General features: G+C 34.8%; 3 protein-coding genes across 4 annotated transcripts; 1 reads left to right on the forward strand and 2 right to left on the reverse strand.

Moving 5' to 3' along the window:
- Positions 1-2,895: 2,895 nt before the first annotated feature.
- LOC127107672 (ras-related protein Rab11A) lies at positions 2,896-4,889 on the forward strand. Its single transcript, XM_051044984.1, has 2 exons — positions 2,896-3,384; positions 4,236-4,889. The coding sequence occupies exons 1-2, from the start codon at positions 3,152-3,154 to the stop codon at positions 4,678-4,680; spliced, it is 678 nt and encodes a 225-aa protein (XP_050900941.1). The 5' UTR covers positions 2,896-3,151; the 3' UTR covers positions 4,681-4,889.
- Positions 4,890-5,169: 280 nt separating this feature from the next.
- Positions 5,170-12,633, reverse strand: LOC127107671 (uncharacterized). The gene is made up of 14 exons (XM_051044983.1): positions 12,190-12,633; positions 12,014-12,080; positions 11,803-11,918; positions 10,935-11,001; positions 10,733-10,781; positions 10,534-10,619; positions 10,121-10,371; positions 9,988-10,043; positions 8,693-8,778; positions 8,375-8,467; positions 7,394-7,721; positions 6,741-7,270; positions 5,685-5,919; positions 5,170-5,592 (listed from the first exon to the last, which is right to left on the reverse strand). The coding sequence occupies exons 1-14, from the start codon at positions 12,450-12,452 to the stop codon at positions 5,390-5,392; spliced, it is 2,430 nt and encodes an 809-aa protein (XP_050900940.1). The 5' UTR covers positions 12,453-12,633; the 3' UTR covers positions 5,170-5,389.
- Positions 12,634-34,431: 21,798 nt separating this feature from the next.
- On the reverse strand, positions 34,432-37,116 carry LOC127106141 (serine/threonine-protein kinase SAPK2). Of its 2 annotated transcripts, none has more exons than XM_051043431.1 (9): positions 36,721-37,116; positions 36,549-36,623; positions 36,330-36,431; positions 35,959-36,012; positions 35,781-35,873; positions 35,428-35,520; positions 35,223-35,327; positions 35,022-35,120; positions 34,432-34,891 (listed from the first exon to the last, which is right to left on the reverse strand). In XM_051043431.1, exons 1-9 carry the CDS (start codon positions 36,811-36,813, stop codon positions 34,610-34,612), a joined length of 996 nt encoding a protein of 331 aa, XP_050899388.1. In that variant the 5' UTR covers positions 36,814-37,116; the 3' UTR covers positions 34,432-34,609. The 2 variants fall into 2 exon arrangements, with proteins under 2 accessions (XP_050899388.1, XP_050899387.1); XM_051043430.1 differs by having other exon boundaries at positions 36,694-37,108.
- Between the last annotated feature and the right edge of the window lie 34,973 nt (positions 37,117-72,089).

A 72,089-nucleotide genomic window follows, 5' to 3' on the forward strand; every position in this document is an offset into this window, starting at 1 on the left:
CTAAATCCACATCATCGTACTAGTGCACACCAAAATCGATACTAATCACCGTATAGTAACGTTTCATTAATTCCTCGTTAGAATTAGCTACTCACTTCTGAATCCACACTATCGGACCAGAGCACGCCAAAATTTGAACAGAAGTTCGTACGCCATGATGCATGATTTTCAACAATGATATGTAAATAAGCATATGCAAAAATAGCCATTCATTTGACCGTGCACACCACCACTAAGGTCAATTCAACAATTCCAATAGGCATACATTCAGACACATAATATCACCAGATTATCACCATTCATAAGTGCATATCATGTTTATACCAAAATCACACACCGACAATACATAGATTAAATAATGAACACCTCAATAAGAATTAATCTTTATCATAACTAATTAATTCACCATTACTAATCATACATATACAAATAGCTTCATAAGATCTCACCATATGGTAGTACTCCGTGTTAGCTTTCCAACATTTTAAATCGTGCTTCCATTAGAGTCATGCAACTCAAGTTATGGTTAAAACAACAAGTGAACAAATCAATTGATGTACCAGACCAATCAATTGAAAAAGAGGACCAGTCGGTTGTCCTTAACTCCCTAACTTCATTTTCCCCCTTAATTTTTCAAAGAACCGATCAATTACAGCATGAGGACCAATCAATTGGTGTTAACCTTGTTTCCTATTTTTCACATTTTTTGAAGGAACCAATTGATTTCACTTATAGGCCAATCGATTCCACTTATAGGGCAATCAATTGTTCAAATGCTTCTGCCTATTTTTTTTTGGTTTTTTGAAAGGAACCATATGATTTCTTCCCATTGTCAATCGATTGCTCACTTAAATTTTTTCAGGGTTCTCACGTTTCAGCATATTTAATCACTTTTAAACCCCACCCAAACATGCCCTAACATACCTAAACAACTTATTTCAAAAATTTAACTTTATACACCAATTACCTACTATTACCGCATCACATACACTAATTAACATTTCAATTTCACCAATCTTTGCATCAACAATAATTTTACCATGAGAATTATCTCATGTTCATCATTACTAATGTAACACATCAATCATCAATCTCATGATTAAGGTTATTCACATAGAATTCATTAATTCCACAACTTGCACTCAGTAATAACAACACACAATCAATTCCTAAACCCTAACATTCAATACGTTCATACAAGAGCAATCCCCCCCCTAATTACCTTAGATTTTCAGCAAGCAAACTCTTCTGTAATATTTTTTATCTCCTCTGCTAGCTCTAGGATTCTCCTCTTGCCTCTTACTCAAATTCTCTAAGAACTGGATGATTCCCTCACCTTTTAGAATATATACATAGAATTTTTTTACAAAATGTCTTTTAGTTACATCATTAGCGCCCAACATTTTTAATTCAAAGTATAACCCAAACTCCCATTATTCTACTTGTCTAATTAAATTATTAAATTCATACTAATCATAAATTTAATTTTTCACTCAATCTTCTATTTTCTCGTCATTTAATTATTATCCTATTATTTAAATCAAATAAAATTATTCTAAATCCCGATAAACTCATTAAATTCACATTTATTCCAATAATTTACATATTCATAAATAATCACATGATTTCAATATATAATAAAACGTGAATAATTCAATGGGCGTCATAAAATAAAACAAACAAAAAATTGAGGTGTATTATCGTTTGCCATTACAAGTTCTCTCTGAATCGCACACATGCTCGTTGATATCAATTTTTTGGAACAATTAGAATTTTTTACGAAGAATAAAGAAGAAGAAAAGAGAATAAGAAAGAGAAACTATCCTGTGAAAAGAGAATTTATTAAAGTAAAAAATTATTGTACGGATTTACAAAATACTTGTATATATAGGCAACAAAATACAATTTACTATATATATAGGCAACAAAATATAGTTTACTTATATATAGACACACGAGACACATGTTGTATTTGACTAATATGTCGAATACATTTCTTTTAAAACACTAAATTATATCTTCTAAAAACAAACATGTGATTGATGAATAAATGACGAATTTAAAAAGAAACTGAAATATTTTTCATTATTTTTTAATTTTATTAATTATTATATTTTATAGTTCATATAAATATTAAATATTCTCTTACTTATGTTTTCTTTTCATTTATTATAATAGTTTTTTTACCTTTTCCAAATCTTACTATGTTTTATGCTTTATATTTTGCTTATTTTTAAATTATATAGAAAATTCAATGTTATTTTTAAAAAAATCTAGTCGATATAAAAAAAATGAGATTAAAGATAGTGTCCGTATAAAATTAATCAATTTACCATATTATCAACATAATTTTAAAATTGAAGTGTGATGTTGTGGAATGCGCGTTTTAATTGGTTAACAGTGAAAAATTATTTTATAATATATATATTTTTCTCTAAAAAATTAATTCATTATTTATAAAATATTTTTTAAAACTTTAATATTTAAAAATAATAATTTAATAAACACTTGTCCGATCGCACACAGTAAGACGTCTCTAATTGTCTCATTGTCATTAAAGACATACTCTCGTCCAGAACATTTATTTATTTATTTATTTATTTGATGTTCACAATCATTAATATTTTTTATTTCACATTAATTAATCCATCATTACGAGTTTCTCCCACTCGCAATCATATTTTTCGTGTAGAAACCGACACCCAACACTCTTGCGCCACTTTTCATTTTTCACCCCATGCCAGCTTGGCATTTTTCATTGGCGCGCAATTACACCTCCTCAATCCATAATAAATTATAAACAATATTAATTTCTTTTAATATAATAAACTCATATTTAACAAAATTAGATTGACATGTATGATAAGAATTAACAAGAGTTAAAAACACTAAATAAAATAAAGGAAATCCTCATTTAATCTAAAAGCCAATTTCAGAAATCTCACCTATCACAAGATCCATCCAACTATTATCTTTATTATTATTAAATATATCTAACTCCTTTATTAGTTTTTTTGCTGGTGAAAACTCAACTCCTTTATTAGTAGTTTTAATCTTGAAGCAAAAGAAACTCAAGTGTGAGAGAAAAAGCATATAATTGAATTCATAGAAGAACCAGAGAGGAATAATAGTATCATTATTGTGATCGGAAATGGCAAATTCAGGCGGTTATGGAGATGCAAACCAGAGGATTGACTACGTCTTCAAGGTGGTTCTGATCGGTGATTCCGCCGTGGGGAAATCACAGATACTAGCTAGATTCTCTAGGAACGAGTTCAGCTTGGACTCAAAGTCCACCATCGGAGTTGAATTTCAGACGAGGACTCTTGTCATCGATCACAAGACCGTCAAGGCTCAGATCTGGGATACCGCTGGTCAAGAACGGTACTCTCTCTTTCTCTAACTAACTTTCTAACTAACTTTCTAACTAACTACAATTAAGTTAGTTACATACTAATTCGAATCTGTTATCTATGTTACAACCGTTTATTGCATCGCTTACTACGCGATCTGCATCGGTTCTTGCATGATCTGATGATTGTCGTAGATAAGGATCGATCGCGAAGTATATGATTGAAGATCAGAGTTTGTTTTGCCTTTTATTTCTGTATAAATATTTTCTAGTTGAATATATATGTGAAAAGTGGAAGAAAATTCACATTTCAACAACTATTTTTAGTATATGTGATTTTTGTTAGAGATTTCTAAATTAAAGTATGTCAATAAAGTTCATAAAGTGTCTCGTCTAAAAAAATATATTCATAATGTGAAATTAAACGGTGTAGTACAATCTTTTACGGTTCATTTACAAGTAAGTAGTTATTTTTAAATAGATGATGCAGCATTGTAAAACTCAAAGGAATTAAAAAATGTAGTCTCGTTAGATTTAAATTTTATGATAAAATATTGTGCAGATAGATCAACTTCACAGGATTTGAAATTAATGCTACTCTTTGATAAATTATTCATGTGAAACTATTGTTAACCAATTAAAGCTGAGATACCTCTGTAATTTGTTTTTCTGTCCGATTTTTGCTCTACATTCTCAACCTGCGTGATATGAATGATTACATATGAAATAAAAATAAAAACAGATTAATGAATTACACGTGCATGTTTAATTTTTGGTATTTTTTAGATTGTTTAGTGTACTTTTAAGTGGATATACAATATCATTTTATTTCGAGTACATTATACTACAAATTGCATTAATATTTCAATGGCTTATGGTGCAGATATAGAGCAGTTACAAGTGCATACTACAGGGGTGCTGTAGGAGCAATGTTGGTTTACGACATCACAAAGCGTCAGACATTTGATCATATACCCCGTTGGCTAGAAGAACTTCGTAACCATGCTGATAAGAATATAGTCATCATTCTTGTAGGGAACAAGAGTGATCTTGAGAACCAGCGTGATGTACCAACAGAGGATGCAAAAGAGTTTGCTGAGAAAGAAGGCTTGTTTTTCTTAGAGACCTCTGCATTGCAAGCAACTAATGTTGAAGCATCCTTCATGACAGTTTTGACAGAAATATACAACATTCTCAACAAGAAAAACCTTGCTGCTGATGAAAGTCAGGGAAATGGGAACTCAGCTTCTTTATTGGGTCAGAAAATTGTTATTCCAGGTCCTGGTCAGGAGGTCCCTGCTAAGAGTAGTATGTGTTGTCAGTCTTGATTATTTTTTTTTATTATGATTCAATTTAGCATATTTCATGGTTCAATGTTCCTATTACTACCAAATTTTGAAAGGTTTGGCGGATTTTTCTCTTGTATACTTCAAATTTAATTTGTTTGGGTTCCTGAGTGAAGGACAACAAATGAAAGTTAATATAGAATTATAGATTGCCAATATAATATTCATGATTCATGAACTTCTCAAGTAAATTGATGTGTCTATGAATGTTTTGTGAAAATGTTAATGACTTGTGCCCGTAGCCATTTAGAAAAGCTCAGAAATATGAACTTAGATGACAAGTTTCTTTTTTAATCCATTAACAACATTATGAGTAACCAAACGACCTGTATGCTTGGAAGTAATGAATTTTACATCAATGAACTTTTGCCAAAATTTAAAAGTTGTATGGCACTGATAAGCTGGATGCATGGTAGAATTAGACTCATCTTTCATGCTGAACCTCTCAACTGTAGAGTGTTTCTCAAACAATTTAGGCAAACTTTTCAAGCTTTAGATTATGAGTACTAGTACAAAAATGAACCAAGGTCTAAGAAACTAATAACAAAAACTTATAATTGGAAGTTCATGAGTGAAGGAAAAAATCATCATTTCTGTAAATGCAATAACATAAATAAATATCTGTTACAACAGAGTATTAAATATCAGTTGAGGAGTCCTCTAACTGTCAGTAGCTTTAACATCATGGTCTTTATTGTTCAACTTCTGTACAGGCTTCACCTCCGACATGCCCAGAAGAGCCCTTTTCTGTGTCTAGACGTATTAAAAGCCTTTCAAGCAATTCTTGGCAGTCCATTGCAGTAACCATCACTGACAACCTTGCCCTACCCCTCCAGCATCCGATGGCTATTGTTGACTCATCAACTTTGAGGGACTCTTTAGAAACTGTGTTCTCTGCAGAAAAGGAAAAATGCCAGTAAACAGATATATCGATGTCAACGGGATAGTTTAAACTTTTCTAGAGCATCACCTGGGATTATACATACCTTTACCCAGAACTATCACGCAACAGCCTGGCAATAGATTTTCTGCCTTTTTACCAAACTCAGCATCAGCAAAATCTGTAAATTTTACATCTTTGTCTTGCAGAAGATGCTTGAAGTCCACAGGAGAAGCCTGTATAATTTGCTTTGTTATGTATGGGAGAATAAGGGGCAATCCTTCAGACGATATCCTGAAAGCACATGGTGCATCGGTACCTTCTCGTGCTGTTTGTCTTTCCTATAAGATAAGGCAAGAATATTTCAGTTATTCACAAGTACTAGTAAAAACAAACTGAGACTTATATCTCAATCGGTCAAAGACTGACTCCTTGGCCAGAAAACCACTTCCATTACAAGGACAAGTTTACAAACTACAAGGCCATGTCATTCAAATACTAATAGATTTATTCAACAGTGTAGATTGTGACAATTCCTTGTGGCGTGCATGCTATTTGTACTATGCTAGAATGACGCATAGAAAAATCAGGTTGGTAAAGCAGTTTTAAATACATAAACTATTATATCACCATATAACCCTTACAGAATATATGTCAAAATGAGATATGAAAGCTTGACTATATAATTCATATCCAATAAAACTATAAACAATTTGAGCCAAAAAAACAAGTGCTGAAATTCATTAAATGATCTATGATATGAAATACTAGTTTCTAACTCTAATAGAAGACACAAGGTATAATTAACATTGACTTGAATGTTTTTAAAAAATTTATACATTTCCCTTTCATTATTTAAACTCAAACTCTGACAGAATGCCTCCCAAACCCAGCGCCAACACCGTATCTACCAACCAATGTTTTTAGGCCTTCTAATGGTGAGATTATTCACAAATTATTACAACCTCCGGTCCTTTATAACCGACCAAATACATTTGATATTCAATGAACCTAAAAAACAAGTTGTCTCTTATATAAAAGAACGAAGGTAGTATTTATTTAAACCCGAAAAATGGATGACAAATAAAATAAGACAATCATGTAATGTAAAAATTCTAACAAGAACAGCAATATCTCTAAATTGAGAATAAAGTATACTTACAAACATCTTCATGCCAACTGAGGTTATTTTCAGTTGCTGCCCAGCTGAAAAGTTCAACTCAAGAATATCCTTGACAAACTTGGAGACATAGTAAATTCTTTTCACGTGACTGGTATCACTGTTTCGTGTAATAAGGTGGCCATTGAATGGAAAACCCTCATCAATCCCATAAAAGTCCCTTATACTATTAATAATTGTGTCATCTTTAAAAAAGACGACAGGGTCAACACCTCTCCATTGGCCTTGAATTTGTAGCTTTCTTTTGCCTGCAACCTTCTTTGCTGTGTCCTGAGCATTATGAGGCAGTTCAGTTTCCTCAGAATTCTGTTCTTCATGTGTAAGAGGACTAACTTCCAAATCTTCTGTATTGGATACATTGTCAATCATATTTTCCTCTGGAACTGCTTTGACGACTTCTTCAATTGTACTGTCGGATGAATTGATCAGCGGTGCTTGTGCATTCTCAAGACTCTGGTTTGGTGGTTCTACATTTTGTTCATCAATCTGTTTGCTAGGTTTTTCCGTAACAGCTGCAAGAACAAAAACAATATCATGAACAGAAGTCCAGGTAAAAAGAAAAAGTAGAAACTGCAGCTTAGAGAGAGAGAGAGAGAGAGAGAGAGAGAGAGAGAGATGTTATTATATGAGACTACCTGGCAGAGGAGAAACTTTTTGCAGCACAGCAATAAAGAAGGCCCCAGTGTTCTGATCATGAGGCAATATCCTCATGCAATGCTCTAGAGGAAAAGCCGAAACTTCATCAGCAGACTCGGACGTCACCGGATTCTCTAGTGCTTCAACACCATCTTCAGTTTTTCCATTTTCTACACTAGTATTGTCATCTTCCATGACAACATTACAATTACCATTATCAAGATCCTGGTTTCCTTTGCCAGAAGGAAACATACTGGGAAAAATTACACTTCTTCGAAACTTGGGAACATCACTGTAAGAGACCAACCAACTGCTCTTGTCATATACCTGCATCTCCAAAATCAAACAGCTTTAAAAATGATGATATTTAAATATAGGAATTCCTGAAAATTTAGGAATAGTATATTGACTATATTCTCTTGTAACTGTAAGTAGTGCTGCTCTATGAAGCACAGACACGCAGAATACGACTTCAACACGGACACGGCGACACCGATAATAATTTGAAAAAATGAATAAATTAAACATAACCACAAGTGTCAGTGCAGGTGTCTAATACCGACACAGACACATACACGCCTTTTTTCAGAGGTGTCGGTGCTACACAGACTTGTTGATTGTGTATTGATTTATTCCCGAGTTTGACTACCTTCTTCATCAATGGTGGTCTAATCCATCGTTGAATTGTGGTTGTTCTTAGGCGGTCGGGTTGTTTATTATTTTTGTCTTGTTTCATGTTTTTATTCTTGTAATCCTTTTTTTGGGTTGTGCTTCGGTAGGCTAGTTTTTTAGGCCAAGTCCTTGTCTTTATAGTTTTCATAACATTTCTCTTCTTTCTTTCCTCGCACTCCTTGTGCTTGATTATATATCTTAATATATTTTGGCTTATTCAAAAAAAATGTATTATAACCAAAACTTGGACTGGTGACCTGGTCACAGCCAAAAGGAAGTATGTTAAATTGGCCACAGCAAACACAAACCTTCCATCTCTTGAGACCTGGCCGACGAATTAGTTGTGGAAGCTCACTAGACACATCAAGAAGTTTGACAGACTCGCCACACCTCCGCAAAACCTGCAAAACAGTAAAAAAGGGATAAAGAAAAATGGAATTGAGTACAGACCCTTGTTAGATATCCGTGTTCTAGACTCAAGGTCTACGTATTTCTCTCTAGTGTTCAATTTTTTCTAAGTGTGTGCAAGGCTCATACGTAATTTTTATGAACACAGTACAGCTACACCTAAGAAATTAGTGATTAGCACAGCTGCATGAAAATAAAGAGCACTCAAAGTAGATTACCTCTGCAACCACAGCTTCATTTTCAATAGGATTCATTGAGCACGTAGAGTAAACCATTCTTCCACCAACTTTGAGTAATGATAAACCTGAAATAATCAATATAGTTATTAAGATTGTTGCAATATGTCTCAGAAATTCATTTCTGCTCATTTAAGAAAATAAACAGAAGTGAATTTTTTAATGAAATCAGTTTAAACTTTAAACTATATTATACAAATATCTTCCTTGGTGCAAAAGAATGCTTTTCATCTTAAGAAGACACATGACAAACACACCAGGTAGAGAAGCTACTACTCAATTCCTCGAGGCTCAACATAATACAAGTATGTTCTCCTTCAGATAAATTGAGATGTACAGACCAACGATTTATAGAGCAATATTAATCTAGAAGAACAGGGGTTTCACTCAATAATAAAGACAAATATTAAACAAAAGGATAACTCAGCTAAAGTCAACATGAACTTTTTGTGGTTGTGACTAAACCTAAATGCTCATTTTCCCATGCTAGATAACTAAGATAAGTCTAGTCTAGTTATGCACAAAAACACGACACTCAACCATTATCAATAGACTTGCGTCATCATATTATCAATCTTTTTTTCCAAATGATTACAAAGTTTAGTGTGAGAGGAAGGGATATCCTTGTTTCAAGGGAAAGACAACTCAGTATTCCCCAACCTCAAGAAAGATTTACAATCAATTTCTATATCGCCTACGAGCCTCGAGCCTCGGGTGCCAGGATTAAAATCAAAGTCATCAAAACGTATTGAACAAAAGATAGACTTGGTGAGCAACCCACATTGCCTATTACCAAATACCAATTGTTAAAAGTCTCACATCGGATAATATATGACTTGAACATGACTTTATAAGTGGGGGCAGTCATCACTCTACTAACCGGTTTTGTAGGGATGGGTTAGGTTCAACCACATTTCTTAACATGGTATCAGAGTCTCGTTTAAGATCCGGTGGGTCACCTATTATTGTTTCCGCTATCGGGGCACCCACCATTTATTTCCACACTACAGTTGTCTAGTCCTGAGCGTGAGGAGAGGTGTTAAGAGTCCCACATCGGATAATATATGGCATGAACATGACTTTATAAGTGGAGGCAGTCCTCATTCTACCAACCAATTTTGTAGGGATGAGTTAGGTCCAACCACATTTCTTAACATCAATATTCTAATTGAAAAAAACCAACAAATTTAAGCACAATGACGATGCCAGATAAGGAAACGAAAACACAAGCTAGCAAAGGCATGCCCTAAAATATATGCAAAATATACATAAAGTACCTCGCATAGCAATTAAAATTTGTAGGCTGTGAAGCGCTTGTCCCATCCCTGAATTCCTGCAGAAGTAAAATAAGTCATACAAAAATATTTTAGGTTGAAAAGAAAGTGAAGTTGGAGAAGAAATTAAAACTACCATTTCCTCCACATATCAGGTGCCTTACGAAGCGTACCATCTCCACTACACGGGACATCACACAAAACACGATCAAATAACAGCTGGTGAATATTGTGATCTAACTCCTTTCTTTTATGATTCCCTTTTAAACGGCATCCAGGGAAATGTTGTGCTTCGTGATTAGTAACAATTAGGTTAGCTGTGCACATTCTTTTGGTTTGGTGGATGAGAAGATTACATCTTTTGACATCAAGATCATTTGCTATAACCTATAATTTCAAAAAGGACACTAGTTAGCAAATGTTGCAAATGGAGATTGCTGTCTTAGTCAATAATTTTAGCAAACCATCGAGTCCAATATATAAGATGCTGCTGACCATCAACCAATGATCAAAGCAATTAAAATTGACACACAAATAATGTAAACAAACCATTCCGGCAGGTAGTGACCCTGCTTTTGTTGATTGGTGTATAATCTCGAGCAATTGGAATGTTTTTGAACCTGGTGCAGCACACACTAAAACAAAGAAAAGTGAAAGGTCAAAATAAGTAAAGCTTGAGTTTCAAATGTAGCAAATTGAATCATGGCTGGTAAAAAACAGGGTATTTAGTGCACCAGAAATTGCTTACTATCAAGTACAAAATGGTCTGAATGCACATCCAAGAATAGGGGAGGAACCTGTCACAAACAACCATTAGAGTGGTATAAATTAATTCTTAAGAGGTCAAAAGTAGTAGTAACCTACAGAAATTTAGCCATTCAGAATTCTAGAACAAAAAGAAAATCATTTTGTACGATCATGAAGATGAAAGAGCAGATAAAGCAACCCACCATACTGACAGCTTCCTGTCTTGTCATATTTCCAATTTCATTTTCTAGCTTTAAGAATTCGTGGAACCTGAGAATTCAGCGAATCAGAGGCAGCAGTTGAGATATCAGTATAATAAGAATAAAATAAAATGTGTTATTTGTTAATATTCATGTTACTGCATGTTGATGTGTGTGTCTCTTCCCTACGTGTGAAATAAAGATAATTACACAAACAAACGTGCCCAGTGAGTGAATCCTCTCACTCCAAGGGTCATATATCAAGAACTGAGAAGTAAATTAGTTTAATATTATTCAGTTTTGGAAATGTGTAATGATTGTCCCTAAATCATTTTTTAAAAGGGTTAAACAAGCAAAAGCTCAATATACTCTATAGAAATAAAGAGAGATCAATCACAATATCTATATAATAGGATCAACAACAACAAAATTAAAGAATGCACAAGAATAAGGACGGTCTTTCTAGTTTTGCATCATCGCACAAGTCAATACATGACTAAATACTCTGCTATCATCATACTTTTAGAAAGGGAAAAATTAAAATAAAACATGTATTATATATTTTCAACCAACTAATCAATTTTGTCTCCTTTTCAAAACAATGAACGGCAAAACTCTGATTATCACTGTCAAATAAGATTGACTGATAAACATGGTGCAGAAGAGATCACTATATAAATAGAGCAGAACCAAGTCTTCAGAAAACAAAAAAAAAAACACTTCCATAAGCTAAAAACACAGATACATTATGCATTTGAATCTTAATTGAGACATTGTCAATATTCCTATTCCTAATCCACTCTCGGAAGCTAAAAAAAACATGAAGGCCCCTGATTCTATAATTAACACACAATCAACATTACATATTCACCTCTCTAGTGTTTGATTCTTCCTAAGCTGCATCCGCGAAAAATTGGAATGCCAAGCAAAGTTCCCAGGATACCAGAGCAATGGCCGAATAGCCTCTGTCTCACCCCCTTCAGCAACCTACAAGTAATCAATTCACATCATTTCAACATCACACATTAAAAAAAAACAGTTACATCATTTTCTCATAACTTCTACTTTTGCAATAAACACACCTCGGCTCGAAGAGAATGCACGAAATCATTTTCCAATTGAGAACGAATATCGTCAGCAAATTGACTACTGCAACCCAAACAAAGTTCAAACAAAATTCATGTAAACAACTGCATAACAACAAACACACAAAAAACAGAAAGTATCAACGAATGTGAATAGTTGCGGTGCACTTTACCTAGCATTGATTCTAAACGATGCAGGCAACGGTGTTCTGAGAATTGCGATGAATTTGTCCCATTCTTGTGGATCCACTATTAACTGTTCCTGGTAATATGAATCGAAGGAAGGGTTTTGAGTAGCGAAAGGAGCCCAATGAGTAGTTTGAGGTTTATCTGAGGATAAGGAAGAATCTGGATCGGATTTGGAACGCTTCCAGACGTTTTCTCTGTTGTCACGAAAGTGCTTTCTTTGAGTTCGTGACCTCCCGCGACCTCCCATGGTTTCTCTGCTACGGAAGAGTTGTGGCGCCCAGTTTCGGTTTTGGTTTTTTTGATAGGGTTTTGGTTTGGCAAATCATGCGGTTTCAGAGTTAGTGGGCCTTTTCCCAAGCCCTCGTCCTACTACACCCCCACTACACTACCCTTCTCCTGTCTCTGAAAAATCTAGCCTCAACTAGATCTTTAACCACTCACCCTATAAAAACTATGTGAAAAATCTCTAAATATTATGTTAGGATATTTAAAATATTCAATTTTATTCTATTAATTGATTTTATAATAAAATTGATATTCCGTTTAAATTAAATTAAAGGTACACAATTTAATGATACACAACGACAACGAATTTTTTTTGTTTGGAAATACATCCATCAAAATTGACATTAACAAAGTCTTTAATACCATGGATTGGATTTTTTTGCTCAAATTTTTTATTTGTGTTTTGTTTTTAGTAATTTTTTTTGCAATTTGATGAAGAACATTCTCATTAATCTACATTTAATGGTAAACATAAAGGGTAGACGAGTGGGATAAGGTGATCACCTCTCATTTTCTATTTGAATGAAAAAGTTTTAAGTGTAAGCCTCTTAAAATTGGTTTTAGATGGTTTCTATTTGAATGAAAAAGTTTTAAGTGTAAGCCTCTTAAAATTGGTTTTAGATGGTTAACTTCACTTGATATTTGATTTTAAAAACACCATAGCTTCATCTCACATTTTGTATGCATATGATGTGATGATCTTTTGCAAGAGCTCAACCTCTAATATCCAAAACTTTTTTTATTTTTTTTATTTTTTCATAAAATATGTTGTCATCTCAAGTTAGATTTTCAATAATTCAACTAGTTGCTATATTTTTGTCCCTCGCTAAATGCTTTAACATATTGCTTATTTAATTGGCTTCAATCTTAGTAACCTTAATGTTAACTAAGAAAATGTTTGATAAAATATTGTTTTTTTTTCATTTTGATTTCTCATATAAACACACTAGTTACAAGTTATCATGTGGACTTTCGACCCACTAAATTAATTAAGTTGTCATAGGTACATTCACATCTAATTATGTTAATTAAGTGATTGAATATTATAAATAAATGTGCAATCTGCACATAATAATTTTAAATAATTAACTAATTATTGTCAATAATTTTGTTGCAATCCTCCTTTAAATTGATGTTGGTAAATCTACAAGCATTAATTTGTCAAGTAGAAAATTGTGTCATTAATGACTCTTTTATCATAGACTTCCCGAATAGAGTGACAATCAACCTTGATGTGTTTCGTCAGTTCATGGTAAACTGGATTTGCTACAATCTGAATGACATTGGTATTGTCAGCATGCAGTGAAGTTGGTTATTGTCGAGAGAATTCATGCCCAATAAGAAGACCACACAACCATATTATTCAGAATAAGAGGCAGACATTGCGTGATATTCGGATTCAGTAGATGACTTTGAGACTAAATCTTGTTTTTTACATTTTCATGAAATGAGAGCATTTCTTAGGAACATACATCATCCACTAGTAAATTTTCTTGTGTCTGGACATCTATCTCAATCGACATCATTATATGCTTGGAGTTTGATTGATGAATCAGCAGAAAAAATAATTCGCGCTTTGGAGTGCCAAGGAGGTATTTAATGATTCGTTGTACTCTTGAAAGTGGAAATGTCGTGAAGCTTACATAAACTTACTAACTATGTGTACAACAAAATAAATATTTGGGCAAATGATAGTTACATAAATAAGACTTCCTACTAGTTTGCGATATTAAGTGGGACCATCTAAAAGGTCATCTATATCTCTTTTATAGTTAACATTAACTTCCATGGGAGTGTCTACAATGGTTGCATTTCTGAGTCCATCTGATTTGACCGAGTCTTGAATATACTATTGTTGATTTAGAAAAACATCTTCATGATGATAATGCACCTTTAAACCCAAGAAATAGGTGAGATTGCCTAACTCTTTCATTTGAAAAGTTGAATGCAATAGGTGTTTGATTCTAGAAATAGCATCTTGATCAGAACTAGTCACGACAATGTCATCCACATAAACAAAAAGCACCACGACGCCTTTAGGAGTCCTTAGGAAAAAGAGATGGATCATATTGACTTTGATTGAATTCAAAACGAAATAGTGTCGATCAAAACTTTTCACACCATATTTTTGGTGCCTGTTTAAATCCATATAAAGATTGTTTTAGTTTGCAAACAATATTAGGTGAAGGTGTAGACATGCCATTAGGAAGTTTGATGTAAACTTCCTCCTGAAGGTCAATGTGGAGGAATGCGTTTTTGACATCCATTTGATGTAGTGGCCATGCTTGTGACGCAACAATAGCAAGAACAATGCATATGGTTATCATATTGGTAATTGGAGAAAACATCGCATCATAGTTTAGCCCATATTCTTAATTATCTCCAAGCACAACTAAACGAGCCTTGTATCGATCTATGGATCCATTCGAACGCAACTTTATGAAGAACACAAACTTACTGCCTAACAGTTTAACAAATGAGGGACATGACAATATATCTGATCGGTCACCATTTCCATTGAATTCCCACCGTTAATCCGACATATTTTCATCACTTTGGTAAGATTTATGTTTGTTTTTAGTTGCTTTGGAGTCATTTATCATGTTTTGTTGGTTTGGTATCGCATTGCATTCGATTACAAGTTTATGTCAAAAAGATCTCGTTTATGCTTCGTTTGGTAGTGTCATTGTTACAGGCCATTGCACAGGTTTAAAAGCAATAATGGTGAAGTTATGGATACTCAGAAAGGCAAAAATATGAAGAAACAGCCGGTCAACACGGGCACCCGTGTGCCACAACACTGCCCGTGTTGTTGATCAGGCAGAGCAAAATGGGAGAAGAAAAACAGAGATCAACACGGGCACCCGTGTGTCACCATACGGCCGTGTTGATTAAAACAATGCATTAACACGGGCACCCGTGTGGAGGAACACGGCCCGTGTTGTTGCCTCTGTAGCTTGTGCTGAAAATAATTATAATGGAGAGCAACACGGGCACCCGTGTGGTGACACACGGCCGTGTTGATTGGACGCAACTTGGAAACCCTAACTTTTGCTTTGTGAACCGATTCTGCTCATTAAGGGTAGTTTGGACCTTTTGCTTGGAAGAGATTCATCTGAAGCTATAAGAAGGCTTGGAAGAGAAAGAAGAAGGCACTTTTTGACGGACGAAAGAAAACATTGCATTGGAGAAGATAGCTAATACGAAGGATTTGAAGACGGCGAGATTCAAGGGCATCAACCATTGAAGATCAAAATCTCCTAATTCTTTGTAATGTCTAATCTTTACATTATGAATTCTTTAAGTACTATGAGAGGCTAAACCCCCTGATGCTAGGGGGTGGTCCTGATGTTATCGCATGTTATGAATTTGAACAAATGATTTCTTGATTACTATGTTACTTATTTCAATTCAATTGTGTGATGTTATTATGCTTTTGTATCGGACAAATACAAATTGATCTATGATTTCAATAACAGGATTGTGATTGTGAGGGTTTTCACACAATTGGGTTTATGAATGCATCATCTAGGACTAGTAACTTTCGTAAATCACCGTAAACCTTGATATTATGTATGATTAAAACCAATGATTAATTGAATGGACATTTGAGTAAGAATTAGTAGTTTAATAGTTTCTTCCTTAAGGACTTAAGTAAGAACATTCTGAGGTTAGGTGATTGAATGTTTCATTTGTATTAAGGAAATCTTGACTGAATTCATAACTGGTTAAATCAACCACTCACCCTAGCATCTTTTATCTTAATCAATTACTTTTACTATTTTTGTGTTTACTATTATAAATTCCAAAACAACCAAACCATTATTCTTTTGTTCTGATAGAATCAAATTAAAATAAGTATTTCATACGCAATCCCTGAGATCGATACTTGGAAATAAAACTCCTTATTACTACATCGGTAAAAATAGTACACTTGTTATTTTCCCGATCAATATCCCAAGTTTGATTTTATTCCAGGGATAAAAATTTTGTTTTAATAAATTTCTACCAAAAATCATTCTCCATGGCATGTTTATTACCTTTAGGGGTTTTTTATCGCATGAGTTGTATCGTAGAGGAGTTGGTTCTGGTTCTTCTTCTACTGGAGTGCAGCCAAGGAATTATCTTGAGGGGTTATCCATTGGTTGATTTTGAGTGGCAGTACTATGTATTTTATAGGTCAATAGAGGTTTATAATAACGTTGACCTGAATGGGCGTTAGAAAACAATGGTAAAACAGAAACTAGAGAAGAGACGGGGTCATGATGTGATGCAAACAATATATATATTTTCTTGGAAAATGACATTGCCAGATACACGAATCCTACGGAGGTTAGGATCATAACTTATAAATCCCTATTAATGAGGAGAATGTCTAAGAAAAGCATATTCAACAAATTATGCAGTGAGCTTGGTGCGTTCTTGTGAAGTAAGATGGGCATAACACATACGTAACTGAAGATACGAAAAGTGAAGTAATTTGGTGGGTGATCATATAATCGAATTAAAGAGGATTTATTGCCTATTAATAGATATGGCAATTTGTTTATGAGATGGACAACAGTGGAAAGGGCTTCACACCAAAATCGTGAAGGCACATGAGACTCCAACAAAAGGGTGCAAACAACATCGAGCAAATGACAATTTTTCTTTCTGCTACTCCGTTTTATTGTGGAGTTAAGGGGCATGAACTTTGATATGTAATGCCATTGGATTGTAAAAATTCCTAAAATGAGTGTGACATGTATTCCCATCCATTGTCATAGCGAAATATTTTTATTTTTGATGAAAGTTGGGTCTTAACACAAGCATGCAAAAAATTAAAAATGGAAAATACTTCATCTTTTGATCGCAGAAAATAGAACCACGTGAAACGACTATAATCATCGATAAAAGTTTCAAAATATTTGTAATTAGCATGGGAAATAACTGGTGCCACGCCCCAAACATCATTGTGGATGATATCAAAAAGTTGTGTTACATTAGACTGGTGTGTTGGAAAAGGCATAAATTTACTTTTACCAAGTTTATAAGAAATACAATCATAATGAACAAAATTAAGAGATGAAATGTGTTTATATCCAAGAAAACTAATTGACCAACTAAAATGAGATTACTAGTGAGACCAGGAGAGACAAAAACATTTGTTAGAGATGAAGAAATATCACCAGTGGTTGTAATAGGCAATTGATTTCCATCAACAGTATGCATCTTGACATTTCCAAAATATTTTTTATATTAGCAAGAAATTAGGCATTGGTGGTCATATGGTTGGAAGCCCCTGGATCAAAATACCAAGAGGAATGGGATTTACTTGAGAATCCTATAGCAGAGAATGTTGAAACAATCATTTGTTGAACCATTTCAGGGGTCACCATTGAAGTAGTAGTAGAAGAATTTTATTGAATCGGTGTGATTAGCTGAATTATTAGGAATAAATGAACCAATCGTGACTGTAAAATTTACGACATTTCTCTTTGGTGGCCTTATTGGGAATTCCTTAAGCATATGTTCGTCTTTTTTGCAATAGTTGCATAATTGTTTTGGGTTGTTTGAAGCATAATACCCCAATTGCTTGCAATAGAAATATTGAATATTATTAATGTCACGACTTCTTGATTTTCCTCGTGCTACATATGCCACTGGAACAATAGATGATTTTTTATCTTCAATGATGGAATGCATAAGGAGACGTTATTCTTCATGTAACAAATCATTGAAACATGCATCCAATGATGGTACGGGGTTTCTATGCATGAGATTGGAACGAATTCCTTTAAATTCATATCTCAACCTTATAAGAAATTGATCTTGTTTTGTAGTTTCATGAACAGATTGTACAAAAACTTAGACCTTCATGAGTTAAGTCTGCATAAACTATATTGGTGTATTCAAACTACATATTCATGAATTGAGAGTAAAAATCAGAGATAGAAGGATTATCTTGTTTAAAAAGAGTTATGTCATGTTGAAGCTGGAATCTTCGAGCGGTGTTGTTTTGATTTACTTTCTTCAAATAATTCCACATTGTGGCTTTTGTTTTGTTAGGTTGAAGATTCAATACAATGTTGGGATCAACGGAACCTATGACCCATGACATGACTTGAGCATCTTTGACTACCCATTTGGCATGCACAACTTTATCTTTGTCTTTGTCAGGGACTGGAGTGTTGTCATCGACATGACCCCATAAATCTTTTCTGATGATGAATATTTCGAAATGGAATGCCCAAGCTGAGTAGGTTTTGCCATTAAGGCGAACCAACAAGACTTCATGCTTTTAGATAGACATTGAACTATGGAAATGGGAATTTAACAAGAATGAAGGGTAAATATGTATTGGGAAACAAATAACCCAGAAATAAAGAGAAAAACAAGAATATGAATAAGTGAAAAACAAGAACGTGAATAAAAGTGAAACAAAATCGTGAAAAAAAAAACAGACTGGGTTCTTTGATTTTAACCTAGGTTGATACCATGTTAACTAAGAAAAGGTTTGGTCAAAAACTGTGTTTCTTTTCATTTGGATTTTTCATATAAATACATTAGTTACAAACTCTCAGGTTGACTTTCAATCCATTAAATTAGCTAAACGGTCATATGTACATTTACAGTTAATTATGCTAATTAAGAGAATGGATATTACAAATAAATGTGCAATTTGAACAAAATTATTTCCAATAATTAGCTAATTATTGTCAATAAATATGTTGACACTTAATTTCATCTATCTTGGTGTACCCATCTTCAAAGGTGGATCAATAGCTTGGTATTTCCACATTATAGTTGATAAGATTAGATATAAGTTGGTCTCTTGGAAAACATATTTCCTCTCATTTGCTAGTATAATTTCACTAATTAGAAATGTTTTCCAAAGCATGGACATTCATATTATTATAGTTTATTCTTCTTGGCTCTTTAGTCTCATTAAATACTTATAAAAATGGATAACTAGTTTTATTTGGAGAGGAGACATGAGTAATTGGAAATTAGTCACAATTTCATGGAATAAGGTTTGTTCTCCCTTTGTGGAATATGGGTTTGACTTAAGATCTCCTTCAGCCATCAATGAATCTTCAAATCTAAAGATTTATTAGGAGATTTTGGAATATAACAACTTTTGGGCATAACTCTTGCAGAGTAGTGATTATAAATAACAAAACCATTAGTTATAATATCTTATCTTCCATATGGAGCAACATTAAATTGAAAGTTCGTGTCATCTTTGATATCACTTATTGGCTCCTAAAAATGGAAAAAGAGTCAATTTTTGGAACCGACATTGGAGTGGCACTCCCATTGTCCCGAATTTAAATATTCCAACTTGTTTTCATAACCAATTGCATTCAATTATTAGCGACTTTATCTTGAATATTCAATGGAACATCACATATAAAATGCAATAATATTTCCTTAATCTTCTGTAGTATCTCTTTTAAATTCATTTTTATTTTGATAAAGAAGATCGACGCATATGAACACTCTTTAACTATGGATCTCTCCCTTAAAATGCTTACAATTTCATCAATCTAGCAAATCAATCTTTTCCCTAGTAAAAAATTATACGGAACAAAAATATTCTTCCTTCCAAATCTCTTGTAATATGGAGAATTATCATTAATAGACATCCTATTAATGATAATTTGATGCTCATAAATCTCTTATATTATGTGTAACTTATGTAGTGAGAATTATAAATTTATTGTTCACATGTTTATGCAATGTCCCTTTGATGTGTATTATGTAAATGTTTATGCTTAATAACTAACTCTAGGATCAATTCTTTTCTATCTTTGAGCTTTTAGATATTTGTAATAGCATTTAGACCCCTCAATGCAAGATTGGTATTGTTGCAACTATTGCCACCATTGTGAATGACATTTGGTTTTGAAGAAACAACCAAATATTTCAAAATGAAAGTTTAAATTGGAGTTCTATGAAGGACTTAATTATAGCCAATACGTATTTGACTCGTAATTCTACTTCTATTTGTATTATTACATACCTGAGATACTTTATTATTATGAAAGCCTTCAATGTGATCAAGCATCTTCCTCATACTCCCAAAAATGGTTGAAGTGTTTTGCCACACTCCTATCTTTAATTGGATCAAGTGTACCATATATGGCATGATATTGGGAAATTCAAGCAAAATTGCCTACTGTGCCATTTTTAGGAACCATCTTTGTGATAACCTTGGATGTTTAGCTGTTAGTATTGATATTTCTAATGCTCTAAAAGTTAAGTTAATATGTATTATGTATGCTAATGAGGTTGCAAGGGGTAGAAAGTAGAAGTATTTTTGGGTAGAAACTGATTCAAATCTTGTTTTCTTAGCCTTCAAGTCTCTTCACATGATGCCTTAGTAGTTAAGAAATAGATGGGATGATTACTTTAAAAAATTAGTAATATGAATTTCTTAATCACTCGTATTTTTAGGGAACAAAATCATTACGTGGATAAATTAGCTGACTTGGGCTTATCACTTAAGTCATTCACTCAGTGGAACTATAACCTTTATAGCCTTAAAGAAGACTTTCTAGACATAGACTAGGTATTCCTTGTTTTAAATTATACTAATTTTTCTAAGGGTTTTTGCTCATATCCTTTCTCCATGGTACTTTTTTTAAAATCCAATATATTGAATTTCTTTGTAAAAAAAGGTATAAAAATGAGATAAGTCATGAAATGGGATCAAATGTATTCTATTATGTTTTGTTCCATTCCATCCTTTTTTTTATCAATTCAAACAATAGAACATGAACTAATTTTACTTAATCACATTACATCGATCTAAATATGGTCTAAAGAACTTAATGAGATGGAATATTGAGATTAAAATATTTTAATATGCACCTCAAAGGCATTAGAGTTTTGTCAATACTTTTATTTTAGTTTCAATAGATTTAAAAAGAGATTTAATCAACTTAATGGAAAAAATGTTGGTACGTTGTCTATGAAAAATCACACTTTGAGTATGAAATCAGAGCTAAAGAGTTTGCAAACTGAAAAACCTAGAGTGCAAATAACAAATAGGCACTAGAAACAATTTTTTTTAAGATGCTGATGATTCAAAATCAGAAAGGTAAGGGTACAAAGAAGGATACTATGGAAGAAAAGGAATATTACAAGAAGAATGATGCAAAGAAAGATAACAATGAGGAGACAAGAGAAGGACGAGGATAAAGTATAGTATGTTAATATGACAAATATGGCTAACTATATTGTTTTATATATGTGATCAACTTATTTTAATATACCATATTTTATTTTGTGCTAAGACCATTCTATTACTTCTCGCATTATTTTCATTGCTTTTAATATATTTTTGAATTTAAATTTAAATTTGCTTTGATTTTATTTGTGTTGCTTATTTTCGGAATAAATTATAGTTTAATACCTTTTCACTATGCAAATCATAACTTGAGCTACAAAAATCAGATTGACGCATTCAAATATGCGTCGAAAAGCTAAGACAAAAATCTATAAGTTTTGTGTTGAAGTCAGAATACAACTAGGAGTGTAGAAGAGTCAAATTATCATATTTAGTTCCAGACATAATAAAAATAAAATAGTTAGTTTATATAAATAAATTAGTTAGTTTTTGGTCAACTTATATTTCTTGGGTCGGTGCTCTGAAAATCATTTGTCTTTAGTGTTTAAGCTAAACTCAACATTAGAGAAAGTTAGACAACTTTTAGAAAATAAAGAAGAGCACTAGGATTACATGTCGACTAAACTCCAAGGTTAATCAACTATTTCAGAATTTCATCAAGACTTTGAGATTATTATATTATCAGATTTTATTCAATTCCTTTCAATCTTATTTTGTGTATTCGTTTTTGCTTAATTCGAGTTGCATATAATAATGTTTATTAAATTTGATCGATGCATGTTCCTTAACTCCGCGTGTTAACTTACCTTATTCGTTAATTTCACCCAATTTTCAGCCGTAATGCTTAATGCGACAAATAGGAATATAATTAACATAATATTGATAACGCTTGTTAATCGATACTATAATCAAATAGGAATTGAATTCACATAGGGAATTTATGATATAATAACCGATGATATGTCTAAAATTACCGAACTAGAAGATTAATTTGTTAATCATAATTATAATTGTTTTCTTTATTTTCAATTGTCTGAAACCTAAAACCCCTTTTTGTTTATTTCATTTGGTTAAATTAATTTAGAGTCCTTGCGATACGAGTTCAATGTTGCTTCCATATTCTATACTTTACTTACTCGATTTTTTGATCCGTGTGCGACACCGGGTCAAATTGTCACTGTTGTTGGGGACTCTTTAATAATTTTAGTCAATATTAGAATCCTAATTTAGAGCATTGTTAGCATTTTTTTTTGTTTTTTTTGTTTTTGTTTGTTTGTTGAATTTAAGGGTTGCATATAGTGGTAAGTATTACAGCCTATCAAAATCATAAAGTTTGTGTTTGTCTATTTTATTTGATTTATTTTATATTTTCATATTTTCAAAAAAATATGAAAAAATTTGTAGTGTCTTATTTTCATTTTATTTTATTTTTAGTGATATTTTCAAATATTTATATATTTTATTTTAATCGTTTTTCATTTTTCAATTGTTTTTCTCATTAGGGACATCGTTGGTATTTTTATATTTGTTTCATTGCTGACTCATGATGTATGACTACTAGTGCACCCATTAGCGATAATGATTCTGATTTTGTTTTCTCTCATAATTTATTTGATTCTGATTTTAAGTTTAGTTATCATAACATGGCTGAACAAAGAACCTTAAGAGAATTTACTGCACTTGATTCATTTTTTTATTTATTTTCCTTTTTTTCTGATTTTGATGACACTTATATTTGTGATATTTGTATTGATACTCATTTATGTCCAGTTTGTGCTGAATTCGAAGTTGCTTCACAAGTTGATATTTCTTATGAGATTTCTATTGACAAAGTTGATGTTGCAGATGTAAATATAGTTCTTGGTGCCAAAATTTTACCATCCATTGAGCAACCATCTACTTTAGAGTTTAAACCATTTTATGCAAATTTAAAATGTGCATTTTTAGAATTGAAAGAAAAGTTGATTATAATAATTTTATCTAAATTTGTATTTGAACATGAACGATTTTTTTTTTGGCAAGTATTAAAGAAACATAAGACGACAATTGAATGAACCTTGGCTAACATTTCTGGTATTAGTCTGTCCATGAGTATATATAGAATCTTACTTGAGGATGGAAAAAAATCAGTTAGGCATCCCTAAAGATGACTTAACCCCTTAATTTTGGATGTTATAAAAAATGAGATATATATTGCAGCAAAGGACAAAGAGAAACCATTTTCACTTACCTATTCGACACTTTTACCTATAAAAGAATGTTCTTTCATCCTAGAATAAAAAACGAAGACACCGATAAAAATTTCAAAGTCAATGGACATTGCCTCAAACTATTCCACGAGAGTCCCACATTGGAAGGGAAAACTATAGAAGAATCCTCATTGGAAAATGCTACTTATGCAGTCATCTATCCATCTTGACTCATCAGGTATGTTCTTTCCTCTTTCTTATTTTGTGTTTGTTTCTTTCATTGAGGATAATGTGTGATTTAAGTATAAGGAAGGAATGCCGTTTACTCTTCTTGTTTTATTCTCTTCATTTACTTTTGTTGTTTTGTTTTCTTAAAAAAATTATGCACGATTTTTCGTTGGTTTTTAGAGTTGTGTTGTGTAAGTAATTTCTCCCTTCTCTTTACTAAAGATTTATGGTGTGATATGAGTGATTTGCTTTGCCTTATTAGTATGACAAGTATGACTAAATTCTGAATTGTGCATCATTTGTGATTGATCAATGTCCTTTGTGAGATTTCGAGCCTTATAATGGATAACATACAAAAATCCATTTCTTTCTTTCTTGTGTAATCTCACTCATGTTTGTTAGTTACTCTAAAATTTGACTTGACTCTTGTTAAAACTTTTTGCTTACTTGTGCATATTGTTATGATAAAGAAAATTTGTTCTTGTTTTATTTTAGACACTTAGCCAAAAGTCAACCCGGAAATTATCACCCATTGTTTGAAGTCCCTTTAAGCATATTTATCCTATTTTTTATTCATAAGTCACTGCAAGCCTAAAATGAAAAATAATGATGTCACCCTATTTAAGGGGATGAATGAGTATAATTTTAAATTATGTAGGATTGAATTAGCATAGCTATGATATTTTAAAAGATGACAAAAAAGAAAAAAAAAAAAAAGAAAAGAAAGAAAAGAAAGAAAGAAGAAAATTCATGTTCTTATCTTATCCCTCCCGGAAAAAAAGAAAAAGAAAAAAAAGAAAAGAGAAAAATAAAAAACAAAGAGAAGAGAAAATGACAATGGAAAGTAAATGGAATATTATTTAGTTCAACTACTATAGTCCATTTCAATTCTCTTTTAACCCTTTAAATTTTAGCTTTGTTCCCCTTAGGATTTATCTAACCCATATCTTGACCATATTACAACCCGAATAAAGTTCATTTGATCTTTGTGTGCATGTATTTCAAGTGTAGATATTATAGTCATTTCAAGCTCACGGTAGTGCTAACTTTCATGATGTGCTTTAAATGTAAACATATAACCTAAATACTTGAGAGAATTTTATCCTATGAGGATATTATCACTCATGATGTATTCTTTGGTAAACTGTCCTCTTATTTTCTTTGACTATCACAAGAAATTACTCATTAACGTCATATTTCTTGAAGCTTAGAATGTAAATTTTGATTACCCCTATGCGACCCTGAAAGTCTTTGAAATCACATGTTCAGTTTTTGTTTTTATTTTTATTGTGTTTTGAATTTTGAAGTTAGAGTTTTGCTCATAGTGCAAAAGTTCAAGTGTGCGGGAATTTGATCAGTATATTTTAATACACCACATTTTACTCTGTACTAAGACAATTATATTACTTATCACGTTATTTTCATTGCTTTTAATATGTTTTTAAGTTAAATTTAAATTTGCTTTGATTTTATTTATGTTGCTTATTTTTGGAATAAATTATAATTTGAAACATTCTCACTATGCATATCATAACTTGAGCTACAAGAAACAGATTGAGAGATTCAAATATGCGTTAGAAAGCTAAGACAAAAAGCTACAAGTTATGTTTTTAAGTTAGAAGATAACTCAATGTGCAGAAGAGTCAAATTATCATATTTAGTTCTAGACTTAATAAAAAGAAAGTGATCAATTTTCATGTGATTCGAGTCACACATGTTCATGATTTGAATCATGTGTTAAGCTTAGGACTGACAATGAACAGACTAACTCGAATATAGTTCGAAATTCAATTCGATAATTAAATCGTTGAACTAGGTTCATGAACCAAATGAGCTGAATATGAGGAAAAAAATTAAGTTCGTTAACTAAATGAGCTGAACTTGAACTATATATAGTTTGACTCGTTAGGTTCATGAGTAAAAAAATATTAAAAGTCAACATATATTTTTTAATTAAAAAAATATCTTCTATTTTTTTTTAATTTAAGAAAACCAAATATATATTCTAAATTCCTTTTAATTAAAAAAATATATTTTAAGAAAACCTATATCATATAAAAATATCTTTAAATTAAAAAAAAACATATATCTTTAATTTCTTTTAAACTATCTTTAAGAAAGTGACACTTTTTAAAAATTTGTAGAATATACTTTTTATATTATTTTTAAATTTTATTTTATTAATTTAGTTTCAAGGATTTTAATATGTAATATTTACTAATCTTATAACTTTTATTTTATTTCAATATTTTAAAATATATATATATATATATATATATATATATATATATATATATATATATATCCTAACAAGATGAATCTAACGAGTTGAACCGAGTTGAACTTATAACGAGTCGAATTTTAGCTTAAAAAAAAGTTCGTGTCGAACTCGAACCGAGATTTGAGCCTAACCAATTCTTAACGAGTCGAGTCGAGACAAGTTTGACTTGACTTATTTCCAACCCTGGTTAAGCCTAATTCGAATCAGACAAGTCAGTGGCTCCCATGAAGTTTGTGATTTGAGTCATGCATAACCAATCATTCGAATCACAAAGTTGCGAGATTCAAATCAGGTGTAATATGTGATTCGAATCACAAACACCGATTTTTTGTTTTGCCTCTATTTTGCTTGATTCGAGTTATAGATTGTGAGTGATTCGAATCGCACACAAGAAATCTAAATTTTTTAAGTTTTTTCAAAATGGTTTGAGATTTCACTTCCCACACGACTTGAATTGATATCACCTATGATTCTTATTTCGCTAACTCAGGAAAATTACTTAAACCATCATGATCAAATCTCAAATATAACAATTGATTTATGCATGCTAAAAAATGAATAGTTTAAAAAACTTGATTAAAAGAGGATGTATAGTTATAAATTAGAATCAATAAACAAAAGTAAATTAAAATGAGAGCGATAAGACAAGCAACAAAACCACCGTATTAGGGTACTCCCCCTGAATGTATTAGGCACATGTAACTACATATAAATTAGATGAAGCTCATGTAAAAGTGGGTTCGTCCTCTAATTGGTCGGTTTCATGTTAATATTAGCAAGAGGATCTGCAACTATTTTGATGGGTGCTCCTATGAATTTATCTTTTATAGGTTGAAACTCAAGTTACTCTTCAGTGGGTTTAGAGATGGGGTGTTTAGGCGTTTAAATATTTCCCTTTCCCCGCTACACTCGGTAACCCGAGAATTTGTTAAAGTTTATCAGTACTTGTGTGAATATCAGGCCAAAAAATAATCTATCAATCTCTTTTATAATATTTTAATTGTGTCACACACCTTAAAGGATTCCCTATGAAGACAAGGGTTGATCTCACTACGCCATTTTCTAAAATGTTTGGCGTTTATATAGATCGTTAGAAGAATTTCAAGGATCACTTCCTTATGGTAACTCCTTATGGATTCATTAATCAACAGTGTCCCTAAGGGAGAATCTATCCAAACCATCCTTTCTATCTCGAAGCCAATCAAACGTAAAGAGAGGACCCAAAAATATTGGGTACGTAATCAATTCAACCGAGAATTATATGACTATGTTGTCCCTTATGAATCTCTAACCCCAAAAGAAATGTCAATGGAAGAGGATTTTGTAACCTTACAGGAACACTTGGATTTTGAAGAAGGTAAATGTCATTTGGATATGAGGCCCTCCATACAAGAGAGGAGACTCATCAACACCCAGGTTGTAGTGGACGAAGTTGATGTCCGGGAAAGAAAATAACTCTTTGGTAGGGAGGAGGAATTTGTTTTCATGTTTGATATTTATGTTCCTTTGACATTTGCTAATTTTCTTTGTTCTTTCTTGAAGATACAATTGCATCCATCAATAGTATGTTATAGAGGAAGAAAGCCATGCTGGTGCCTACTACGATCCAAGCTCCTCTTCCCACTCTACTTTCTACTCAAGCGGAGGTGACTATGAACCATAACTCTGCAAACATCCAAACCTTGCCCACTACTTAGAACCAGTCGGATCCCCCATAAGCAGAATTAAAGGCAGATAAAAAGGTCTAATGATCATTCTACTTCAACGACTAACAATTATAGTAAGTGGGGTTAGGATAAAAACCCTGGAGAAGAACAATCCCAAGACAAGAGATCTAAATCATTTAGTTATGACATTATGCGAATCACTCTTATCTTCCATGAAACCACTCCCCCAAGCTTCCAACCATTTTCCCTTCTCAGGTGCCTCAGTCTTCTCAAGAAGCACAAGGATGTGTCTCTGAGCAGGACGCTGCTTACAATCAAAGCCTCTATAACATAGATAAATTAGAGCTGATAGTGAATTCTGCCTTCCACGTGTTTTGATGTGTTTTCTTGATGAATCTAAGTTGTATTATGTGAGATTATTTAGATAAACTCCATAATATTCAATCTTGAACTAAAAAACCATTGTTGTAGTGTTTAACTCTAAATATCGAGTTTGATTAGTAAATCTAAGGTAAAATAGGGAAGCTAATGTTTTTTTTAGTTTTGGTGTGTGTATCAGGATAAAGAATTGTTTTATGTCTATGGTATCTGGAGAGTGTTCTTTATACTCCATGGAATACTTTGGTAGAACTATGCAAAGAGTACTACAAAACAAAGTTGGAAGTTGTCCAATCATTCTTATTTAGAACAAAAGCTTAAACAAGGAACCATTAGGGATGAGTAAAGGTCGGTATGGAACGCAAGCTTGAAGCATAATATTTTTTCCATAATCATTTTTGGATAAGATCAAGTGAAGATATTGAAATATTTTCACTTTTAGTGTTCAATTACAAATAAGGGAAAATCAACTTAGACTTGTGTTGGCTAAAGCAATTGGCTTGTACTGTTCATCATTGTACAAAAAAAAAACTCTTGTATTACCTTTACAAAATAGTGGAAAACCCTAACAATTTTCAATTGTGAACCCATAGAAAAGTGGACGAATGAGTTTAACCACTACAAATAGGATGTGTACATTTTTATTCTCCCTATCTCTTTTACATTTCTTCATAGTATTACATTCATTCTTAAGTTATTTGTCATTTTTAGAATATCATGTGATTAGGTTTGACCTTGCTTATAGTTATTTGTCATATAAGCTTAAATATGTGATAGATCAAATCAATTGAATATTTTATCTCACAATTACAATTGTAAAGACTTTTAACTTTAGATTGAATAATCAATTGATCATAATTCAATTTGAGTCACATGTGAAAATTGAATTATGTAAGTTGTTGTATTGTTTGCCAAAGAAACTTCATTTATCTCGATTGTGATTACTTCTAACTATCTCCTTCAATTGTGATAGACATTGAAACATATCTCCCTTCAAAACCTTCACTATATTTTGCTCCTACTTCTTATCTATGCATTATCTTGTAAAAGTTTGGTTTCATAAAGAAAATGTTTTGAAAATAGTTTTAAGGGAACAAACTATTCAACCCCCTTCTAGACCATTTGATTCCTATATTCTCCACCAACATCTTCGTGTCATAATACATTGTTCACATCAAATTGACATAGTTCCGAACTATAGTGAGCAAATGTATCCACATCATCAATGTCATATGTCTAGTTATATATTTCTCTTCTGCTACTAGTTTGAACTTGTAACGATAAAGGGTTTCATCTGACTTATGTTTCATAGTATAGATTCACCTGCAACCAAACTTAGAGATGTGATATCTATATGTAGAGGGACATGATATTTTATCCCCTTTTAAAGCAATAAGTAAATAGTTTGAGTCTGTATCACAAGTTTTAAAAATATAAAAATCACTAATAGAATAAACTTTTCAAGTACTTATCTCCAGTTCAAACGATTGAATTTTTTTTGGAGCGAATCGAGATTACTTCTTTTATGATATGCCAAAGTTGGTACTAAAAGCACTGATTCCTGCAATAGAAGACATTGGAGGACCTAGAACAATTATAGATATGGGTTCAAGTTCAACCATTGTAGAATCACGAACACTTATAGACATAGGTTTATGAGTGAGAACAATGATATGTTCTATAGGGAGGCTAAGAACAAGGTAAGAAAATCAAACTCAAACTCTTGATAATTTATATACTCCTATTGAGACCGAGGACAAGTGAAGTATGACAAACTTTTATGAAAGATGAAATCTTTGAAGACAAAAAATATTTTGACTAGGATGATGATAATATTTGTACTTTATTTTGTTATGTGCATAACCCAAAAAGATACACTTCATAACACATGGATATTACTTGTTGAGATATTGTTTAAGAACAAGAACAAACATAACATAGCCAAACACATGAGACTCAATGTTTCGTAATACGAGAACAAAGGGAAACTGCAAGAACAAACTTTTAACAAGACTAACATTATCCAAGACTTATACATTTTCTAAATTGTGTTTGTACCATAATATGAAATTGAATAATTAATTGTGGTTCTTCCGATTTAATATTCATCAAGAAGATTCAAGTTACTCAACTACAATCATCAATAAACACGATACAATAATTTGCACCAAAAATATTGGAGGTAGAGACAATCCCCAAAACATCAAAATAAATAACACTAAATGGTTCAACACTTTTATTAAAACATGAAGGATAACAGACACAATTGTGTTTTGCTAATTAACAAACATCACATTAAAATACTCAATCAGTATGAACAAAGATGAAAACATAAACTTAATTATATAAAATAAAGGATATCCAAGATGTTTGTACTGAAGTTAAATTTATGAGGAAGAAAATGGAGACTCAGACTGAAGACAAGAGGACAATACCCTTGAACCATGTGGCTCCTTAGAGAAGTAGTATAAGTCTTCATTTGCTCTTGTAATTTCAATCATCTCCCCTGGTAAGGTCTTGAAAAAAATACATTGATAAGTAAAAAGTGTCACTTTACAACTCTTATCACGAGTAAGCTTATGGATGAAATTAAATTGTTGAAAAATGTAGGAATATGAAGTACAAATTGTAATATGAATGAGGGTTGTAAGTCAATTTTTCTAGTTCCAACAACATGAGCATGAGAGACCCGAACAATATTGATATAAGGAATATTTGAATGTGGAGTATAAGAGGATATTAATGTGTAATCAAATGTCATATGATTAGTAAGACCATAGTCAAAAGTCCAAGTGTCCCTAAAAATACTATGAAAAATAATAAAAGACCGAAAACGCAAACTCTCACCAGTAATTGGTGAAGGTCTGCCATAATTTATAACTTTTTACATTGACGAGACAAGAACAAAGAATTAATCGAACAACAATTGATAGAAAACATTTGTAACCAGAAAATATCTTAAAAAGAAGTACGTCAAAATTCAATTTTGACTACACAAACATAACGAGGAAGATCATACAAGCAAATTGGCGAATGGATTATCGAAAATTGAGATGCCTAAGATGATGTGTGATGCATACACACATGAGACAACACTGAGAATGAGGCTCATGCGTCAGGACGAAAGGGGCACGTGATGGCATGTGAGGGCATGAGAGGAAACTTTGGGGATTGACCAATATAAGAGTGAAGAACATAATAGCATGGTCGTTTATGGGAAAATAATTTTTAAGTGAGTCAAATGAGAATTGAAAGTGATAAAAGTTAAATGAAGGTAAGAAACATAACAAGATTGCCACATAGTGACGATCCCAAAAAGGTTATTTGAAGAATTCGCACTAAGGGTGAAAAAAAGTTGCTGATGACAACGACTAGAGTTTATGTGGAAGCGAGTCCTAAAATGGAAGCTCTCTAATAGCATATTGACAAATAGATATTTGATATAATGAAAATTGTAATTACAATGTTAAAAACAATCTTTCTTAAATATGAAGGAAAAGTAAACAACTTAATTAGTCTTGGAATCCCTTAAATTAATTTAAGATTTTATTTAGGTCTCTTATCTAATAAATATTAGTATTTTTTTAGTTCCTAAAAAAACTATTCTATTAACCAACTTGATATTTTCTATGAACATTTCCTCAAATGTGGCAATACAGATGACAAAATTGAATAAAATGAGTCAACATACATCATTTAAACATAGAAAACCTCATTTAAATCCAACAACAGCAACAGAACCTCCAAAAACAAATTTTCATCTCCTTATATATCTAAATTCTAACCTAAGCCCCACAATAACAACATTCTATAGTATAAAAAAAACGAGAATCTAAGGGCCTGTTTGATTTGATTTTGTAAAACTGTTTTTTAGTTTTTAAAATTTGAAAATAAGAAAATTTGTTTGGTAGTCTAATTTTATAAAATTGTTTTTGAAAACTATTCTCTATTGAGAGTTTTAAAAACTAAAAAACTAAAACAGGTTTTAGAGGTTTTGGTTTTTGGTTTTTAGTTTTGGAAATTATGATGAGGAAAAAACAAGGAAAAGTGGTACACTTTTTAAAACGATTTTTAAAAGTAGAATTACCAAACATGTTTTATTTTATTGTTTTTCTTCAAAACTCTTTTAAAATTGATTTATAAAATAGTTTTTAAAAACTATAAAATTTTCAATTTTTAGATTTTAGAAACCAAAAACAATTTCTCCAAACAAGTTTTTAACTTTTAAATTTTTAAAACGATTTTTAAAAACAGAGCTACCAAACAGATTTTATTCCATTAGTTTTTTTAAAAACAATTTTTTAAAACTGATTTATAAAATCATTTTTAAAAATAGAAAATCAAAACTCAATCAAACGAGCCCTAAATCTTCATTCAACCATAAAACTCATCAATTCCCCAAAGACCAATCATATTCAAAAACTCAAAAAAAAAAAACTCCTACATCTTCAAACCTCTAACAAACTTCTTCATATTCTTTGATCATGATAGAAATTTGGAATGATTTAACACTAAATAAACAAATAATTATTTAACTCAAATCCAAACCAAAATTATGTCATTCTTGTTTTAAATGCAGAACGAAGACAAAATAAACCTAAATTTTTAAAAATTTAAAAAGTAAAAATTCAAAAGTATCAAATGAATAAATCAAATCATATTTGCCTTAATTTATTAATGAGGAATACTAGCAACATTCACTCTTTTATTAGATGAAACACATGCGAACCCTACCATTTCATGTGAGATCTATTTCCAAAGTGAAAGACCTACATGTGTTTCACCCAATAATAAATGTTAAAAAGAAAGTGTTTTTAGCACTTCTCATCTATGAATTTTTCAATATCTTGCCACTATTGTTGTAATCTTGCAAAGTTTGGAACTTTCTACTTCAAATTGTTTCAAATACCAACCATTTCTAAATCCATCGTGGATTGTGATTTTGACGTTGCAATTTTAAGCGGACATCAATGGGGGACTTTGACTTTTACGGATAAATATGTTCGCGGGAAACTAACCAAAATTATTGAATCCGATTATTACAACTTTGAGCTTTTGGGGATGGAAATTGAAAAAGATATTATGTTTAGGGAATTTTTGTTAGAAGAAGTAAAAGAGTCAAAATTGAGAGTTTTTATAGGTTAAAAAAAGGAAGGATGATTTGATGCCGATATTAAATGATATTATTTTTCATGTGGCATTGTGTCGTTAAATTTGGTTTATTAGTTGATTCGGAGGATCCCTGGAAGAATGAAGTAGAAGTAGTAAACAGATTTTGGAATTTAGTTTAAATGAAGTTTTTTTTTATATCTTAAATGAGGTATTATTTTGCACGCAATTATATAGACTAATCCTTTAAGTTTAGGAGGATTAAATGGACGATAAAACACTTTCAAAAAAATTTAATACTATTGCGTGTTCTAGATTCGAGTTTAACCTGAAAACAATCAATTACCATTTCATCAAAGTATACTTAAATTGTTTAAATGAGTTTTGTTGATTCACTTTGTTCAATTTTGTCAACTAAATTACTATATAAGTACGACTAAATGTTTTTGAGGAAATTAAACAAAAAGAATTAAATTGGTTTACAAAATATTTATAAAAAAATAAAAAATAATGTTTATTATATAAGAAATCAAAATAAAATTTTAAATTAGATCAAAAGACTTCGAGAATAATTAACCTAAAAGTAAACCTAATAGGCTGTGTTCAATAAGCCTCAAATTAGTATTACTAATTGTCATTTCCCATCTAATATTTATAACATTTTTAAACCAAAACAAAACCTTTTTTATAAAGAAATGGCTCTAATATTTAAATTTCAAAGTTAATTTCATGACCGTGCAGCATGGTTCATGCATCAGCATCATTCTCATAACACTACCCAACTAGTGCTTCCATCTAAGATGCTGATAGAATGACAGTGATAGATCATTGATCACTCATCTCTCAATTTGTCACCATACCATAAAATTCATACTTTCGTACAAGAAAACAAAACACACCAAACTAAAAAAGAACAAAAAAGAAAAAGTATACAATTCTAATTAAAGAAACCTTTTATATAACAAAAGCATCAATAAAGCAAGAAATCAACAACACTATATCATATATTCTCCACTTAACCATTAGATCAAGACAAGTAACTTCCATTGAAAGGAAAATCAATCAAAACCTTACATTGTTAAGGAGGATGGAAAAAAGAAACATGTTATCTTGAAACAACTTTTAAGGAAGAATAGCAAACATCATCATTATTCATAAAGCACAAACAAAATCACCACTAGTTTCGATGTCATCTATGTCAGCATCTGCATCTAAATCATCAAGATCCATACTGCCTCCAACAAACTGCTCGCCCACTTTTGGACCATCCCCTGCTTTTCTAGCTTCTTGAATTATGGACAGTGTTTCTTCTATGCTTTGTGATGATGAATTGTTTTCATCAATTTGTAAATTATTATTTTCACCCTCTGTGAATTCTAGTGGCAAGTTTTTTAGAAACCATGGATGCATTTTTATCTCTGGTATGGTAATTCTCTGCATCATTAATAATGTAACCGAAAGTTTTTTTAGTAGAATGTGGCGCAATAGTAAGTGCAATTTAAAATTTTGAACATTTTATTTTGAAATGTTGAGTTATGCTAGAAAAATAAATAATTGGTTGTACCTTCTCTGGATTGGCTACAAATATTCTTGATAAAAGATGTCTGCACTCTTGATTTATGCGGACATAGTTTGGAATAGAATAGTGGACGCTAAGAATTCGCTGTCAAAATTATCCAAAAACAAATTAATAAATTTCATGATTGGTTATGTATATAACACCAGGACACTTTATAGAAAATAAAGTATTAATTAGTTTACTAACCTGAAGTGTTTTTCTAAAGTTTCTTGGATCTTCTGGATCTTCAAAAGGATAAGCACCAACAAGCATCACATACAAAGTCACCCCACAAGACCAAACATCTGCAATCTAATCATTCTTAAGGATAAGAACATAACATATTGTTGACTAAATTTTAGTTCCAAATGAATAAGTTTATTATTTGATTATTACGTTAGTTAATAGTTACCTTTCCATCATATTCTCTTCTTGATAAGACCTCTGGTGCGATATAAGCCGGGGTTCCGACAGTTGATTTTGGTTGGGAGTGCAGAACAGATGACTGAAAAACAAATGCAGAACATATCAAAATATCGCCTAATTAACAATAATCTGATGAAATCATGTATGCTTCGCTTCATTCAGAAGATGTGTCTAGTATCTGACACGTAACAATGTGTATGTCAAACACCAACAATTTTTTCTATTTTCTTAAATTACTACCAGTATAGTATCACTCTTATCAGTGTTAATGTTGTGTCTGTGTTTCGGATGAAACAATATGTTAAATGAAATTTAAGTGATAACATAATTAGTTCTTGCCTTCGAGTAACCAAAGTCGCATATTTTGAGCCGTGGTGCCGAGCTTCCATCTAAAAGTGTGTTTTCGAGCTTAAGATCTCTATGGCAAATTTCCTGCAAGAAAATCATAGCTTTCTTGTTGAGCTAAAATTATGAGATAGAAACAAACAGAATCAGATTGGTCAAGAATGGCAGGTACCATTGAATGGCAATAGCTAACTCCAGAAATCAACTGCTGGAAGAAATATCTTGCCTATATGCAAGTAGAAGAAAAAATTATGATTAAGTTATCTAGAATGTGAAAATTGAAATACTAATGTACATGTAACATTAAAAAAAACATAAAGAAACAAACTGTTGCATACAAAAAATGAAAAGTTTGTCTAAAATATGTCACTGTTACTATTGAACTTTGTTGGAAACATGACATCAACTTGCCACTAACTAATGTATATATTGCATGAAATCTTCATTACTGTTTTTTCAATCTAAAACTAAAACAGTTAATTAACATAATGACTTATTGTAAAAATCACAATCATAATCAGGAACAAAACATTATGTAATTACCTCGTCCTCACTGAATCTACCAGCACTACATATTCTTTCAAACAGTTCACCCCCAGCAGCGTATTCCATCACTATTGCTAAATGAGTTGAAGTGAGCAACACCTGCAATTAATGGACATTTCAAAGATTCTTGAAATTTCTTTCAATGAAAAATCGAAAAACGTTAAAGATGATACAGAATATTGAGATGCATCAAGGACCTAACAAAAATGGTAGTACCTCTTTAAATCTAACAATATTGGGATGTTTCAAGGACCTGTGATTTATAATCTCCCTTTGCACGTGCTCATCAATCTATGAAATTGAACAAAACATCATTAATAAATTGAACACGAAAAACATAAAAAGGGAAGAAAAGTGTAACCTTGAAGCCTCTTTCAATGAACTTAACAGCATATAACTCGCCACTCCATTTTTCTCTGACAAGCTTTGCAACACCAAAGTTTCCTGATCCAATATCTTTAATTATCTCATATTTTTCCATGGTTAAGCTTGAATTCTATATATTGATGATAGTTAACAAAGGGTAATTGGATATGTGAAAGGTATGATTGAAGGATCTTATTGTTGTAGTTGTACTAGTTGTTTGCGTGCACAGAATATAGCTTCTTTATTATGGTTTTCAAATTCCAATGTGCAAAGGTTTGGTTAAAAATATGATTGGGTTTTAGATGCCCTTTATTGCAAGTTATAAGTACGACAATTACAACTAGACTATCAATGATATGTCTTCTGACACTTCACTTGGGATCTCATATTTTGTATGCACACAAACTTTCATTTTTAGCTATCAAATTAATTAATAATTTATCTATCTCAAAACAAGATTCAATTGGAGAGTCCAAGTGTCAATGAGCTAAAGATTCAAGATTCAATATATCTTGACACCACGTATCCATAAATTTTTTTTTTAAGGCAATGGGGTATGGTATGAGTCATTTCTCTAATATATTCAACATTTCTGTCATTTTTTGTCGATGTGCATGAGACTTAATCATTCATACTTGAATCCAAACAATTTATCTCATAAGTGTGAGTCACCTACCATCACTAGCCTTAATCTATACTAGGGTCCCATTTTCACCCCTCCATCGAGTCTAACCATGACCCTGATACTAATTATTATAACAACAACCAGTATAGAAGATTAAAGATAAACAAAAGTACAAGACAATGAATACGATTGATTTTTATTAACGTATTTTGACCAATGATACATACCTCTACAACCATATAGCAGCTATAGTTCCCTTTATTTATGTCTTATGAATTAGTTAAGATTCTAGTGTTATAACCTCTCTCTCTCTCTCTCTCTCTATATATATATATATATATATATATATATATATATATATATATATATATATATATATATATATATGTTTCAATTTCCTAAACCTTAATTACCAGTTTTCCTCAATAAATAGTTAGCTCTACCCATAATTATCTCAACAATATGAGTCATACTTAAATTGTTTTGTTCAGGAACTAGAAATGGATGTAGTTAGTGAACTGATGATCTTGAACCGATGATGTTGATCTCTGTCACGGTGACGCACTGTGGACCTGCATGGTTAACACTCTAACGCACAAGTCAGTTCAAGATTCAAGATGAGTATAGTGAAAAGCAGAGATCAGAGAATGCACATTGCTTTTCGTGTGAACTTGATTTATACCTTGGGTCAAGTGGAGTGAATTTGAGATGAATTGAGCCTCAACTATTTGGTCCTTTGGCCAGTCAATAACAGTTTCCCCCAAGACTTTGGTAGGCACTAAGTGATTCGGGGAAGCCTTTAATCATTTTGGCCGACCTTCAGGATATTTTACGGTGTGAGTTAGAACTGAAACGCTTGGAGTCAGTTGAAAAAGTAGTAGGGAACAAGCACACAATATACATTTCCATCATTAAAATGTTCCATTGGCTTCTTCTGACGTGTGTGATGACATGAAAAGTTAGGGCATGACACGGATTATAGTGCATTTCAGTGCACTCGAGTTTGCTTGTATTCCCAATGGGAAATCCATCCATTGATCTCAGGACTACTTTCCTTCTTTGATATAACTTGTTCATTTGTCTCCGTCTATAAATAGGAAGAGTTGCGTGTTTTAGATTTTTTTGGCAATCTTTGGAATTCAAGCTTAATCATATTTACTTCGTTATCAAACGCCTTTATCTCTTCATTTATGAGTGTTAATTAGAACGATTGTAGTTCCTTAACCAAAATCTATGTCATTCTTCATTTAAACTGCTTCATCCCTATCACATAATCATGTACCTACCTTAACTAAAGATTTTATCTTCAACATTTTCTTTTTTAAGTCAAGATGAGTGAGAGTACCGTTAAACTAATGAATGATTATGAGAGCGAAACTTCTTTTAATGGAGGAATTGATGTGTCTCTTGATTCCCATCTCCCTCAACTTATTCACGATTGCATGAGCTCAGAAGTGATATCCTTATCTGATGATTCTAATTCAGAAAGGTATATGGGGATTCCATTTAGGAAGGAGCTTTTTCATCTGATTCATTAGAATCCCTTTTATCAAATGTAGGCGAAGAGGTGAATCGTATTGAGGTGCATATGCCCCCTCCCGTTTTAACCGAGGAGGAAATACAAGCCACCTAGAGGATGAGAGAATATGCTAAAAGTATCATCTAGCTTTGTCGGATAACCAATAATTGTGACCCCAGCCACGCTGAAGTGAAGGTCCACTTGGATCATTGAGGTTAGCCAAATGCAACATCTTGGATCACGCTCAACAAAAATTCTAAGATCGACCATTTAGCCTATAAAGGATTGACATTAATAGAGTCGACCGACACAATGAATTATATGTGATATGTACCATGCCTATTCTGAATACAAAGTCAATAATAGAGGTTGATAGCATCGTGTCCAGCAACCCTCAAGAATGGTCAGTTTTTCTAGTGGGCCTGAAGAAGAGGATATGCAGTTCTTTTGACGACTGTGTGGCCCTGCTCTACGAGTGCCTATTCACAAGGATATGACTACAATTGTATTTCTCCAACTTTGAAGTGTCCATCCTAAAGTATTTAAAGGTTTCTCCTTCTCAACTTCATCCAAGGTCCTGGGCTTTTATGAAAGTATTTCAGCTGTGTGTTGAGCATAAGTCTCGGGAGCCCTCGCTCAGTATGTTTTTCAATATATTTTACCTAGTCCGTACTTCTTAGGATGACTACCACGACCAAGGACTCATTAGTTTCCATACGGACGATCCTTGGTTCGAACATTTCACTCAGGACCGAGGTAATTTCCTAGAGCGTTTTTTATTGGTGCAGCCTTATGCACCAGAAGCCCGTCTCACTTTTTGCTACTCCCCTGCTGACTCTCCTTGCTTTTGCAAAGGCATGTTTCTGAAGTATTGGTCTTCATCTCACTTCCTACAGGATGTCCTTTCCTATTGTACCAAACTAGAGCTTATTTCCCTTGGTGATGCAGCTACGAAGGAAGACCTGCATTCTTGGTTTCATGGGGTTGACTACGAGGAAGGGTTCAGACCCTATGAAATGCCTCATACCGAGGTGAATACGAGTTTAATTTATACTTACGCCATTGTGAGTGCGATTAATCGAGAAGAAAGAAAATGGATTTTTGGTGAGGACGGAGCCTTAGAGTTTTTGTTTTTGTTTTTTTATTGACATGTGTGATTGTGTTTTGCAAATAACATGGATAAATTGCAGATGTTCTATGATCTCTCATGTGCTCAAGGAATCAAGGCTTGCTCTTCTAGTCGGGTTATGACGTCTTCCCCCTAAACCATTGTTCCTACTCCAACCACTGAGATCATTATTGTTGTCATCAAGGTCGAACAACTTGTTACTGCTGCGACCACTTTAACTATGGAGGAGGAGAAACCCTCTTACCCCATTTCAACTCCCAAATAGACTCGTATTTCTGGGGACGATGATTAAGGGGAGACAACTCCTTTTATGTGCATGCCTGACATTTTCTCGTCTCGACTTTCTCAAACTCCTGAAAAGGATGCTACTATAGTATCGATGTTAGACTTGTCCTTTGTTTAAAATATTTTAGAGGTAGATAAGATGGGGCTTGTATGTGAGGTTACCCATATCATGTATTGGGCTACATCTTTATTCTCTCTTGTCACTACTAGCAGGGGAGACATCCTGGCTCTTGGAAACTCTTCCAAGGAGAGGGAGACTTGGAAAGGGAAATGTGAAGCTATGAAGCATATACATTATGTTCTTCAGCCGGAGTTTGTTGATTTACAAGAGAAGACCAAGCTTGTATACTCTTTGCAAGAGGAGGATAAGCTCCATGGCTCCCCTTCTACTCTGGATAACGGGATAACAAAAAATTGGAGGCTCCTCTTAAGGTGGAGGAGAAACAGTGTTAGAATGCTTTTGATGTTGTTAGTGATATGACCCGTCGTGCAAAGAAGGATCCGAAAAATATCCGACAGGAGATCGAGGCACATGTAAAGGATCTAAAGACTCTTGAAGATGAAGTTTCTAGCTAAAAGGTGACGCTCCATGATTCCTATCAATGGGATATGCAAACTGTGCACGACGTTCATGATCAGGCCGTGAAACATGCCAAAAGATTTATCCCACAACTATGATTCTTGTGAACGGGTTAAACCCCCTTCCAGGCTACCCTTGAGGTGGATCCAGATAATGATCTTAGTACCTCGACTTCAGGTGCTTCGGCTTAAATTCTCCCATCCTATTATTTATTGTTTTATTTTCTTGTAATATTTTTCCAGGCCATTGTGCCTTGAACATAATAATTAATATTTATAAAATATTTTTACCTTAGTGATTTGTGCATTTTTTTAACTTTGAGTTATGTATTTGGATTCCTTTATTGGCTGTAAGGTTGCACTTTTGGTTGTTCAGGAATTGTTGCATCGTCGGGGTTTGCTTGGCATCCCTGCAATCTAAAGTTTGTGGACCATCGGGGTGTTGTCAGCATTCACCATTGAGTTACGAGTTTTCGTCTTGGCAGCTGCGAATGGTCGGCTACTTAGGGTGTGGGAACCTTGATTGCTTTCTTTCAAGATGGAAATAGGTGTCCCGTTTCAACGAAGTACTTGATGTGTTTTTCAAACTTTTCTAACAACGGTCTTTGTGATTTGCGGCTTAGCGCATTAAATAAAGTGAGTTGCCATTTTTGGTGGCCATGTCTTCTACGCTGTATTTAGAATTTGTTTTCGTCTTGTATTTGGCGTTCACTTTAGTAGCATGTCAACTTGTGCGTTGTATTGAGTGTGTTGCTTGTGTTCCTCGTGGTGAGACTCATAATTTGTAGGATCAATGAGATACATTCATATCTTTGTACTGTGCTCTGTGTCATCAAGGATATTCTCTGAACAAATTAGGATCCCCATCAGTGGCCCTCAAGTTTGGCTCAGATTGAGGTGGACATCTACAGTATCCACCGCCTAACACCCTTGGATTGGCTAGATCCGAATGAGGGTGTGATAACTACGCAAAAATGCATGTAACCTATATCAGATACGCATAAATGTGTGTAGTCATTATCATCACTACCTTTAGCACTCTAAAAAAGAGATAAAAAAGAAAGCATACGGTAAAGGAAGAAAAGAAAAGATAGACAAATATTTATACTCATATGAGGCAAATTTGTTACAGTGAAACAATTGAATAACTAGATAAATAGACCTTCAATGGTAACACCACTTTAGGTTGACAAGTCCTTGGTACCTGTCATCCCTTGGGAAAATCTGAGGGTATTCTCCTTTTTCTTGCGGTATTTCCCTCAGTCGGATGGGGCGTCAGTATGTCCAACCTTATTTTAGTCTGTCGTGGTACCACTCGATGGCCAACTTTTTTGTGGGTGTAGCTTGAGGTTGGCCTTTGAATGGCCGACTTTTTCAATGGCGTAGCTTGAGGATGCCCGTTAGATGGCTGGCGCAACACCTTCTTTCAGTCTGCTTATAGGTGGTATAAGCTTGCATTAGATTCCCCTGGGGCCAAGAGCACGGTCAAACAAAGGTGGTGTTCCTTGAGAGGGTTGTCTCCTCGACCTTTTGGAATACACTCGACCCGCTTTTTCCATATGGTAATCTCTCTAAGGAACAACGATGTAGGGCAAAGGAGCAGAGATACTTTCCCATCAGAGGTGTCTTTGGAGGATAATTAGCTTCCTTGCTACCAAAGTCTGGGGTGCCGCTCTCTAGAGCATGTTCATTGAGTCTTTTCTACTTTGTTGGCTCAACCATGGGGATTTAGTAGTTTGGCTACGTAGGACATGGTGATGGTTCTCGAAGAACATTAATTATTAGTTATCTTGTATAGACTCTAGCATCGACAAAACTATTGCACTTAGTGGGGGGTCTGAGGTTGTAGTTTGTTTAATGTTCTTGCTCATTGATGATATTTGTGCTCAAACGTCTCCATTTTTTGATGCAACACTCTGAAGTCATATGGAATAGGAAGTTTACTAGATGGTCTCCACTGGAATCAACTGCTCATTTCTCTTTGACACGATTATGTAGTTTGAGTTGTGATACGAGCTTCATCATCATCTACTAGATTTGGCATGAGGATATCTTCTCTCATCGGTTGGAGTTCCTTTGGTGCTTATGAAAGGTGTTTCATTACTAGATCCACGCCATCACTAACTATGAACTTTTCGTATCTCCAAAATCGCCATTGTAAGTATCATGTTATCATCGGGAGATAAATGCGATGTTAGATCGGAAGATGCATCATGAATATTCAACATGAACTCCAAGGATTTTCCTTCATTTTCTGGTATTTTCATTATAGATCTGGATTTGAATTTAAGACCCTTCCTTCTTTTACTTCACGGAGTTCCCGGGGGAATCATAGATTTGGAAATCTGATGAATCCGGGTTGAAACGATAACTGATTAGATCGAATTCGAATGATCTTTACATTCAGTTCTTAACGCTCTTGATTCAGTGACCTGAGGAGGTCACAAATTGTTAAATCAAAGATTGTACATGAAATCATAGAAATTGTAGGAATCAAAAGTCGTTTCCCATATAAGGCATTACTATTTCATTAATGAACCAAAAATGGATGAAATTGGTGAATTGATGATCTTGAACTGGTGATGCCGATCTTCGTTGCGGTGGCGCATGGTGTGTGTACGTTGTTAGCACTCCAACGCCCAAAGAGGTTCAAGATTCAAGATTAGTATAGTGAAAATGGATATTAGAGAATGTAATATTCTTTTTGTGTAAGTTGTCGTTATACCTTGGGTCAAGTGTAGTGGATTTGAGATGAATTAAGCTTCAGCTATTTGGGCTTTTGGCTGACCAAGAACAATGACTATCAAAATCCTATGAAGACTTCTTGCATGACGATTCATCCTGGAAACTGGGGAGGTACACCTCCTGCATAACATTGAGAAACATGTAACAAGTCCAAGCAATGCCTAAACTTGTCACTGATGACTTGCTTGGTCAACACATTAGTAGCGCTCTCATAAGTATGAACATTTTTAAGTAATATATATCCATATGGAAGTAACTCTCTAATATTATGAAATCTCACATCAATATTCTTGGTCTTGGCATGATACACCTGATTGTTTGCCAAATAAATGTCCCTCTGACTAGCACAAGGCAACCAAACTCCACCTCGCTAAAAACCCAACTTTCTAGCCAATCATGTAAGCCATAAGGCTTCTTTTGCAGCTTTCTCTGCCGCCATGTATTATGCTTCAGTTGTCGACATGACCACTATGGGTTGAACTGATGATTTCCAACAAATAGGTCCTCATTCTAAAGTAAAGACATACCTTATTGTAGACCTCTGATCATCCATATCACTGGCATAGTCTGAATCAACATATCCTAAAAATGAAGGATCACCCTATTCACTTCTAAACAAGATACCATAACTCATAATACCATATAAATACCTGAAAATCCACTTGACTGCTTTCGAATGATGCTTTCTTGATTTGAACATAAACTTACAAACTTGACATACAATTTGTGCCATATCTGGTCTAGTGTAGACTATAACATACATTAAACAACTAACAACACTTACATAAGGGACCTTTGACATATATTCAACTTTTGCACCAATCTTTGGACATTGATCCAATGATAACTTAAAGTAATTCGTCAATGGCGTACTCACAACCGTCAAACTACTTATGTCAAACTTGTCTAGCACCTTTTCCACATAACTTTTCTAAGGGAGCCTTAATTTTCTAGCACTCATATCTAAAGCCGACAAAACGACCCGAACCAACTTAGCCAGCCCAAAACCCACAAAAAAATTTGGGCTTAAACAACCATTTATTATCTGGGCTTTTAAGCTTGACCTATTAAAAGTCTGATGTTTAATCGGTCTTGCCCGATCGGGTCGCGGGTATCCCGTTTATTATTTTTTTTTACAAAAACTCCATTAAAATTTACATATAAATAAATTTTATTAAAATATAATTCTAAAAAAAAATGCGAGTAATTAATTATTTGATTGAAATAGATTATTTTAATTATATTTTATCTTAGATGTTATTCGGGTAAATGAGTTCTATTATTTTTAGTGTTCTACATACATATTTGTTTTACTTTTTAATTTATGGTTTATTAATTTTTTGTATTTATTATTAATTTTTAAAAAATTAATATTAAATATAATATGGGCCGACCCGAATAACAGTGGCCCGTAAAGGATTGGGATTTAACAACCAAATTATAGTTCATTTAAAATCCGGACTTTTAGGCCCGAGTCCGTCATAGGGTGACCCGAAGCAAATTGGGTAGCCCATTTTGCCAACTCTACTCATATCCCCGTAAATTTTCACACCAAAAATATTTTAGCAGCACGTAAGTATTTCATGTCAAATTCCTTTCCTAACATGATTTTCAGTTTATTTATATCATGTAAGTGATTAGCAACAATCAATGAAACACCCTAAACCCCAACTCTTAATTATAAAAGAGAAATTCACATTTTAGGATGTTACTCCAACAAAAGGAAATACTCGCATCGGAATTCAAATTATGGTGTAACTTCAAATATTTATTCAAAGGAAATAGTAAGGAAAATAAAATCCAACATCAACTCAAAGGAAATATGTCCCATTCCCTAATGTTACATAATTAGAGCAAAATTCATCTAATAGTGTAAATAAATAAATAAGAAAAAAAAGCTACAAGGTCATTTTTCAACTCAAAAGCAATTTCTCTTGTTGAGTATCTCTACAACATTTCATAAAGCCACACAAAACAAACAAGAAGGGGTGAGAATACATCTTACAAATGTTAATGGTAAAAATTAACAGCTGGATGGTAAACGAAATAATAAAAATTATATTATTCTCACAAAACACAATTGCATTCTAATTTATAATGCAAATGCTAGTGCACCAACTTCTCCTTAAATTTGCATGTGGTGCCGGGTTTTTAGGATCAAAGGCATGTTACTGGTTGTCCTTGTCTCCGATTCCTCTTTGAACCATGTCCCTCTCTGGACATGAGACTGGCAAGGTTCCTCTTGGAACCTGACCTCACTGGACCAAAGTCCTATCTAACTCCAAAATATATGCATGCATGATCATGTATAGTAAACATGCATGTAACTCAAGCAATCATCAAAATGGTCTCAAAAATCCATATTCAAAATAGGTTTCACTCTTGAAGCATAAGTTTGCCAGTAATCAGGCCTCACTATAATCCTACTGTAGCGGGAAATTCATGATCATCAAGCTATTGACAAGATAAAGATCAATTAACAAGAGTCGCCACCCCGCTTTTATTATTTCCAAGGGAAAAGAGAAAAAGTACGAACAAAACCCAATAAGTAAGAAGTTTTCAAATAAAAACTAATAAAAATCAGAGATCACAGGTAAGAGGGTTGGTTACACAGAGGGAAGGTGTTAACACCCAAAGTGTCATAGGTACTCATAGGGAGCCCTTTTTGTGTGCATATGTATTTTATACAAAGTGATGTTTACAAACAAATAGAATGGGGGGATGAGAAAAGAATTCATTAATTATATTTTTGTGTTTGACAAGACCTTCGGACTTGTGCCTAGGTACAAACATAAAAATGAGGGATAAAAACCTCGTAGTTCGTGCTAGAAATTTCAAAATGAGTATGTTGGTTTTAACAAAATTTTAAGTTTGAAAGGCACAAAGGCCTAAAATGGTTTGAATGAGTTAGTTCTTTTTGACTTTTAGAAAGTTTAAGTAAAGTATGGTTAAATTTATTCACAAGTTTGATTTAAGAAAATAAGTTTGAAAATGCAATGGCATAAGGCCAAAGTTTCTATCTTTTGTTGAAAGTGGTCAAGGTTTAAAACAAAAATAGTTCACACAAAGAAGGTTGTGAAAATGGAGGGAGAGATTTTGAAATTAAAGAAACGGGGAGGAGATGAAGAGACTACCCTATGCACAAAATTTAAAAGTTTAAAGTTGAAAAGATCTGACCAAATGGGTAGCAATCCAATAGACAAGTATGTCAATAGAAACCCAAAATTCCCTTGGACTTTTTAGAATCAAGCAACACACAAAATGCACAATTATATCAATCTTGAAGAGCAAAGGCATCAAATAAAGATGGCCTCATCCAAGCTTATCCACTTCATGATCTTCTTCAAAATAGCCCATGCAACAAATGAATTCCACAAGTCATAGGTTCAAAATAACAGCTTCACAAATGATCAATGTTACAGATGAACTAAGAGAGATCTTGAATGATGTATCAGATGAATTTCAAATTGCAAGCACTTGGTTCTTCCACAAATTGGCATTGGCCAAGTCCATTAGCAAAGGAATGTTGCCTAAGTTTTAAGTCCAATTGGTCCACAAATCAAGCCAACAGTCCACACAAAAGTTTTTTAGGGTTTTTGTTGTTATTATGTACATTAATGGTCAAAGACCACACAAACAAACAAAGTAACACAAGCAAAATATATCACACAATATGGTCCAAATGGAATAAGTGAAAATTGCATTAACATAAACAACTAGAATGATATGTACAATGGCAAATGATAATAGAGTGCTAAAAGTAAATTGCATTAAAAATAAGAGCTTGAAATTAAAAGTTAATAGTTAGTAAGTTAGAAGTTAGTTTTGTTTTGCTTTTGATTTCAAGACATTCTTTGGAGAACACTCAACCCACTTGCCACAAGCATGTATCCTTGAACCAAAACATCTTCCAAAGGAAGGAAAGAAGGCCAAGTTTCCACACAATACCATGGAAGAGGGGAGACTTACAATCTCACTAACTAGAATGCTTATGCCTTTTATGTCACAAATTTAGCACTATGTTAAGCAATCGTAATTGGACTTATGTAGAAGTCACAACTATTTGAGGTCGGGCAATGGACTTTTGGTGTTAATGCATGTTGGAGACATAGTATTATGAACTATGCTCATTAAACATACCACACACAAAAAAATGCAAAAGGTGTGGCCTAATCTCATCCATACTCATGTTAATCTTTCAATCAACTAGCATTAGGACTTTGAGATGTCATTGGCCAAATGGAAATGAATGAATGAAGAAGGGGAATTAGATGAAGAAGGAAAGGGATGAATGAGATCACAAATTGGTCAAAGGAGGAATTTTACCAAATTAATATCATCCATTCACTTTGGGAGATGGAATGTACATTCCATCAATCCCCTAAATCCAATTATATTAACTTGACAAAGTCAAATCAACCTTGACCAAGGCCCAACAACAAACAATCAAACTCAATTAAGTCAATACAAATTGTCAACACAATTTAAATGGCATTTATTTAATTAAAAAAAATAAATAATACATTAAATTCAAATATGTTTTGTCCAATTTCTAAAATCTCATCAAAACACCAAAGAAATGGCCATGAGATTTATCATAGGTCAAACAAGGTCAAAGGATCTTGGAAAAAAAATTTCATAATTTTTGGACACTTAAAAATATTTTTAAGCAATTAAAAACAAATGAAAAATCAATTAATTCATGAAAAATATTAATAATGATCCAAAAAATAATTTTAATTCAGAATATGAAAGAGAAAAATATTTGGAATTTTTTGGTGAAAGTCCCATATTTTTGGATCAATATTGGATTTAATATGAATTATTGAAGAAAATGCAATTAAAACAAAATATCAGAAATTCAAAAATATGTGGACCATGAGATCTCCCTCATTAATTGAGGTGGCAGATCTGATGATCCAAAACACGTGTTCCACCTAGACCTTAGTCAACTGCGCTGTACACATGGTATTTAAAACAAACGCTCAAGATTAAAACGTGGCTTATGGATCCTATGGTTCAGATGCAAGACACATCATCGCCGGAGCCAGAGCTCCGGTCATCTTCCCCGGTGAGCTCCATCGGACTGGTCAAGATGAACCATCACCAAAAAAAGAAACAGGGACAGGATCTTAAAGAAAAAACATCAGTGAGCTCGAATATGACCTCCAATTCTCCCAATTCCAAATATATTAAGAGATATGTGGAATTGAAAAATGAGGTACATGATCTGAGTTGCTTCGATTTGACCTCAAAGCAACTCAATCTTCTTGCCTATATTGGTAGGACTTCAAACAACTCAAGAATCAATGGAATTGAGCAATAAATTAAGAGAATCGAAAAGTTTAAAATTTCTGCAAATTACCTTCAATGGAGGTTTGAACTTGATGGATCTCAATCTGAATTGCACTTGGACTCACTTCAATTACTTGCAAGAGAGGAATGGAAAGGTTTAGAAGCAATGGATTCCTGGAGAATTGAATTCCAAAATAGTGGAGGTTCAAGCTAAAATTCAAATGAACTTATCAGGTTTATCATATAAGAGTGAAGGGTTTTCAGTGGGGGATCAAAGTTGGTGCAATGTGTGTGTTAATTCTAAGCAAATGCAGCTGTATTTATAGGGAAATCAAATGATATTTGCACACTCTCTCCACTTTCTAAATTTGGTAAAATGATGATTCCATGTTGTATGGGCGCGCTTAGGCCCATGGAATGATGGTTTGAAGGTCCAAATTGAAGATCAGAGGCTTTGAAGATTGATTGGATTGCAAGGTACATGTGCATTGTTGCTTGAAGATTGATCCATGCCAAATGATATCAGCCTGTTTAAGCCATGCGCAGCCTATGCATTTCTCATCCAAAACGAATGAATTTGAGCTCTTTGGAAAGGTGAGATCAAGAGGAACAAGTTTGATGTTGAACACTTTTTCATTTGGATCTTTGAACTTGGAGAAATTTGAGGTGGAAGTTTGGAAAATTTTGACATATCAAAATGTTTCTAAGTGTCAAGCCATATGTCTCAATATTCCACCTTGCTTAACTTTTTATAGGAGATTCAAATGAGAAAAGTGTCTTCATAAAAGTTGTAGCTATCTCAAAGACCTTCAAAATGGTCACCAGTTTCATGTCATTTGGATTTGATATGATAGAGTTATTCATATTTGAAGTTTGGAAAAATCACTTGATCAATGGTAAAGGTCAAAAGTGACCTATAATGTAGCCTCATATCACATGCTCAAAAAAGTTGAATTAGCTCCCACTCCAAACATAAAAGTTGAAGTAGACACATTGAATTTGATTTTTCAACTTGGAAATATTTCATATCATAAAAATTGAGCAAGTTATGGCCTTGGGAAGTTGACTTTCAAATTAGGGTTTAGACAAAATGACCTATAATGATTCAACATAGAAAATGATTTTCCAAGCAAAACTAGCTCTAGATCTCAACATGAAAGTTGTTTGGAATGTCAGTTAGAGTAAGTTTGATCTTGGGATAATTTTCATATGGTGAAAATTGTAGGAGATAGGCTCTAGGGAGACCCAGTTTTGATCAGACGAATTCATCTGGCCAACCACCATCAACCAACTTGCTAATTTCCAATTCTCTTGACTTTCATGGCTCATGGTATATCATATATGCATAAGATAATGAATTTTGAAGTTTCCCTTGAGAAATTTGATCAATTGGTGAGATAGCTTGTTGGAGAAGTTACTTAAGATACCCAATCAAACTAGGGTTTCCAAGGCAAATCACCCTCAAACACTAGAAGAAACTTGATCAATATAACATGTAGAGATCATTGGTACTCATATATGATGTTCATAACCATTATTGCATCAATTCATGGTTGTGCTCTTTGTTCATGAGGGTCTCAAACCCTAGATGTGAACTTGATGAATCAATGAGATCATGCCCTACCTACAAAAGAGTTAGGCAAATACAAAGACATATTTTTGGTATTTTGGTTAGTGAAATGATATAATACAAGTATGATATAATCACAAAGTGCTTGGTGATCTCTCCCAACAAACCCAATGAAGGAAGGGGTAAGGAGGATACCAAGGCATGATCCCAATGCTAGTGTTTATGATGAAATGGATGAGGAATCTTAGGGTCAAAATTGGGGTCTTACAGCTGCCTCTATTTAAGGACATTCTATCTGAGGAGGTGAAGGTTAAAATCTTCGGCTCGACTCAGTAGAATGGGCTTAAATAACAACATAGAGAAACAAATTTTGGTCCCTAAGAGACCTCATGATGCATATGATGTGAATGCAAAAGTAAATTCTTTGTGGGGAAATATTGACACAAAGGAAAAAGAAATAAGAGAAACCGAAAGTCCGCAGGAGCGCAATGCATTCCATAAGGAAAACTCACTGGGGAGAAATAAACTTCAACGCAGGAGGAGCATAAATCTATTATCTACTACCTGTTACTGGGTAAGGATATAATAAAGATCTGACATAGAGGACATCCGTCACCGGTTAGGATGAACACATCAAGGATGACTTGATGAGGAAAAGCCAGGAAGAAGTATTCATTACCGGTTACTGGGTAAAGATAACCTTACTGGGGAAACTGCGGAAAATAGGATTTACAACCACCATTTACTGGGTAGAAGACCAAGGGTGAGAGTATCCGTCATCGATTAGGATGAACATATCAAGGATAAACTCGATAGGGAAGAAAATCCGTCATTGGTTAGGATGAACATATCAAGGATAGACTTTCCTGGGGATGTTCAAGAGGATATCCGTCATCGATTAAGATGAATATATCAAGGATATACCAACTGAACAAAAGGGGAATTACCTCTATTGAAATCTGGATAGAAAACCGTTGGAGGGAGAATCCGTCACCGGTTAGGATGAACATATCAAGGATCAACTCTGCGAGGGGACAAAGCAGGATTTACAACTACCGGTTACTGGGCAAGAAGTAACAAACTGCAAACTAAGAAGAATATTACCAGTTATTGGGTAATAGACTCTTAGGGGACCACAATATCTATCTAAGTAAGAGCTAGAAAGAAACAATCAATCAAGACTCAACCCAATGAGGACATAACTCAAGGGGAGTAATTCCATCCAGTAAATTTATTGGGGAGGAAACTGAAATAACAATCGTCCACGAGAAAACGAACTCAGTGGGGAAATAGAGAAAGGTTAAAGTCTTTCTGCTTAAAGGGCTGACACTCTACAATTGAAAGAGGACAGACACCAGATTTGGTATGGGGATAAAGTACCATCATAACAGAGAATGAGAATCTCAAACAAATCAAATATGAAGATGCGAGATATGCAAATCATGAAATTTATATGAATATATATATATATATATATATATATATATATATATATATATATATGATTATGCTAACAAAACGATCACAAAGGATACATAGGTGTCACAAAGAATTTGAACCACCGGTACAATCCTCGGTCAAGCCACCAAATATGGAGACAAACTGCTGGAGAACAGAGATCAACATCCCTTGGGATTGGCCCTAACTGGGGAAAGAGGAGATCTGATGAGGGTAGAACACAACTAACTCTATGGGGAATTTTAGGTCAACACCATAAAAATGGGAGACAACCCTACAGAGGAAATCAACAAATGTTGTTCAGAAACCAGGAGGAAACTCTGACTGGGAGTAAAGATACTGCGATTGGTGGGGACACCAATACGATCTACTGGGGAAAATCAAACATCCCTGATTGAAGATCAACCTGCTGAGGAAATACGAACTCCGTTGGAGATATACAAACTCCGCTGGAGAAGGCCGAAACTCTGTTGGGGATGGAGAAAGAAACTCCACTGGGATGTACAAACATTCTGGCCAACTCACTAGGGAAAACAATACGCCACAGAGTATCTGAATCAACCAACTCGGTTGGGGATAAAGAAGTTCCACTGGGGATCAAACACTCCACCAGGGAACAAAATCTATCAGTTGAGGATAACAGCACTCCACTGAGGAAATGAATCAACACTACTGTCTAGGGATACCCGAAGAGTTACTGCTTGGGGAACCATAGATGCTTCGCACTTAAGGACTTGTTGTCCATCGAAATGCTGTTGATATTACTGTTACTTGCTTTGGAAAAGTTCTTGCTTTTATATTTTAAAGAAAACTTGATTTCGATTTAAAACTTTAATTTTCAAAATGATCATAATAAAATTTAAAACTATTGGCTGAAGTAACTAAGAGTAAAAACAATTTGGATAAAGGCTCAACTTTATTTAATAGAATGGTAGTCTGTAAATGACAAGACTCCATAGATTTTACGAAAATTGAAAATGGTAATTTACATGGAAAAGGGGTACATTGAATACAAATGACCCTTAATCCTTCTACCAATTTTTGATATCCATTGTGCTCTTGACCGCTGCTGGGATGATGAAACGATGTCAACCCTTGTGCTCAAACAAGCCTTCAAAATCACTGAAGATCAGTAGAGTGCAGTTACTTGCCATAATCCCTAATTTTTGCATAAGTTTCCCCAAGGTGAGGTACTCAACTTATCGGGAAATTCTTTATGCTTTTAGTCTCTAATTTTTGCCTGGATCACTCTTTCGGGTTTTTAATCCACCGAGACACTCATTTTTGCCTAAGCCGCCCTTTCAGGTTTTCAACTTAGCGAGTTGTTCTTTTCCTTTTTAGGCGAAGTATTTCTTGACTGCATCTACGTTCACAGGACGAGTGAACTCTTCACCATCCATAGTTGTAAGAATCAATGCACCACCTAAAAAGGCTATCTTAACAACATATGGGCCTTCATAATTGGGAGTCCAGTTTCCTCTCGAATCTGGCTTAAACGACAAAATCTTTTTGAGCACAAGGTCACCTTCTCTGAACACTCGAGGTTTGACCTTCTTATCAAAAGCTTTCTTCATTCTCTGCTGATACAACTGAGCATGACACATGGCAGTCAATCTTTTCTCTTCAATCAAATTCAACTGGTCAAACCTGGTCTGACACCATTCAACTTCATTCAACTTGGCTTCCATAAGCACACGCAACGAAGGAATCTCAACCTCTACGAGGAGCACTGCTTCCATACCATATACAAGAGAGAAAGGGGTTGCCTCTGTTGAAGTGCGGACGGATGTACGATACCCATGTAAAGCCAATGGGAGCATCTCATGCCAATCCTTATACGTGACAACCATCTTTTGGATAATCTTCTTGATGTTATTGTTCGCAGCTTCAACAACCCCATTCATCTTGGGTCTACAGGGAGAAGAATTATGATGTGAAATCTTAAAGTCTTTGCAAAGAGCTTCCACCATATTATTATTCAAATTCGATCCATTGTCAGTAATGATCTTACTTGGCACACCATAACGACATATGATTTGATTCTTGATAAACCTTACAACAACTTGCTTGGTTACATTTGCATACGATGTCGCTTCAACCCACTTTGTGAAGTAATCAATTGCCACTAAAATGAAATGATGTCCATTCGAAGCTTTGGGCTCAATCATATCAATTCCCCATATGAAGAAGGGCCATGGGGAAGAGATAACATTCAATAGTGTCGGAGGAACATGAATCTTATCAACATAAATTTGACACTTGTGGCATTTCTTCACAAATTTGCAACAGTCAGATTCCATCGTCAGCCAATAGTAACCTGCTCACAACATCTTCTTTGCCATTGCATGTCCATTGGAATGAGTACCAAAGGAACCTTCATGCATCTCAGTCATCAACAAGTTTGCTTCGTGTCTATCCACGCATCTGAGCAGAACCATGTCGAAGTTTCTCTTGTACAGTGCATCACCATTCAAGTAGAAATTACCAACTAATCTTCTCAAAGTCTTCTTATCTTTCAAAGATGCCCCAGACGGGTAGATCTGACTTTGGAGGAAACACTTGATGCCGTAGTACCACGACTTCTCGTCTTTGATCTCTTCAACAGCGAACACATGAGCTGGCCTATCAAGACGCATCACATATAAATTGGGAACTTCATTCCAATATTTCACTACAATCATTGACGCCAATGTTGCAAGAGCATCTGCCATCCAGTTCTCATCTCGAGGAATATGGTGAAACTCAACCTTTGTAAAGAAAGTTGAAATCCTCCTCGCATAATCTCTATATGGTATCAAACCGGGCTGATTCGTCTCCCATTCTCCTTTGATCTGATTCATAACCAAAGTTGAATCATCGAAGACATCCAAATACTTGATTCTGAGATTCATGGCCTCTTCAAGCCCCATAATGCAAGCTTTATATTCTGGCATGTTGTTTGTACATTTGAAAGTCAATCTAGCTGTAAATGGTAGATGCGTGCCTTGAGGAGTAACAATCACTGCCCCAATGCCATTTCCATATTGATTAACAACTCCATCAAATACCATGCCCCAACGGGAACCAGGTTCTGGCCCTTCTTCAAGCAATGATTCATCACAATCCTTCATTTTCAAGTACAAAATCTCTTCATCTGGAAAATCATACTTGAAATTCTGGTATCAGATATGAGATGTCGAAGGTAATGTCACGACACTAATATCTGAACAATATAAACAGGATAAAAGATAAAGAAACAATATCACAAGTGACACAAGCAATTGTTAACCCAGTTCGGTGCAAACTCACCTACGTATGGGGGATACCAAGCCAGGAAGGAAATCCACTAAACATAATCAGCTCAAAGACTCTCAGTAAACAACTTCAAGTTACAGTCTTTTCACCTAATCTCTACCCGTGTGATTTCTATCTAAGAACTCTTAGATAAGAGATCCTACTCACTCCCCCTCAATCACAGCAGTGATGTAAAAACAAATATTACAAAGAAAAGAAGACACTCTTCAAGAACACATACTTGATCTTGCTTAAAAGCTTCAACCAAGTAAACACACACTCATGCTTCAAAGCTTAAAGTGGACAAATTACAACACAAAAGTCAGTCCAATTCAATCATCAATAGGATGAATGAATGACTCACAATACACAAGCTCACACAAGACTAAAACCCTTATTCTCTCTCACTATTTCGTTCGTTTTTCTTGTGTATTAAAACCAGGTTTTCCATGCCCTTTAAATAGAAGCTTTTGAATGGGCTTGGACATCATAAAACCCTAAATCTATTTTCCTTTCGTATCTTCTTAACAGCTGATCATATCTTATTGGAAAATAAATCAATCTAGTTTTAATTACTGCTTGAATGGCGCGTTCAATCTCCACATCAATCACACACAAATTTGCATGAAAAGCGCAATCAAAAGATACATAACATTCAGACTGAATGTTCTGTATACACATGTCTTGACATCGGGTCTGACATCTCAGCTAAATCCTGCACAATCACATTTAAACACCCTGCAGGAAACTGATATCTCTTGTCAAGACAACACTCGTGACAACTTGTGATAACTCTAGGTTTTACCAAAATTGATGCCAACATACAGAACCAACAAACTCCCCCTTTGGCAAATTTTGGCTAAAACAAACATCAGATTATACGTTTCACAAGAAAATAATCACAGTATCAGTTCAGCAGCAGAAGTAAACAAACACACATTACTAGCAAAAATAGCAACTAGTAAACACATATTAAATGCACATGCGCTTGTGCTCAGAACATACTACCTCCCCCTCCAGCTAGCACAAGTCTGCTCAACACATACAAAACACTTCCCCCTCTAACATTATCTCCAACATACATTTGTGTATCATATAGATCATCTCCAACATCATCTGTAACATCATCTTCAACATCATCTGTAACATCATCTATAGCATATAGTATAGCATAACTACTTCTCCCCCTTTTTAGCCAAAAGAGACCAAAGAGACAAAATAAATGTCTATTCAGTCGAAGAAACAGAATGTCAAAGCAGAATGTTAAGTGTTACAGATCCAAGAACATACACAACTTTATACAAGCTGAGATAAAATCCAGAAAATCCAAAAAAACCCAGAAAAATACACATCAAGGCAACAGAACATGACTGCCAAAAGAAACCAGAACATCCACCACAACAAGAAAAAAATCCACATCAGAAGAATGGGGGCTAACTTCAAAAAAGAGCTAATCAGAGGAGCTTGAGCTTGCATCTTCATCAACATCAGAACCAGAACTGCCACTTGTTTCATCTTTAGTTGCAGACCTCTCACTAGAGGTTTGGGCTTCTGCTTCCTCGGCCTGTCCAATATTCTCTCTTTCAGCTTGCTCCAAGCTTGCAATCAGAGCCTCCAAAGCTTCTTTCCTGGTTGTTGCTACCCTTATCCCTGTATCTAATTCTTTACAATTTTCCTTCAGCTCAGCAATAAGACCACCTTTTGAGGTTGGCTTTTTCACAGCAAATGTCATGACAATGTCTTTGACATGACTGCCTTCAAATAATTTGTAGTGAACTGATAAATGAGTTTTCTTCTACTAGGAAGGTCATTTGTACTCAGAATTCCAGGGTGCTGACTCAGGATAATCCCATAAATCATTGAGGGAAAATCTATAGGCAACTTTACTACATTTGTAGAAGCATGTTTGACAATTTGTTCAAACATAAATCTACCATTATCAAATTTCAGCTTGGTTCCAACAGCAAAGATAAATTTTCCAAGGGCATTTGAGATTGTGGAAATGTGGTTGGTAGGTACCCAATTTGCAAACCCTATCTTATGCAATATAGCATACTTAACAGTCAGCTTCCCAGCAGGGAGATGCTTCTTACTAGGCCACCCTTTCACCTGTCTTGTTGTAATTTCCCTACAAACCTCATTATTTGTGGCTTCCAGTTCACATGCACCTTTTGTACCTCTTCCTAGAAACTTATTAATCACAGTGGGAGAAAAAGTGATACACTTCCCTCTTACAAACACTTTACAAAATTCCTTGTTGTTTTTATCAGCAATATCTTCAGGAATATTGACAACAAATTCCTTAACCAATCCTTCATAGCATTGAGATAACCCAACCACAGTCTTCATTAATCCAGCATTTTTAATTAGGTCCATGACCTCTTTGACCTCAACAACATCCTTGCCTAAATCTCTCTCTACAACCACCCTTCTTTGGATCACAAACTTCCATTTTGCTGCTCCATCTTCAAGATGGAAAGAGATATTGTCCAAGTGTACAACAGCAACTTTCCCAGGGGACTTCCTAACAGGTGTCCTCTTTACAGGGGAGATGTCAGGAACATCTTCTTCAACATCTTCATCAGACTCAAAAACTTCTCTCACCTTCCTCTTCTTCATATCAACTTTGCTCCAAGATTTTGAGGGACCTACACCAGTAGTCTTCTTAGCAGTTTTGGCTGACATCATTTCAGCCACAGACCTACCTTTTCTAGTTTTCATCCTCTTAGCCACACTAGGCTTTAAGTGATGAAGTAAACTTTCCTCTTGATCATCCGACCTATCATCCTCTAGGTCAATCACATTGTATTTAGAATCATGCTTCTCAGAATGTGAAGCATTGGCAGTTATAGATGCCACATATTTTTTACCAGACACAGTTTGCCATAAAGAGCACAAACCTTCAGCAGCCATATCCTTTTCAGATCTAGAGGAATCATCATCCTTCTCACTATGAGGTTCAACCTCAGGAGAGGGGTCCCTTCTTGATAGAGGAGTAGAAACTCCCTTCACAATATGTCCTTCATTGAGGATTCTAGTGACTAGGTTTCTTATGACACGATCAGTATGATGCATGTCGTCCTTAGAACTAGTGGCATGAGTAGAGCTAGAAGGGATACTAGAGTTGTTACCTTGAGTGGGGCATGCAGAGGCAGATGCATCCATGGGATGGTTAGGAGCTTCGCCTGGAATAACAGACAGGGGAATCACATCCAAAATATCTTCATCAAGAAAGTCCATTGAAGGTGTTCTATCCTTGTGAGTAGGCTTAATAGTTTTTGAACCAGATGGTGTTTGATGTTGTGATATCTTGTTGTTTTTGTGGAAAGGTTTCAGTTGCTCTAGCAGAGAAGTTTGAGGAAGTCGCAGGGAGTTGGAAATGTTTGAGTAGAGGTTGCGTGTGAAAAGGTAATAGATGGAATTTCCAATACTAGGTGAAGATTTACCATAAATGGGGCGCTTTATTTTAAGTAAGCAGACAATAATTTGATTACCTTTTCCACTCCAAATTAATTGCTACAAATTCTCATAAATACAAATCCCTAATTTCCCTCTTAGACATTCAAATTGATTTGCATCCAAGGCCTTTGTAAAAATATCAGCTAACTGCATTTCAGTAGCAACATGCTCTAGGGCTATAATTTTATCTTCCACTAGTTCTCTAATAAAATGATGACGGATATCAATATATTTTGTCCTGCTGTGCTGAATAGGATTCTTAGAAATATTTATAGCACTCAAGTTGTCGCAGTACAATGTCATGACATCTTGCGTGACATTGTATTCAGTCAGCATCTGTTTCATCCATACCAGTTGAGAACAACTACTTCTAGCTGCTATGTATTCAACTTCAGCAGTGGACAGAGACACACAATTTTGTTTCTTACTAAACCATGATATTAAGTTGTTCTCCAAGAAGAAGCATCCTCCTGATGTGCTTTTCCTATCATCAGCACTTCCAGCCCAATCAACATCATAGTATCCAGTCAGCACAGATCCAGATCCATGAGTGTACAACATCCCATAGTCACTAGTGCCATTGACATATTTCAGGATCCTTTTCACTTGGTTTATGTGACTCACCTTTGGTTCAGCTTGATATCTAGCACATACACCTACAACAAAGGCAATATCAGGTCTGCTTGTTGTGAGATATAACAGACTCCTTATCATGCTCCTGTAGAGACTTTGATCCACACCGACACCATTTTCATCTTTAGAGACTTTCAGATGAGTAGGAGCAGGTGTCCTTTTGTGATTTTCATTCTCCATGCCAAACTTCTTAGCAATATTTTTGGAATATTTGCTTTGAGATAGAAAGATAGAATCTTCCATCTGCTTGACTTGTAGCCCAAGAAAATAGGTTAGTTCTCCAACAAGGCTCATTTCAAATTCAGACTGCATTTGTTTAACAAAATGTTCAACCATCTTATTTGACATCCCACCAAACACAATATCATCCACATATATCTGAGCCACCATGAGTCTTCCTCCTTCATTTTTGACAAATAAGGTCTTATCAATGCCTCCTTTCCTATATCCATTGTCAATGAGAAACACTGTGAGTCTATCATACCAAGCCCTAGGAGCTTGTTTCAACCCATAGAGGGATTTCCTCAACTTATACACATGCTTTGGAAGATTTGGGTCTGTAAACCCTTTAGGTTGTTCAACATACACTTCCTCATTTAAGTAACCATTCAAGAAGGCACTTTTTACATCCATTTGGAACAATTTAAACTTCAGAATACATGCTACTCCGAGCAGAAGTCTAATGGACTCCAGGCGGGCTACAGGGGAAAATGTTTCATCAAAATCAACTCCTTCAACTTGAGTGTATCCTTGTGCTACCAATCTTGTTTTATTTTTAGTAACCACCCCTTGTTCATCAGATTTATTCTTGTAAACCCACTTTGTTCCAATAACATTTATTCCTTCAGGTCTTGAAACCAATTCCCATACTTCATTTCTCTTGAATTGGCCTAACTCTTCCTGCATGGCATTGATCCAAAATTCATCAATTAAGGCTTCTTTGACATTTTTGGGCTCAATCTTGGACACAAAACAGCCATGTGAGATCACTTCCCTTGATCTAGTGGTGACCCCTTTATTTGGGTCTCCTATAATGAGATCTTTCGGATGATCCTTCTGAATTCTGATAGAGGGTCCCTTATTAATTTTATCAGCTTCAGGTTCAGCTTGAGTGGATTCACTCTCATTACTTTTGTCTAGGAGATCAGTTGGGGCATCATTTAGAGATGTCTCAACATCGTCTGTGACATCAGTCTGTTGATCATCAACAACAACATTGATAGATTCCATCATTAATTTTGTTTTGGAATTAAAGACCCCAAATGCTCTGCTGTTTGTTGAGTAACCCAGAAATATTCCTTCGTCACTCTTTAATTTTGGGATTCCTCTGACAGCTTCAACATATATAATCCTCTTCATTCCTTTAAGATGCAGATGGCCCAGTTTTTGATGCCATAGTTTCACTACTTCTTCTTTGGCTAGAGTACACATTGATGAATAGCCAGTTTCTTGAGAACTCCACATATAGCAGTTGTCCTTAGACCTGACTACTTTCATGATCACTTCATTTTTTTATTAGTAATCAGACATTCAGTTTTTGTGAAGTTTACATTTAGACCTTGGTCACACAGTTGACTGATGCTGATTAGGTTTGCAGTCAGTCCTTTAACAAGTAGCACATTATCAAGGTTAGGGACTCCAGGGCAGTTTAGCTTTCCAATCCCCTTGATTTCACCCTTTGCTCCATCACCAAAGGTTACATAGCTGGTGGCATGAGGATGAAGGTCAATTAGCAGGCTTTTGCTTCCAGTCATGTGTCTGGAGCATCCACTATCAAAATACCAGTCTTCTTTGGCTGAAACTCTGAAGGAAGTGTGAGCTATCAATTTGGTAGCACCAGTCCTAGGAACCCACTGTTTTCTGTTGACAGGTATGTGGTGTTTGAGTCTAGGTTGATGATGAGAAGGACTAGGATAGCCTAACAACTTAAAGCACAATGGTTTTATGTGGCCACATTTTCCATAGTAATGACATCTCCATATTTGGTGTTTTCCTTTATGTTGTCTTTCCTTGTGATGTTGTGACACATGATGTGACATCTTTGGTTTGCTACCAGTGTGACTACACTCAGGAGTGGATTCATTGAACCTAAGGCCAGACTTGTCTCCTGCCATTTTTCCAGTTTGGAGGATTTGTCTAAGGTGTCAGATCCACTGTTTAGCATTCTGACATACTTTGTCATCTCATCCAGTTTGGAGTTTAAGAACACAACTTCAATCTTCAACATAGAAATGGTTTTCAAGTGTCCTGTCTTCTCATCCTCTAGTTGTGTTATCAATTTCTTCTGATTTTCCACTTGTTGACACACTTCTTCACTTCTGTAACACAACTTTCTGTAGGTAGTGGCTAACTCATCAAAGGTTACTTCATTATCACTTGAGTCTTCATCAGAACCCCATCTTCCAGTCAAGGCAGTCACAAGATTGGCAGACTCTCCTTCTGTTTCACTTTCATCAGACCAAGTAGCAACAAGACTCTTCTTCGGTTTCTTGAGGTAGGTCCCACATTCAACTCTATTGTGTCCATACCCATCACATTCATGGCACTGAACTCCTTTTCCTTGTTTGGACTTTTCATCAGATTTTGTTCTTCTTCCAGCATCATTGAACCTACTGATGTCAATTGAGTTGTTCTTGACATTAGACTTTGACCTTACATCCATCCTTTTCAGGAGTTTGTTTAACTGTCTCCCCAGTAATGCTATATCATTTGCCAGATCTTCATCAGTATCTTGACCACTTTCTTCCTCTTTCTCTTCAGTGTTTGACATGAAGGCTATGCTTTTGGCTTTCTTTTCAGATCCATCACTCATTCCCAACTCAAATGTTTGGAGGGATCTAATTAGCTCATCCACTCTCATATTGCAGATGTCTTGAGATTCTTCTATGGCTGTCACTTTCATGGCAAATCTCTTGGGAAATGATCTGAGAATTTTCCTCACTAGTTTTTCATCTGACATCTTCTCACCCAGGGCTCCTAAGGCATTAGCAATTTCAAGGATATTCATATGGAAGTCATGAATATTTTCATCTTCTTTCATCCTCAAAATTTCAAACTTGGAAGTAAGCAGCTGCAATATAGATATCTTTACTCTAGAGGTACCTTCATGAGTGGTTTTGAGAATATTCCAAGCATCTTTAGCCACCTCACAGCTGTTCACCAGTCTGAAGATGTTCTTATCAACCCCATTGAATATAACATTCAATGCTTTAGAGTTTCGAAGGGCTAGTTTATCCTCTTCCTTGGTCCATTCTTGCTCAACCTTCTTATCAGTTGTAACTTCTCCTTCCTTAGTAATAACGGGATGTTCCCAGCCTGTTAGAACAACCTTCCAACCCTTATTATCCAAAGACTTCAGGAAGGCTACCATTCGAGGTTTCCAGTAGTCATAGTTAGATCCATCCAGAATTGGTGGTCTGTGAACAGATCCTCTGTCTCTATCCATAGTACCAGAAAGTAACGTCCCAAGATCTCACCCAGAATCAGAGCAGGATGCCTGCTCTGACACCAATTGAAATTCTGGTATCAGATATGAGATGTCGAAGGTAATGTCACGACACTAATATCTGAACAATATAAACATGATAAAAGATAAAGAAACAATAGTACAAGTGACACAAGTAATTGTTAACCCAGTTCGGTGCAAACTCACCTACGTATGGGGGCTACCAAGCCAGGAAGGAAATCCACTAAACATAATCAGTTCAAAGACTCTCAGTAAACAACTTCAAGTTACAGTCTTTTCACCTAATCTCTACCCGTGTGATTTCTATCTAAGAACTCTTAGATAAGAGATCCTACTCACTCCCCCTCAATCACAGCAGTGATGTAAAAACAAATATTACAAAGAAAAGAAGACACTCTTCAAGAACACATACTTGATCTTGCTTAAAAGCTTCAACCAAGTAAACACACACTCATGCTTCAAAGCTTAAAGTGGAAAAGTTACAACACAAAAGTCAGTCCAATTCAATCATTAATAGGATGAATGAATGACTCACAATACACAAGCTCACACAAGACTAAAACCCTTATTCTCTCTCACTATTTCGTTCGTTTTTCTTGTGTATTAAAACCAGGTTTTCCATGCCCTTTAAATAGAAGCTTTTGAATGGGCTTGGACATCACAAAACCCTAAATCTATTTTCCTTTCGTATCTTCTTAATAGTTGATCATATCTTATTGGAAAATAAATCAATCTGGTTTTAATTACTGCTTGAATGGCGCGTTCAATCTCCACATCAATCACACACAAATTTGCATGAAAAGCGCAATCAAAAGATACATAACATTCAGACTGAATGTTATGTATACACATGTCTTGACATCGGGTCTGACATCTCAGCTAAATCCTACACAATCACATTTAAACACCCTGCAGGAAACTGATATCTCTTGTCAAGACAACACTCGTGACAACTTGTGATAACTCTAGGTTTTACCAAAATTGATGCCAACACATAGAACCAACAATATTGTACTGACTGGTAATCTTCAATTGGTTGGTGAGCCAAATGGTCAGCCAAGATACTACCTTTGATCGATTTTTGAGATCGATATTCGATATCATACTCTGATAGCAACATCTGCCAACGGGCAATCCTCCCCAGTTAAAGCAGGCTTCTCAAATATATACTTGATTGGATCCATTTTGGATATCAACCAAGTGGTATGATTCAACATATACTGTCGCAGACGCTTAGCAGCCCAAGCCAATGCGCAACAAGTCTTCTCAAGCATTGAATACCGAGTCTCACAATCGATGAACTTCTTACTGAGGTAATAAATTGCAAACTCTTTCTTTCCAGACTCATCTTGTTGACCAAGAACACAACCCATACTATCTTCGAGCACAGTCAGATACATGATCAACGGTCTTCCTTCAACAGGTGAAGACAAAATAGGAGGCTCAAGCAGATATTCCTTGATACTATCAAATTCTTTCTGGCAGTCTTCGGTCCAATCACAAGACTGATCTTTCCAAAGGAGCTTGAATATAGGTGCACATGTGGCAGTCATGTGGGAAATGAATATGGAGATATAATTCAACCGACCGAGAAAACCTCTGACTTGCTTCTCAGTTTTAGGCGCAGGCATCTCTTGTATTGCTTTGACCTTGGCAGGATCAACTTCAATACCCTTCTCGCTGACAATAAAGCCCAACAACTTACTAGAACGAACACCAAAAGTACACTTATTGGGATTCAAGCGGAGTTTATACTTCCTCAAACGCTGGAATAACTTCAACAAATGCTCAACATATTCCTCTTCATCAATTTATTTAGCAATCATGTCATCGACATATACTTCAATCTCTTTATGCATCATATCATGAAAAAGAGTAATCATTGCTCTCTGGTAAGTTGCACCAGCATTCTTTAAACCAAAAGGCATCACTCTATAACAGAATGTTCCCCAGGGTGTAATGAATTTGGTTTTCTCCATATCCTCGGGTTCCATCTTGATCTGATTATATCCGGAAAATCCATCCATAAATGAAAAGACTTTGAATTTAGCAGTATTGTCTACCAACATATCAATGTGTGGCAGAGGGAAATCATCTTTCGGACTGGCTTTATTTAAATCTCTATAGTCAACACACATGCAGACTTTTCCATCTTTCTTCGGCACAGGCACAATATTGGCCACCCATTGCAGATACTCAACAATCACAAGGAAACCGACATTGATCTGCTTCTGAACTTCCTCTTTGATCTTCACAGTCATATTAGGATGCGTTCTTCTCAACTTCTGCTTGACTGGCGGGCATTCTGGCTTCAATGGCAATCTATACTCCACGATATCAGAATCCAAACCAGGCATGTCTTGATAGGACCAAGCAAACACATCTGAATATTCTCGAAGAAAATCAATCAACCCCTTCTTAGCATCTGGACACAGTCGAGACCCAATCTTGACTTCCTTCACATCATCTTCGGAACCCAAGTTGACTATCTCAATCTGCTATTCAAATGGTTGAATAATCTTTTCATCTTTCTCAAGAAGACGAGACAATTCCTCACTCACCTCTACATCACTTTCCTCCTTGGCTTCAAACACAGGGAATTCAAAATTTGGAGAAGGAGAAGGATCATTGTATTCAATGGGGTTAGGAACCAACCTGCATAATGATTTGATATTTTGATTTTAGAGAAGTGAATTTGTGACCAAATATTATGCAGATGGACAATTATATTGTTTATTTATGTTTTTTGGTGATTATCATTTTCAGAATAAAGCAAAAAAATAAAAATAAACATCAAAGATGTGGATGAATATAATTAATTTTATTGATGATCAATTTAAAATGCCCAACAATGTTTGTAACAACCCAATTTTAGTATTTATTTATTATACTATTATTATTATATTTTATTTTAATTATGTGGAGTGTTAATTAATTAATTGGTTGTTAGGTAGTATAATAATTGATTATATTAATTAATTTTGGTATGTTAATTAATTATTTAGTTGATATGAGATATAATTAAATAATTGTATTAATTAACTTAGTGTGTATGTGGGGTTAGTTTAATTTAATTGAACTAATTAGAGATACTTAAATATTAGGTCTTATTGGGCCTATTAATTAAATTAGAAGTATCATGCTTTAAGCCCAAATAGAATACTAATATAAATAGTAAGAGGTGAGGAGAGTGAGAATTATGATGCATTTGATCATTGAAGGCAATAGAGAAAGAGGAGAGGCAAAGTAAAGAGAAGAGTTAGGGTTTCCAGAAAATTGAAGAGGTAAGGGGGGAATCCTTATTATTATGGGTTAGTATGATTGGGTCAATGGGTAGAAGCATGTTTAGGTTAAAATCCCTAATTTTGTATGGTTGTTTGGAATTGTTAGGTTTGATGAGTACTCTTGATTGTGGTGATTTAATTGTGTTAAAACTGAAAGTTTACGTTATATAATTATGGTATTGTATGAGTTATAAGTTTCTGAACGTGTAGCTTTTTACGGAATCGAAATCGGAGGTCCGGAAGTCCTCCAACGATGAAAATCGCAGAAAATTCTGCATGCTGTTTTATAGTAACCGGTTACTCACCGAGCGTTAACCGGTTACTTGCTTAAAAATCTGTTAATTCTATTTTACAGTAACCGGTTACCCACCGAGCGTTAACCGGTTACTTGCTTAAAAATCTGTTAAATCTGTTTCACAGTAACCGGTTACTCACCGAGCGTTAACCGGTTACCAGTGTTTGAAAAGGGAAAAATTGAGATTTTAAATGCTGTATTTATTTTGAAATGCAATCTAAGTGTGTGTAGTTGATAATTAGCCTATATTTGTGAATGATATACTGTTATGAATGTTTATATGTACCATTGTTGGATTGTGAATGATATATTGTTATGAATGTTTATATGTACCATTGGTGGATTGTGAATGATATATTGTTATGAATGTGTATATGTACCATTGGTGGATTGTGAATGATATATTATTATGAATGTGTTTATGTACCATTGGCGGATTGTGAATGATATATTGTTATGAATGTGTATATGTACCATTGGTGGATTGTGAATGATATATTGTTATGAATATGTATATGTACCATTGGTGTATGATTCATAGAGTTGAATTATGGTAGATATGTGGAATGTTAAGATGGTAGAGATGATCTTAATTGCATATGTATTGGTATTTGTACATTCATTCATGGCATGGTCGGCTTCATTGTGGAAGCGGTGAAACTGTGGGTTCACATGGTATTAGACGTTGATCCTTGAATGGAAATAGCCGTAGCAGACGTTGATCCTTAATTGGAAATAGACGTAGTGGCTTGGATTTTAGATATTGAATCGGAAAGCGGTGGAATGTTGGGTCCATATAGACGTTGATCCTTAATTGGAAATAGGCGTAGCAGACGTTGATCCTTAATTGGAAATAGGCGTGGTAAATAGACGTTGGTCCTTAATTGGAAATAGGCGTAGCAGACATTGATCCTTAATTGGAAATAGACGTGGTGGTTTGGATTCTAGATATTGAATCGGAAAGCGGTGAAACGTTGGGTTCACATTATGGTACCACATGCATAGAGTCACATGTCTTACATTGAGTCACATTAGAGTCATGTGATAGTTGAATGTTTGCATTATTGTGATTGTGATGTGTGTATGAAATATGGTAATTGAATTTGGTGATGTTTGGATACATAACTTGGCAAATTATGTGATTATGTGATAATTGTCGTTATGTGTATTTTTGGGAATATACTATTGGATTTGAATATTATACTCCTTGAGTTTTTATGTGTGCTTGAAACATGTGAAATAAATGTTGTTTAATATTATTTACATGGTTATATGAAGTGTGACGAATTCCTTTAATTGTTGATTTAATCATTGTGCTTGATTAATACTTCTTCATAATGATTTGAATTCTCACCCTTTCTGTTTGAATGTTACCTTTACATGGGTATCACGCAGATACTCAGGAGTAGTATCGCTGAAGTAAGTGGACGGTAGCTCACTCGAGATTAGCTGGAGAGATGCGGTACTTCGTTTAGAGACTAAGTAGTGAGTCAATGCTCTGGTCATGTAACACTGGGTAGATTGGTAGTATGGAACTCATATCTGATTTGGATACGTTTTATGTTATTAATTGTGAACATGTTTAATTGAAGAGATTATTGAGAGATGATCATGGTATGGGACATGGATCATTTGATGAAATGCATGGATATTCGTTATTTTCCGCTACGAACGCATATGCTTGAATATTCGTGATAATTGAAATGTGTTATTTTAAATGACCAGATATATTGTATATTGATGATGAATGATGTTGGTTTTTGAAAGCTCTTAGTTTTTGAAAACGTCGATGTGACGCCCTTTTGTTTATATGCGTGCTTATTTACTCTGATTATATGTTAAGTATTTTGGGGTAGAAAAAGGGGTGTTACAATGTTCACTTCTCCCTTAGGCATAGGAGAAGGATTTTAAAAATATAAAGCAATTACTTGGATCGATGCAAAATAACGGGAATATCAACGACAGTCCAATTGTTGCATGTCCCTCCATGCGTCACAAAGTTGGTGCAATTTTCCTCTTCACTGTCCTCTAGCACAACAGCTGAGTGTTGTTCATTGCTATGAATGAACCCTCCTCTACGGAAGCTAAGTTGCATCTCTTCAGATCTAGCAGCTGACGAGCCCTTCTGGAACACCAAACCAGTTCTGCCTTTGTTCTCAGAGACCTCTACCACGCGCCCCCACTGATCAACAAGACCTTCTTCAACAATCTTCTGAGCATCTTTTAGAGAGGACATAGGTGCCCCAACTCTCTTCTCAGCAGCAATAGATAAAGCTTGGAACGGAGTTCCAACCTCATCCTCAACTTCCACGTAGGAGAAAGATGACAGATGGCTAACCAACAGTGCTTTCTCTCCTCCAACAATTACCAGCTTGCCATTCTTGACAAATTTGAGCTTCTGGTGCAGAATGGAGGTAACAACCCCTGCCTCGTGAATGCATGGCCTTCCCAATAAACAGTTGTAGGTCGGGTGGATATCCATTACTCGGAAAGTAATTTGAAAATCACTCGGACCTATCTTAACCGGAAGGTCCACTTCACCAATGACTGTTTTGCGAGAGCCATCAAAGGCTTTGATAATCACCCCACTGTATCTCATGGGAGATCCTTGGTAAGATAACTTTGACAAAATTGACTTCGGAAGCACATTGAGTGACGAACCGGTGTCAACGAGCACATTTGATAAAGCATCTTCCTTGCAATTCATTGAAATATGCAAAGCCAGATTGTGATTTCTTCCCTCCTCAGGGAGTTCTTCATCGCAAAAGCTCAAATTATTGCATGAAGTGATGTTAGCCACAATGTGATCAAATTGATCCACAGTAACATCCTGCTCCACATATGCCTGTTCAAGAACTCTTTAGAGTGCTTCTCTGTGCACTTTAGAATTCAAAAGCAGAGACAACACGGAAATCTTTGAGGGAGTCTGGAGCAACTTCTCAACCACATTAAATTCACTCCTCTTAATCAGTCGGAGTACCTCATCATCATCATTGGCTTTTAAATTGCTGGATTCACCAGACTTATTCTTTGAACAACCAACCGGATCTACATTAGGTACCTCCACCTTCTTGCCAACAACTGTTTCCTCTTTATTTTTCGGGAACACCGGTCCAAAAACTCGACCACTGCGGGCCACCTTCGTTACATCAGCAATGCTTACCACTGAACTGGTCGTAGGCAACGGAACCTCTTGACCATTCTCTATCATCGTAGCATTATACTGGTATGGTACAACCTTATCAGATGCATACGGGATTGGGCCCGCCAACCGTATTACTAACGGCGATACTGATCTCTGACTACCACTCTTGCTATTGTTGCTATCATACTGGATTACTAACCGCTCTTGCTGCTTGAAAACGGGCACCATGACATTGACGTCGTCATTTACATGACGGAATTGAACAATCTGAATCATGCCTTCATCCATGAGACGTTGGATGCCCCTTTTCACCATATCACACCCTCTTGGGTTCACGCTACAAACAACACAACCATCATGGTAATGTTCACAGTCACTCACCAAACAAATATCTTTGTGCATCTGCACCAAAGATCTTCGGATAAACCGGACATCAAAAGCTTTGAATTCACCGGGACATCCGTCCACCATATTCACTGAGGTGTTCCCATGAGTGGGCAAAGGGTTAACTTTCACATTAGGCGCGTGGTCTTCAAAAGACACCATGCCACTCTTCATAAGCTTTTGCACCTCATACTTCAACGGATAACAGTTTTCAATATCATACCCAGGTGCACCCTGATGAAAAGCACAATGAAGCTCAGGTTTATACCACCAAGGAAGCGGCTTTGGGATCTGCGGTGGGTTCCTTGGTTGAATCAAGTTTTTGAGGACCAGGGATGGATATAACTCTGCGTATGACATTGGAATCAGATCAAAAGAGACCTTCTTCCTCTCGAAGTTCTGCTGATGCTGGTTGTTGATATTGTTGTTGTTGTAGGTGTTTGTTCTTTGTTGCGGTTGTTGTTGTTGACGTTGATTTTGATGTTGTTGTTGTTGTTGAATTGGTGTTGTCTGCTGATTAGAAAATACTGGAATAATGGAAGATACTTGATGATGATGATGTTGACGGGGTGGTAGATTTCTTCTTGCTTGAGGCCTCCTCTGCCTCTCACTGATTATTGCATTGGTGTCATTATCTTCCCTCTTGCTGAAACTACTGCCATACTTCTTGCTGGTTGATGCATCATCTTTTGACAAACGTCCTTCACGGACCCCCTCTTCAAGTCTCATCCCCATATTATCTCAATAAAATCACTGGGGGCACTGGCGATCATTCGTTCATAATAAAATGAACTCAGGGTTTTTAGAAAGATTTTCGTCATCTCTTTCTCCTCCAAAGGAAGAGTGATCTGGACAGCCAACTCCCTTCATCGCTGCGCATACTCTTTGAACGTCTTCTTATCTTTCTGAGACATGGACCTCAACTGGTCCCTATCCGGCGCCATATCCATGTTGTACTTATACTGTTTCACAAAAGGCTCTCCTAGATCATTGAAAGTGCGGATGCTTGCACTATCTAACCCCATATACCAACGGAGTGCAGCACCTGTCAGGCTATCCTGGAAGTAGTGAATCAGCAATTGGTCATTATCTGTTTGAGTCGACATCTTGCGGGCATACATCACAAGATGACTAAGTGGACACGAGTTCCCCTTGTATTTTTCAAAGTCAGGCACTTTGAATTTTACTGGGATTTTGACATTGGGTACCAAGCACAGTTCAGCAGCGCTCTTCCCAAACAAATCTTTACCTCTCAACATCTTCAATTCCTTTCGCAGCTCAAGAAATTGGTCCTTCATCTCGTCCATCTTCTCATAGACGTTCGAGCCCTTAGACGGATCAGAATGATAGATGGTATCCTCTACGCAAGGCAAAATGTGCACAACGGGAGGTGGCACAGACATGATCGGGCTAGATGCCAGCATGGAAGCAAATGTAGGAGCAAAACCTTCTGGAACAAAGTTGGGCGGCATTCCCCACGGGAATCCGGCAGGCAGGTTGGGTGCGAAGTGGGCGATGGCAGCATGCATAGTAGAGGTAACCATTTCAGAAATATCTGTCCTCACGGGAGGAGTTGCAGGCATTGGAGAAGCTTGGCTTTGGGCAACAAGAACTGACTCCATCATGGCAGTTAGTCGGGCAATCTCCTCTTTCAAATCTCGATTCTCTTGGTCGAGGTGCTCCATAATTCTTGGATGATTAGCTCTGGTGTTGTACCGGTGAGTCAGCTTGGCTAAAGCACAGAAGAACACCAATCAGACACCTGGCAAAAACCTGCTTACGCAAAGGATGCATGATATGCAATGCTTGATTATTTTTGTTTCCAAGGAACTTACTATATCATTTGCAAATATATATATATAAATGGCAATTGCAACTATTTGATATGACCAAAAATCTCTTTTTATTTATATAAATTGGAAAGATCACACTGAGTACAATTTCAGAAACCAAAATAAAAAGATACAAGAGAAAAGGAGACTAGTCATCCTAAGGATCCCTAACAATAATGTCAGAAGATCTGGCTGAAGGCGCATACTTCCTTCGAATGCGACGAATCTCGGTCTCAAAAAAAGCCTTCATCTGAGTCTTCTCGAGGACAAGTTGGTCAACAATCTTCTTCCAAGCAACAGAAGACTGAGCCATGCTAGAAGATGAAACCTCTGGCTATCTCTATCTCTTCGTCAATCGGTCTTCAAGTAGCTCAATTAGTGCATCTTTGTCCTTAGACTCCAATTGCAACTCTTC

The sequence above is a fragment of the Lathyrus oleraceus genome, chromosome 7 (genome assembly GCF_024323335.1).
Source record: "Lathyrus oleraceus cultivar Zhongwan6 chromosome 7, CAAS_Psat_ZW6_1.0, whole genome shotgun sequence".
NCBI lineage: Eukaryota > Viridiplantae > Streptophyta > Magnoliopsida > Fabales > Fabaceae > Lathyrus > Lathyrus oleraceus.

Coding starts and splice junctions, on each gene's coding strand:
- LOC127107671 (XM_051044983.1), bottom strand. CDS start 12,452: ATGGGAGGTCGCGGGAGGTCACGAACTCAAAGAAAGCACTTTCGTGAC. Junction 10,782..10,934: donor GACAGGAAGCTGTCAGTATG/GTGGGTTGCTTT, acceptor TGTTTGTGACAG/GTTCCTCCCCTATTCTTGGA. Junction 5,920..6,740: donor CAGTTGGCATGAAGATGTTT/GTAAGTATACTT, acceptor CTTATCTTATAG/GAAAGACAAACAGCACGAGA.
- LOC127107672 (XM_051044984.1), top strand. CDS start 3,152: ATGGCAAATTCAGGCGGTTATGGAGATGCAAACCAGAGGATTGACTAC. Junction 3,385..4,235: donor GATACCGCTGGTCAAGAACG/GTACTCTCTCTT, acceptor CTTATGGTGCAG/ATATAGAGCAGTTACAAGTG.
- LOC127106141 (XM_051043430.1), bottom strand. CDS start 36,813: ATGGAAAAATATGAGATAATTAAAGATATTGGATCAGGAAACTTTGGT. Junction 36,624..36,693: donor TCATTGAAAGAGGCTTCAAG/GTTACACTTTTC, acceptor TCAATTTCATAG/ATTGATGAGCACGTGCAAAG. Junction 36,013..36,329: donor GTAGATTCAGTGAGGACGAG/GTAATTACATAA, acceptor ACTTGCATATAG/GCAAGATATTTCTTCCAGCA.